Genomic DNA, 72,089 nt, shown 5'->3' on the forward strand with positions numbered 1-72,089 from the left:
TTGACTCTCCTCTTTCACTTTCACCAATGACTCTTCAGTTCTTCTTCCCTTTCTCCCATAAGGGTCCTGTCATCTGTGTATCTGAGGTTATTAATATTTCTCCTGGCAATCTTTATTCCAGTTTGTGCTTCATCCAGCCCAGCATTTGGTATGATATTATCTGCATATAAGTTAAATAAGCAGGGTAACAATATACAGCCTTGACATACTCCTTTTCTGATTTGTAACCAGTCTGTTGTTTCATATGCAGTTCTAACAGTTGCTTCTTGACCTGCATATAGGTTTTTCAGGAGGCAGGTCAGGTGGTCTGGTATTCCCATCTCTTTCAGAATTTTCCACAGTTTGTCGTGATCCACACAAAGGCTTTGGCATAAGTTTATAAAGCAAAAGTAGATGTTTTTCTGGGACTGTCTTACTATTTCTATGATCCAGTGGATGTTGGCAATGTGATCTCTGGTTCTGCTGCCTTTTCTAAATCCAGCTTCAACATTTGGAAGTTCATGTATTGTTGAAGCCTGGCTTGGAGATTTTTGAGCATTACTTTGCCAGTGTGTGAGATGAGTGTCATTGTGTGATAGTTTTAGCATTCTTTGGCATTGCCTTTCTTTAGGATTTGGAGAAAGAAATAGCAACCCACTACAATACTCTTGCCTGGAAAATCCCAGGGACAGAGGATCCCTAGGCTACAGTCCATGGGTTCACAAACAGTGGACATCAAGTGAGTGACTTCACTTTCACTTTTCTTTGGGATAGGAGTGAAAATGGACCTATTACAGTCCTGTGGCCACTGCTGAACTTTTCATATTTGTTGGCATATTGAGTGCTGCACTTTCACAGCATCATCTTTTAGGATTTGCAATAGCTCAACTGGAATTCCATCACCTCCACTAGCTTTATTTACAGAGATGTTTCCTAAGGCACACTTGATTTCATATTCCAGGATTTTTGGCCCTAGGTGAGTGATCACACAATTGTGGTTATCTGGATCATGAAGATCTTTTTGTATAGTTTTTCTCTGTATTCTTGCCAACGCTTCTTAATATCTTTTGTTTCTGTTAGGTCCATACCATTTCTGTCTTTTATTGTGCCAATCTTGGCATGAAATATTCCCTTGGTATCTCTAATATTCTTGAAGAGATTTCTAGTCTTTCTCAGTGTATTGTTTTCCTCTGTTTCTTTGCATTGATCACTGAGGAAGGCTTTCTTATCTCTTCTTAGAACTCTGCATTCAAATGGGTATATCTTTCCTTTTCTCCTTTGCCTTTATCTTCTCTTCTTTTCTCAGATATTTTTAAGATCTCCTCAGACAACAATTTTGCCTTTTTGCCTTTCTTTTTCTTGGGAATGGTCTTGATCACTGCCTCCTGTACAATATCACGAACTTCTGTCCATAGTTCCTCAGGCACTCTGTCTATCAGATCTAATCTCTTGAATTTCTCACTTCCACTGTATAATCATAAGGGATTTGATTTAAGTCATACCTGAATGGTCTAGTGGTCTTCCCTACACTCTTCAATTTAAGTCTGAATTTGGCAATAAGGAGTTCATGATCTGAACCATAGTCAGATCCTGTTCTTGTTTTGCTGACTGTATAGAGTTCCTCAATCTTTGGCTGCAAAGAAAATTATTAATCTGAGTTTGTTGATGTCTATGTGTAGAGTCTTCTCTTGTGTTGTTGGAATAGGGTGTTTTCTATGACCAGTACATTCTCTTGGAAAAACTGTTAGCCTTTTATCTGCTTTGGTTAGCACTCCAAGGCCAAAGTTGCCTGTTACTCCAGGTAGCTCTTGATTTCCTACTTTTGCATTCCAGTCCCCTATAATGAAATGGACATCTTTTGGGGTGTTAGTTCTAGAATTAGCTAACATGTAATTATGGTTACATTTATATGTATTTAAGACTTCAGTTCAGTTCAGTTCAGTTGCTCAGTCGTGTCCGACTCTTTGCGACCCGATGAATCGCAGCACGCCAGGCCTCCCTGTCCATCACCAACTCCTGGAGTTCACTCAGACTCACATCCATCGAGTGAATGATGCTATCCAGCCATCTCATTCTCTGTCATCCCCTTCTCTTCCTGCCCCCAATCCCTCCCAGCATCAGAGTCTTTTCCAATGAGTCAGCTCTTCGCATGAGGTGGCCAAAGTACTGGAGTTTCAGCCTTAGCATCATTCCTTCCAAAGAACACCCAAAGTGATCTCCTTCAGAATGGACTGGTTGGATCTCCTAGCAGTCCAAGGGACTCTGAAGAGTCTTCTCTAGCACCACAGTTCAAACGCATCAATTCTTCAGTGCTCAGCCTTCTTCGCAGTCCAATTCTCACATCCATACATGACTACTGGAAAAACCATAGCCTTGACTAGATGGACCTTAGTCAGCAAAGTAATATCTCTGCTTTTGAATATGCTATCTGGGTTGGTCATAACTTTTCTTCCAAGGAGTAAGCGTCTTTTAATTTCTTGGCTGCAGTCACCATCTGCAGTGATTTTGGAGCCCCCAAAATAAAGTCTGACACTGTTTCCACTGTTTCCCCATCTAGTCCCATGAAGTGAATGGGCCAAGTGCAATGAACTTAGTTTTCTGAATGTTGATCTTTAAGCCAACTTTTCACTCTCCACTTTCACTTTCATCAAGAGGTTTTCAGTTCCTCTTCACTTTCTGCCATAAGGGTGGTGTCATCTGTATATCTGAGGTTATTAATATTTCTCCCGGCAATCTTGATTCCAGCTTGTGTTTCTTCCAGTCCAGCGTTTCTCATGATGTACTCTGCATAGAAGTTAAATAAGCAGGGTGACAATATACAGCCTTGATGTACTCCTTTTCCTATTTGGAACCAGTCTGTTGTTCCATGTCCAGTTCTAACTGTTGCTTCCTGACCTGCATACATGTTTTTCAAGAGGCAGGTCAGATGGTCTGGTATTCCCATCTCTTGAAGAATTTCCCACAGTTGATTGTGATCCACACTGTCAAAGGCTTTGGCATAGTCAATAGAGCAGAAATAGATGGTTTTCTGGAACTCTCTTAATTTTTCCATGTTCCAGTGGATGTTGGCAATTTGATCTCTGGTTCCTCTGCCATTTCTAAAACCAGCTTGAACATCTGGAATTTCAAGGTTCACGTATTGCTGAAGCATGGCTTGGAGAATTTTGAGCATTACTTTACTAGCATGTGAGATCAGTGCAATTGTGTGGTAGTTTGAGCAGTCTTTGGCATTGCCTTTCTTTGGGATTGGATTGAAAACTGACCTTTTCCAGTCCTGTGACCACTGCTGAGTTTTTCAAATTTGCTGGCATATTGAGTGCAACACTTTCACAGTATCATCTTTTAGGATTTGAAATAGCTCAACTGGAATTCCATCACCTCCACTAGCTTTGTTAGCAGTGATGTTTTCTAAGGCTCATTTGACTTCATGATTATCTGGATCTTGAAGATCTTTTCTGTACAGTTCTTCTGTGTATTCTTGCAACCTCTTCTTAATATCTTCTGCTTCTGTTAGGTCCATCCCATTTCTGTCCTTTATCGAGCCCATCTTTGCATGAAATGTTCCCTTGGTATCTCTAATTTTCTTGAAGAGATCTCTAGTCTTTCCCATTCTGTTCTTTTCCTCTATTTCTTTGCACTGATCCCTGAAGAAGGCTTTCTTATCTCTTCTTGCTATTCTTTGGAACTCTGCATTCAGATGTATATATCTTTTCTTTTCTTCTTTGCTTTTTGCTTCTCTTCTTTTCACAGCTATTTGTAAAGCCTCCCCAGACAGCCATTTTGCTTTTTTGCATTTCTTTTCCATGGGGATGGTCTTGATCCCTATCTCCTGTACAATGTCATGAACCTCATTCCATAGTTCATCAGGCACTCTATCTATCAGATCTAGGCCCTTAAATCTATTTCTCACTTCCACTGTATAGGACCAAGGAAATCCTGAAAAGTTAGTGACATTAGAGAATTAAATATAGCCTGTTGAGGACTTTAATAGGTGAAGACAGATGAAGAGAACAGGGATTGGCTGGTAACTGATAGAAAAAATAAGGAACAAGGGAAAAATTACAAGATATGGAAGAAGTAGGTCAATTTTCTGATGAGCAGTCAGACTGATCCAAACTCCAGAATATCTCTTCCAGCAACAATGAAGAGAACGTGTGGCTCCTGTCCAAACCCTGGTTGGCTGCGGGAGACTAGAGGCAGTCAGCTGTCCTAAAACCCATTAGTTAATGTGTTTTTTTATATTACGTATAGTTGCGGCTATATTTGTCTCTCTTGCATACTTTGCTTTACAAAATATTCTTTTATTAGTCATACAGTTTCATTCAGAGGCTCGGTAATTTTATTATCTGAAAGCCATCACTGAAATGTATTTTCTTTACTAACATATATATATATATTTACATTATAAACATAAAGTCTATATTAACCATTTAATACTTTGAGGAATAATTTATTAACTGTGAATTTCTCCATGCTGTCTGGGTTGAAAGTACATGTTAAAGAGGAGACTTATTACATATTTAGATATTTATGTATTTAGACATAGGACGTGTTATCAACCCTTAAAATTGAGACATTGATAGAGGTAAAAGTTTTGGTACATTTTGTCTAACATAGAGGTAAGCAAAGGGAACCATTGCAATAACCTAATATCACTCCTTACATATTTTGTTCCCCCAGAAAACATGTTTGGGATAGTTGCTTTTTCCTGGTTCTGTTTTCCCAAAGATTGATATTTTCTTATCAGAGGAGAGCTTCTTTCCCAATCCTTGCTCTAGTGGCAATTACTTAAGATCTTTCACCACGGACTAAAATATTGAGAAGCATTAGGGAAAACTGAAGAGGATGCATCAGAGATTATTATTAGCAGACACAGGAAGTAAAGCATTAGCCCTGTTAACTCATTTTTATTGTTGCTTGAGATCATGAGTGGTGTGTGTGTGTGTGTGTTTGTGTGTGTGTATGTGTATACAGTAGTGTCTAATATGAGTGAGAACAGAAGAAATATGTTCTTTATAGTCCATCAATAGTTGCGTCAGCTGAGAACCAGAAAGAGCATCTGGCATATAGTAGTGGATTAGAAAAATATGTTACCCCAGAGTCAGACTCATTGTTTGTAAGCATTAAGTTAGACAAAGGCAGAAAGTCTAAATCTGGACAAAGTCAATATTCACAGAACTAAACATTGTGATACTGACCAATGATTTATGCTGGGAATAAACCTGGACTGTTATCAGCTGTGCTGTGTGCTTAGTTGCTCAGTCATGTCTGACTCTTTGTGACCCCATGGACTGTGGCCCGCCAGGCTCCTCTGTCCATGGGATACTCCAGGCAAGAATACTGGAGTAGGTTGCCTTGTCCTCCTCCAAGGGATCTTCCCAACCCAGAGACTGAATCCACATCTCTTCCATCTCCTGCATTGGCAGGTGAGTTCTGGTGCCACCTGGGAAGCCCGGATTACAAAATGGATCTTGCCTAAGTAGATTAACTGGCCCACTTTAACTATTAACTCTATCAATAACCATGTTTTCAGAAGACACACATAGTTTTATCAACTTGAAAAACCAAGGAGCTAACTCATGAACCAGAGAAAGTTTTCAAGCTATGGGGATCATGAAATTGCATAAAGAATGGTTTATATTTGAAACAAGTTGACTTAGTAGTTTTACCTCTGTGTAATTTTCTGATTTTTTTCCTCAAACCCTAGTCCTGCAATTCTAAATTTGCATTTCACCTGGGGGGAGGTTTGCTAAAGCAGCTAACACAACATACACCAATGCCACTCATCACTTTCACCCTACAGTTTAGCTCCTCCCTCTGATTTCTTGCTGATGATTTCCAATATTCATTTTTAGTCGCAGAAGCTCAAGATCTATGAGTGTTCTTTGATTTATCTCTCTCCTTCCTCCCATTACAAATGATTCATCAGGAGCTGTCAATTTCTTCTCCCTACTGCCTCACAGCGCCCTTTCTTCCTGTACATTACCCCAGCCCTAGTTAACAGTCTTATTACTGCTTACCTAAACTACTGCTATAACTCTTCTCCCTGCCTCCAGTCTTGCTTCTAATCTACTCATTCTGCATTTGGCTGCCAAATTAATCTTCCTAAAGTGCAGCTTTGATTATGTCACCCCTGCTCAATAACCTTCAAATCTCTCTTTGCTTACCAAATAAAGTTCAAACTTTTTAGTCTTTGTCATTATGATCTAGGCTTATTTTTGTGGGTTTAGCATTAACATTTTCCTTTAGCCTAAACTCTAACAAAACTGAACAATTCAAATATTTTTCAACCAAGCGTGGATACTTTGTTCTACCAAAGGTTTTAATAATTATGTTTTTCTACCTGGAGTGTTTTTAATTCTGTCTGTTAAAACCCTCTTCAGCTTTTCAGTGGGAGCTTTGGCCTTCACTGAAAGATCTTGAATACACAGACTGGCGTGTTCTCACAAGCACACATGAGGACCTACAGGGAAATGGAGTAAAACCAGAGGTGGGAAAACAAAGAAGGAAGATGGAGCAGTAGTGGGCAAGGAAGTCTGAGAATTACAAACATGAATCCAGTCTTCCAGATCGTTGTGAAATTATGCTCATCAAGGGCTGTGTGTGTGTGCTCAATCATGCCTGACTCTTTGTGACCCCGTGTACTGTAGCCTGTGAGGCTCCTCTGTCCATTGAATGGAATTTTCCAGACAAGAATACTGGAATGGTTTGTCATTTCATACTCAAGGGATCTTCCTGACCCAGGGATTGAAACCACATTTCTTGTGTCTCCTGCATTGGTAGGCGGATTCTTTACCACTAGCATCACCCGGGAAGCTCATCAAGGTAGGATGATGAAATATACTTTATTTAATAGTTTGTTAGTCTAATTTTTAAATTTTCAGACATGTGATATTGAGACCTCTATTAATATATTCTTGCATTAGGCTGGATAAATATTAGAATCAGACCTGCTTTTTTATCCATGAAATCCAAAGGCTCAAACACATTGTCTGTCATCTGATAGATCTTTATTAATATTTGTTGACTGTAAGAAGCAGTCTGCTACTCTTTCCTTGAAATGCCAGGGAATGTTTTGCATTTCTTTGGTATGAATCACAGTCTTTAATTTCTTACATTTTGTGTATGTGTTGGCATCTGCACGTGTAATCTCTGTGAAAGAAGTATGTGGTAAAACTATACATTTTGCATTGCTTGTAGAGAAATGGATGTTAAAATTACTTATTGGATGAAAAATAGAAACCCAGATTTTGCTTTAGAAGAGACATAAGTGTTTTATGGGATTTGAGAACCACAAGATAGTTTAGACATTGGTAAACTGGCTCCAGAAGTGTTAAAAGGCTTATACAGGGCTCATGACTGTTAGTAGACACTGTAGGACTAGAATCCAAGCATTGTGATGCCTTCCTCTCAGTGCCAGCTGTGTTAGCAGAGTGTATTAAACACTAACTGAAAAGTGCCATTAAGAAAGACAGGGCTTGAATATTGTCAGTGTCCAGAGCAGTATCTTTCATGAATGCTACAATCAACTTGTGAAGTAGAATAAACTCAGATAAGATGTTAAGCTTATAAAGACAGAAACTTTCCAGAAGAGCATAGTTTGGTCACATCCATAATTGCCACGCATTGAGAATCTAGCCAAGTGGATGCAGTGTTGACACATAGTTAATTCAACAGACTGCAGCAGTTACAAAGATTTAGTACAAACGTCATTTAGAACACCCAACCTGCATTTGTGTTTGTATAGGGCGTTAGTGTGAGCAAATAGTGTCAGCTTAGGCCTAATTTCTAAAGCAATAACACACTTAAAAAGAAGGTTTACAACCCTAAAATCTGTTTAGGTGAATAAAACACAACAACAGTAAAATGTTTCAGCATATGAAACAAAACTCTTACAGATATGCATATATAATATCCACTAATTGCAATATACCCACCTAATGGGCAAGGTGAAGAAACATAATGTTTGGAATTGTAATGGTTTGTGAGAGTGATGTCAATACTGGTCCTATAGCCCTTGATAAATCACTTATTGAGTAAAATAAAACATACTTGTTTCAAGCTGTTACCAAGAGCAAATAAGATTAGAGTGTTTGGCAATGTATACACATTATTTGTGCTAAGAAAATATTAAGCGAATGAAACTTCATGGTTAGAGAACATGATATGGCAATTATTTCCACGAGGGATATTTCCTTCTAGCAAGTTAATACTGTGATAGCACTTGGCTTAGGTGTTGAAGACACACACTGAATTGCACTGTTTTACTTCTAACACCTTAGTTCAGATATCCTTTCTTCTTGGTAATACTCAATTATTAAAAAAAAAAAAATGGGATGGAGTTAGAAGTGCTTCTGAAACATAAGTGAGACTAGAAAACAGGGTGTCTTGATAACTCACCTGATTGGACACTTTAAAGCCCTTCTTGTTTGAAATGAGATTGTGAAATCTGCTTATCTCATAAAAGAGGATAAACCTTATTTGTCCCTTATAATTTTGATTGGATGATGCCAGTGTGTTAGATAACAATAAAGGAAAAAAAGGTGGATTATGTAAGGGAGTGCTCATATTTGTGATTTCAATCACTGTAACAGAGATTCTGGAATAAAGTGTTCCTAGGTTTGTGTTTCAGTGTGAGGGTTTGGAACTTGCTATGGCTTGAATCAAGGCCACTGAAGTGCCATGCTAGGATGGAAACAACAGCAGAACTGATGCATTTCCAGGGCATGTTTACAGCATGCCTTGCAGAGACCATGGCCAAGGGAAATGGAGCAGCGCCCTTCAGGGAGGTGTGGGAACATTGCCACATCCCTGTCCTCCCTGGGGTAGCAACCTTGTTTCCAGCCAAGAGCTGCTATCCTGAGGTCCCTTGGCGCAGCTTCCTCTCTCAGGGATCAGGATGCACACCTGCTGGGAATAGTTACCTGAGCCTCAGGAGGCTCCTGTGCAAATCTAGGGAAATGCTAATTGTATCTCTTGCCATCTAACTTAGGCACCTGTTTCCTTTTCACTTGGCTGATCTCCACCTATGCCTTTAGACTAATGGCTTTAGTGTGATCTCATCTTTTTCAGTTACCCTCCTGGTATTGCAATTAAGTGATACCCTGGTATGCTATCTGCCACAGAGAGGAGAATTAGACATCATTTTGGACTTCACTGCTCAGCACTTACATGTCTGGGTACCAAAGACTGCTTTGTAAGAGGGGACAAAGAAGTTCAAGTTCAGATGAAATAGCACCACTCATCCTAATGTCTTGAAGTTCTGATTTATTTAATTTCATCAATTTAAAATTAGAGATTGTTATTCAGTAGAGGATAATATATTTCTATGTATAATTATTTTCCAGGAAAAGTGACACAACATAGATGAAATGAAAAAGTGATAAATGCCAACCTGGATACATAATTATAGCTGTGTCAGTGAGCATCGGCTATGGCCCTGGATGATCTGGGTTTGAATATTCTCTCTTGTACTGATTAGCTGTGTGACTTAAGTGAGTTATTTAACATCCTTATGACTTACATCCTCATTTGTAAAATGGCAGTAATAATGGTACTTATCTCATGGGGTTGTTAAAGGGCTTAAATGAGTTAACATATTTAAAATACTTAGAAAGATGACTGGTGCATCAAGAACCATTTTAAAAAATGTTTATCATTTTGTTCTATTTCCTCTAATTACTTTTCCTGTTAATCTTTGCATAAATCACATTTTGGTTATATTTGATTTTAATTATGCAATATTACAAATAATTTCATGTGTAACATGTTTTTCTAAGCATTATTTTAAATAGCTAAATAATTTCCAATTGAACATAGGTGTTAAAACTTAATTTAACCATTTTCTGCTTGCTGGTTTGCTACATTGTTTCATATATTTTGTTGCAACATATAACCAATTGATGTGTTTCTTTGGAGATAAAATTACTTTCATATTTGAATGAATTTGTAGAAATGGAGTTTTTGAATTAAATGCTATGAATATTTTAAAGATTTTTAAGCTGCTTGATTTTCTAAAATGTAGTGGCACTTTAACTTGCCAGTAGCTATAAATAATCATTCAAATTGAAAAGAGACAAATCATGCAGAGGGATATAGTTTAATTGTTTTATTTTATTTTTAAATTGAGAAAGTATATTTGATAAGTATGTGAAACATGCCTATGTTTAATATATTGCATTCCTGGGAAGGAGAAATGAGCAAGATGGCAATAAATGAAACGTCCACCTTGAAACTGAAGTACTTTCTTCACTTCAGATACACTGCCTTTTCTAGGATGAGGCTCAAGCATTTGAAGTTTATTATGACCTAATTCTTCTTAAATCTGATCTTAATTCAATGGTTTTCTGATATTTGTTTAAAAATTGGTGATAGTGCCTTTTGGAATTATTTCATAAAACTCTTTACTTCAAAATCTGTTGAGTTGTTCCTGTTATCACAACAATGTTATTGCAGATTTTACTTCTTTATTCATTCAGAAAATATTTCTGGAACTTCACTGGTTGCTAGGGTCTTAAGACACAGGGATGAATAAAAAAATGGTGCTTCTCCTCAGAGAATTTTCAATCTAGTGAGAGACAGACATGTAAGTGGAAGAGGGAGGTGACCAGTAGAAGGCTATCTACAGTGGATAATCCAGTACCTGAGAGATAAGAGATTATCTCCTTGAAGAGAGTGAGATGGAAGACATTCAAAAAGAGGAGAGAGAACACATGCTCTCCTGTGGAGAGCATGCTATTTCTATTTTCTTCTAAGATATTCTCTTCAAAACTAAAAACTGTTTCATAACCCTGCTGAAACTATGTTAACACACATTACTGGTTATACTTTGAGACTTATGGGGTTTGGGTGATAACAGATACTTTAATTCTTAAACCCATTGACAAGATTGATTTTTCTAAAGCAAAATCGGAGTGAGTAGGGGATTGTTAATATCATTTTTACTATTGAGATTTCATCTGGATTTTAATCTCCCAAGCCTCCTCAAGACTGCTGTAAATCACTCCTCCCCTGACCACCTCAACAGACTCTGTGGGCATTTAAAAGGTGTACATTCCTAAGTGCAAGTACACAGTCTCTAACCAAAGCTTGGAAATTGGTTGGTTATAGGTCTCTATACCATTTCCTATCCTCCCATTATAATATCCCATGAGTAACATATCACTCTTGTCCTTTGGTTCAATCTAAAGTTGACAGTATTAGAAAATAAAAAACATAGGAAAAATACAGAAAAAAAAAAAAAACCCACCTGAATTTCAGATTAAAAAGTATACGATCTTTAAGTATTAAGTATGTACTTTACAATATTTGGAACATACTTATAATTAAATAGTGTTTATAGTTTACTTGAAATTCAAATCTAACTAGACATCCTGTGTTTGGCATCCTGAATCTGGCAATTCTAACGCAATGCTTAAAGCAAAACTGAAACGGCCCATATCATGGCTCTTTGCTCTTGATTCTACCTTCAATAGAGGAGGGCTCCTGCAAAATGGACATCTGCACTGGATTTATCTAAAGTAACATAGAGAGAAGAGGGACTGGTGAGAATATGCAGAAGAAAGTATTGTTTCAGAAAGAAAGAGCTTCCCCACTTCATTTCTCCCACAGAAGCTCCCCTTTCTACAAATTGTATTTTGAACAATATGAGAAGTGCTTTATTTAGAGACTAGTTGTATTATCAAAGATACATTTTCTAAGGTGCTTTCTCTTGTTCTAACTGCAAAGCAAGCAAAACAGACCTAGAGGTGAAATGAAAGAAAGATACCTCCTCCCTAGTTTGCCTCGTTGCTAAGAAAGTGAAAACTAACAGCCGTGAATATTCCCCAAGAAGTGCAGCTTTGAGAAAGTGTAACAACTGGGACACACATGGCTGAAGATGTAGGCAGGCAGCCTGTGTAAGTCCTTTGGAATATTCATTTTGACCTCTTGCAGGGTGTAATTGTTGAGAGAAGTGGGAATCACAGTTATAAAGAGTCTCTGCCAGTGACAAGTTCCTGGGTGGCCCAAATCACAGAGGCAGAACCGTATACCAAAGCAAAGGGAACAAAGTCAGACAGAAATCAAAGTATGGCATTATGTACCTGGGCGGTGGGTGGGGCTACATGGCAGGAGAGTCTTTACTTGTATGTGACCTAACTTAGGGTACAAAAAATGACCTTTATGTTTCTGAAGATGTTTAAGTACAAAAAGAAGAAAGTCTGTATTCACCTATCACCCTGAGCAAAGATTTAGCAGGTGAAACCACAGGTGTTTGACTCAAAAGAACATAAGGGGAAGACTGGAATCAGTTAAATGTTTCATTTGTTCCTCATAAAAAATCTCCAGTCAAGGGCATTCCTAGACTTTTATAGATTTTATACAGCATTTAGTCTGAGAATTTTGTTCCAGGGCTTTTGTCTATTATTAGATATTTATGCTGAGCTCAATTAAGTCTAATAATTTAAAATGCACTATATACTGTACAATTCTGAATGCAGATTGGCCAGTACTTGACCATTTTTATCAATGTTTGTTGCTAGAATCTTTTACTTATTGTAAGTAAATCACTCTACTCATTTCTGTGCAAAGAAAATTCTCAATTATGCAAAGACTCCGAAAATTAAAACAATAACTTCCAGATTTTAAGAGAAGAAATGAAAGTAAGCTCTTAAAGAAGAGAAACATAAAAAGTCTTGCAATATATATTACTTGTGATTAAACATTTTCTCCAGTATAAATAATTGGTATAAATATGATAGCTTTATGTAAATATCTTTAAAATAATATCATGTGACTAACAGCAATGGTAGCTAGGAAGTGAGGAAAGGGAAGAAATCCAAGGGGATGGACCAAAAGGGGCATCTTGATTTTAGTATTGACAATCAAAGATATGTAAATGAAAGTGTACTTTCTAAAATTTTTGAATTGTTTAGCTCTACAGTAAAATGCCTACCTATGAACAAGTTTCATTTGGAGCTCATTCAACAAATTAGTCTAGGTGCACTGCTAGCACTGAGAAGGCAATGGCAGCCCACCCCAGTATTCCTGCCTGGAGAATCCCGTGGACAGAGGAATCTGGGGGCTGCAATCCACGGGGTGCTAAAGATCTGGACATGACTGAGCAACAAAGCACTACTAGCACAATTGCCTATATAGTGCTGTACTGTAATAGGTTTGTAAGACTTTTTACAGAAATGATACATTAAAAAAAGGCACAAAAATTAAAAAAAATAATCTTACAGTATAATACCTTGACAAGCACAGTGATATAGTACAAAAAGTGGCATACAAAGATTGGATCAAGTGAACAGGCAAAGAAAGCTACTGACTGAAGAGGTAGAGAGGGTGGGAGATGGAAGAGCTGAAGGATGCTCAGCCATGGGAGACGCAGGGCGAGCTGCAGTATCACTCCCGCCTGATGTTGATGATAGAGCTGGTGGAGATGGGAGAGCTGAAGGATGCTCAGCCGTGGGAGACTGGGTCCAGCCTCAGTGTCACTCCAGCCTGATGCTAATGGCACAGATTCTGCTTCCTTCCTGAACTCAATTCTATCTACTTTCTTAAAACACCTAGCTAGTGATGTCTGGGTAGTAGCTTTTTTTTTTTTTTTTTTAAATCTTTATAGATGACAAGGCAGCGCTAGACTGCATTCTGAATGGCTGCTGCAACCTTCATGTGCAGACCTCTACTTTATGCTTGCTTCTAGACACCCTGGGCTTGAAATAAAGATACTGTAGCACAGTACTGTACATAATCCTCTATAGTAAAGTACACAAAAGCACAACCACTTGTACAGAATGAACGAACGTGACAATGTATGACAGACATGTGAACCAATTTAGGGGTTGGACATGTGAATGCACTTTCGCATTTTGAAAGTTCAAATTTTGAAGACTTGTATGCAACATACGGAGAAGACAGTGGCACCCCACTCCAGTGCTCTTGCCTGGAAAATCCCATGGATGGAGGAGCCTGGAAGGCTGCAGTCCATGGGGTCACTGAGGGTCGGACACGACTGAGCGACTTCACTTTCACTTTTCACTTTCATGCATTGGAGAAGGAAATGGCAACCCACTCCAGTGTTCTTGCCTAGAGAATCCCAGGGTCGAGGGAGCCTGGTGGGCTGCCGTCTATGGGGTCGCACAGAGGCGGACACGACTGAAGTGACTTACCAGCAGCAGCAGTATGTAACGTAAGGGGAGTTACTGTATAGCCCTGAAACTTTAAAGTGATAAAGAAATATACCATGCTGCAAAAGACAGAATAGAGGGAATAAAAAAAATAGATGTTTAAAGCCTCAGGGTCATATATACAAAATTTATTTTTATGATGGCTCAAAAATAATCTCTGTACTCTTCTCAATGAGGAGAGTCTGTGTTCTCTAAAATTTGAGGAGTCTATGTTCTAAAATTTGAAGAGTCTATATTCTCTAAGACTCAAAAGTAATGCTAAAACTTTAAATAAACTATTCACATATTAAAAATACCTTGAAATACCTAGTTGGTATAAATGGAGATCTAAACTAGTATTAATGAGCTTTGACAGACCTTTTGTGAACCAGTTAAGAGACTGTCAAGATTATATGGAATTAGTTATGAGCACATGTAAGATAAATATGCAAACATCAACTGCTATCAACCAGAGGCAACCATTAGAAGATAAACAGGAAGCACTGTTTATGCCCAACAACAAAAACTTATATATTATTTAAAAATAATCCTAGCAAGAAAATGGGTAAGACTGATAGGAAGAAATTTATAAAACTTTACTGAGTTAGATAAAATATTTAGCTAAACAAAGAGCTATATCATGTTTCTGAATGCAAAACCTGAATAATGTAGAGATATTTTCTTTCCAAATTAATATGTGGGCTTGCGATGGGACAAAAAGCTCTTAGAAAACACTCCATCTCTATATTTTTCTTCCTGCTTATGTTATGTTGATTCTACTAATGGTCCCATTAGCAAATGGAATTATTAAAGATCTTCAATATGTGATAATATCTTGAGCAATATTACTCAATCATTAAGTAACAATTGTTCAATTAAGCCTTGGAATGTCATGTACCTGTTTAAAATGTGTGAGTTTGGAGCAGAATGGGGATCAAAACTCATCAGGTTCTCTATCGCATAGAAATGAAGGAAAATACAGGATTTCTATTATGGGATTGTTTGCCCAGACAATAATTCCTTTTATTGCCTGTCCATATTGATTAAATTTTGTCCCAGATTTAGCACTTCAGATTTTTTTTTGTCTTTTTTTTTTTTTTTTATTTTTATTGGAGGATAATTGCTTTACACCAGTGTGTTGGTTTCTGCCATACATCAACATGAATCAGCCACAGGTAAAAGTAAGTCCCTCCCTCCCTCTTGAACCTGCCTCTCACCTCTCACACTATCCCGCCCCTCTACATTATCCCACAGCACCTGATTTGAGCTGCCCACATCATAACAGTAAATTTCCACTGATGATCTAATTTTACATATGGTAATGTATATGTTTCAATGCTACTCTCTGAAGGGTGGGACAAATTGAGAAGAACTTCAGATTACAAGCAACCTACTAAACAAAGCCTGACATTCCTTCTCCAGGGCAAATGAGTGAAATAATTGGGATGGATGGGTATATTCTTATTTGGAAACACTGATTGTGACCTCTTTCTTTGCTGCTAGGTCTTCTCTGGAGTGGACAGCAGTGCAGCCCAAGCTGAGGTCAAGCACATCAGGAGTGATCTGAAGAGCTTATCTCAGCTCAAATTGCCTTAGTAGGTCTTGGCATGTGAGAAAACCCTGTCTCTAAATCAGAACTGGCAATAAGAACAGTCATCAGTTCAGTTCAGTCATTCATGTCTGACTCTTTGTGACCCCATGGACCAAAGCACACCAGGCCTCGCTGTCCATCACCAAGTCCCGGAGCTTACACAAATTCATGTCCTTCGAGTCAGTGATGTTATCCAAACATCTCATCTGTCGTCCCCTTCTCCTCCTGCTTTCAATCTTCCCCAGCATCAGGGTCTTTTCAAGTGAGTCAGCTCTTTGCATCAGGTGGCCAAAATGCTGGAGGTTCAGCTTCAACATCAGTCCTTCCATGAACACCCAGGGCTGATCTCCTTTAGGATGGACTGGTTGGATCTCCTTGCAGTCCGAGGGACTCTCAAGAGTCTTCTCCAACACCACAGTTCAAGAGCATCAATTCTTCAGTGCTTAGTTTTCTTTACAGTTCAACTCTCACATCCATACATGACTACTAGAGGCACCATAACCTTGACTAGATGGACATTTGTTGGCAAAGTTATATCTCTGCTTTTTAATATGCTGTCTAGGTTGGCCATAGCTTTCCTTCTAAAGAGTAAGTGTCTTTTAATTTCATGGCTACAGTCACCATCTGCAGTGATTTTTGAGCCCAAGAAAATAAAGTCTGCCATTGTTTCCACTGTTTCCCCTTCTATTTGCCATGAAGTGATGGGACTGGATGCCATGATCTTAGTTTGCTGAATGTTGAGTTTTAAGCCAACTTTTTCTCTCTCCTCTTTCACTTTCATCAAAAGGCTCTTTAGTTCTTCACTTTCTGCCATAAGGGTGGTGGTATCTGCATATCTGAGGTTATTGATATTTCTCCTCGCAATCTTGATTCCAGCTTGTGCTTCTTCTAGCCCAGGATTTCTCATGATGTACTCTGCATATAAGTTAAATAAGCAGGGTGACAATATACAGCCTTGATGTACTCCTTTTCCTATTTGGAACAAGTTTGTTGTTCCATGTCCAGTTCCAACTGTTGCTTCCTGACCTGCATATAGGTTTCTGAAGAGGCAGATCAAGTGGTGTGGTATTCCCATCTCTTTCAGAATTTTCCACAGTTTATTGTGATCTACACAGTCAAAGGCTTTGGCATAGTCAACAAAGCAAAAATAGATGCTTTGCTGGAATTCTCTTGCTTTTTTGACGATCCAGCCGATGTTGGCACTTTGATCTCTGGTTCCTCTGCCTTTTCTCAAACCAGCTTAAATATCTGGTAGTTCATGGTCAAGTATTGTTGAGGCCTGGCTTGGAGAATTTTGAGCATCACTTTACTAGCATGTGAGATGAGAGCAATTGTGCGGTAGTTTGAGCATTATTTGTGATTGCCTTTCTTTGGGACTGGAATGAAAACTGACCTTTCCCAGTTTTCTGGCCCCTGCTGAGTTTTCCAAATTTGCTGGCATATTGAGTGCAGCACTTTCACAGCATCATCTTTTAGAATTTGAAATAGCTCAACTGGAATTCCATAACCTCCACTAGCTTTGTTTGTAGTGATGCTTCCTAATGCCCACTTGACTTCATATTCCAGGATGTCTGGCTCTAGGTGAGTGATCACACCATCGTGATTATCTGGATCATTAAGATCTTTTTAGTATAATTCTTCTGTGCATTCTTGCCACTTCTTAATATCCTGTGTTCTGTTAGGTCCATACCATTTCTGTATTTTATTGAGCCCATTTTTGCATGAAATGTTCCCTTGGTATCTCTAGTTTTCCTGAAGAGATCTCTAGTCTTTCCCATTCTATTTTTTCCCTCTATTTCTTTGCATTGATTGCTGAAGAAGGCTTTCTTATCTCTTCTTGCTATTGTTTGGAACTCTGCATTCAGATGCTTATATCTTTCCTTTTCTCCTTTGCTTTTCACTTCTCTTCTTTTCACAGCTATTTGTAAGGCCTCCTCAGACAACCATTTTGCTTTTTTGCATTTCTTTTCTTGGGGATAGTCTTGATCCCTGTCTCTTGTACAATGTCACAAACCTCCATCCAAAGTTCTTCAGGCACTCTGTTTATCAGATCCAGTCCCTTAAATCTACACTTCCACGGTATAGTCATAAGGAATCTGATTTAGGTCATACCTGAATGGTCTACTTGTTTTCCCTAATTTCTTCAATTTAAGTCTGAATTTTACAATAAGGAGTTCATGATCTGAGCCACAGTCAGCCTCTGGTCTTGTTTTTGCTGACTGTATAGAGCTTCTCCATCTTTGGCTGCAAATAATATAATCAGTCTGATTTTGGTGTTGTCCACAGTCATATAATCTCAGTTTTCTGTACGTGACTACTGGGTCCATAATAGCCTTATGTTTTAAAAGAATACATGCCCATCCTTTGGTAATGGCCTCTGTCCAGTAAATTTCATTTTAGCTCCCTGAACATCTGGACTGAAATGTCTTTGGGGTGGCATCCAAACAAATACAACCTAAGCCTCTTTCCTTGGGCTGCACTAATGATATCAGACTCACCTTATTCTCTGACACAGTATCTTTTTAGTTTAGTTCATCTCTTATCATCGTGCAAGTAGTTAATAATTATTCTAATTTTTTGTATGCTTATTTTTGTCTATTTTCCCCCAATAAATTCTCACCTTTTTGAGGCAGGAACCATATCTTGTTTCTTGCTATATTCTCAGCTTCTGGCAAGGTTGCTGAACCAGAGTAGGAAACTTGAGAGTATTCATTAAATAAACAAATGAATGAATAAATGAATATTAAAGAGATGGTCTATTTCATAGATGATATGGGGAAATTTGGCTTTAGAAGTAAAAGGAAAAGTAATTTTAGTCACATAATCTGTATAAACAATAGAAATTTGTAGTCTGGATACTTGCTACAAAGATACACAAAAGAAATGGATAGACTGCCACCAGAATTTGAAAGTATATTTGGTGTGGTCTGAAGTACATTCTACATGGACCTGACGTGGGGAGCCCTGAAGGCACTGTGAAGCCTGCATCCCTCAGGGTCCGTGAAGCTGAGGAGGACTGAGAATGCCACTTAGTTGTCTGTCCAAAAGGACAAGCCACACCTACTAGAAGACCCTAAAGAAGGCCATGTGGATATAACTGATGACATCACTGTGGGAGCGTTGACCCTGAAACCGTACAGAAGACCCAACGACCTAGGGTTATTCACCATCTCCTCTCTCTCCCTCTCCCTCATGTCTCTCCCCTCTCTCTTCATTCCCCAACTCCTCTCCCCACACGTCCACAAAGTGACCATTTATGTACATGTTTATTTTCTGTTTCTTTAGTTACAAGCTCACTTATCAACAGTGTCAAAGCATTTCGTTTCTTGGCTTCTTCCTGAAGGAAATGTTTATTATGAATTTTTAAAATCCACAACCAAAATAGGATTTCATAAAAGAAGTGCTGACAGAAACTTATTTATTCTCTTGAGAATGCAACACTGTGCATAATAAACATTTAGTAAATTGTTAAACAGGGTATGATGAAATGTTAACATAAATAAAAGAGAGTACTTAAATGAGTTTCATTCCTTTTGTTTCCCCTTGCTGCTCTACAGAGCCATTTCAATAAATAAAAGGAAAATAGTAGGAGAAGTGAGAGCAAAATTCACACAAAAAGCCTAAGTCCATCCCCCACTAAAGTCCGTCTCTTTCTTCATGTCTTTTTGTTGGTAAGAACTTGTTTTTCTCAGTGAACAACGATTACAACCACCACTATAACAACAAAATCCACAATAGCAACAACAAAAGGTAGTTTTCAAAGACTAAAGCAGTTTTAATAGGCACTTAGTGCAAATGTGGACAGTTTAATTACCTCAGGAATCTCTTCATTCAGGGTAATAGTACTCTATCAGACATGAAGGAGCCTTTTTTAAGAGCAGAGTCATTAAACATACTCCTGTGAAGATTCGCTAGAAACAGAAACCAACGGGCACCACTTGGCATACTGACACAGTCATTGTAAATTATAATGTAAATATTATCTTTAAAAACACATAGGTAGCCTGTACAATGAATTAAGTGCTCAAAATATTTCAAAACTCTCCTTTAGAATTATATTTAAAAAGTACAACTGGTAAAATTCTGCTAAGATTTCAATGTTCACAGAGGTGCATTTACTGAATTTTCAGAATAAGCAGCAACTGTCTTGGCAAAATTATCTGATTTATACATCTACTATTATTGCTATTTGGGAGCCAGCTGCTAACTTTGTCTCATTTGCCTTCCTTACTTGATTTAAGAATTCAGTTGTGAAGGGTCTTGGAGCTCATTTTCTGAAAACACTGGGACAACATTCCTACTTGAAGATCATCAACTCAGGACTTAAGGAAATGTGTTTCCTTCACTTGTTGCTGGTGAGGATTTCACATCTATTTCATTCTGAGTTTTAGCACTTTTTTTTTTTTTTTTTCTGAGTAAAAGCTATACTTTCTGAAGTGGTTTCGACTAGCTAATGTTTAAGTCAATTGCAGAAATATTATCAATTCTAAGGTATATATGTCATTAAAGAGACAATGTTTCATGTCTTATGGAAAACTTCCAAATATGGAAAGTGGCTTTTCTTAACATAGTGTTGGTAAGTTGCTGCCCATCTGCCTCACCAATCCATTGGCTGAATGAGCACCTTTGTCTCTGCACTTCAGGACTTTTGCAGCCTGAGACCAACACCACTTTCTTTAAAGGGAAATAAGGCATTTTCACTCCCAAGGTGGCGGTAGTGGTAAAGGACCACCTGCCAATGCAGGAGACCTACCTACGAGATCAGGGTTCAACCCCTGCACTGGGAAGATTCCACGGAGGAGGGCATCACAACCCACTCCTATATTCTTGTCTGAAGAATACCATGGACAGAGGAACTTGGTAGGCTATAGCCGGTAGAGTCACAAAGCGTCAGACACAACAGAAATGACTTAGCATGCATGCATGACATTTTCTTCCTCTCACAGGTCATATGAAGGATTTTTTTCTCTCTCAAAGTTTATGTGCAGAATTTGACTATGTGCATCTTTCCTTTTCACTGCTCTAAGCTGGTGTGGATTGCATCACACAGACAAGATATACTTTGTCTTACAGGGGGTGGTAGCCTGAGGCAACGGGGTAGTCTTCAGTCTTTACCATGTGCTAGCTATAAGACTTAAAGAGATACATTTCCCATTTGGATTTTCATTTCTTAATATGTAAACATCATCTTGCCTGGAGAATCCCAGGGACGGCAGAGCCTGGTGGGGTCTGGCAGAGCCGTCTATGGGGTCGCACAGAGTCGGACACGACTGAAGCGACTTAGCAGCAGCAGCAGCAAACATCATATAGTATATATAGAATAAATACATATTGAGGAATAAAATAAATACTCTGTAAAATGAGTGGCATATATAATAAGTGTTCTTGCATATTACCACTCTATCTCCCTTTCTTTTTCTTTTCCCCTACAGAATAATAAAATTATCTTCACTATATATACTAAAAAAACAGGTTTTAGGGTGAAATCACTTTTTTCATGCATAAGTTCTTCAAATTTCTTCAGATAATATATATGTGTTTATATGTTACCTTCAAAGAGTAAAATAATCTTTATTCCTTTTTAAGCCTATGTTTCCTATCTCAGTTTTCCATTGACATCTAGTAACTACCTAGTAAGCCATGGAAGTTACCACTAAGAACTTCGGGGAGGCTTCCTGGTGACACATGTAACTCAGTGTCTCTAGACTATTAATGTTACATCATAATCTATGAAGTGTCCTTTGACAGAAACATGGAATTCCTTACTTGCTCTCCCAGTCTCACATGAATGAAACAAATAATAGCAGAAAATATGGGGAAAAATTATAATTTTCCAAAAAGGTCCAGGGGGAAGAGACATGCTTCATCACTAGGGAAGAAAGGCTAGAAGAGAGTCTTTGAATGAGAGATTCGTTGCTTCAGAGTAATTCATAAGCAGCCATTCCACAGTGGAAGCTGTCAGAGAGCAGAAGATGGATAAGGTATGGTAAGTGGGAACAAGACTGCTGCTTCATCACTTACAATTTACTAGGCTAATAACATTCTTATATTCTTCTTTGAAATATTAAAAATATGTATAAAATGGATCTGAGTGTCATTCCACTATAATGTAGTTCTGTGAATTCAGGCTGATATGTATCTGGGGATTTTATTTGCTGATGTTTTGACATATGAGATTTTGGTTGTTGCTGAATGATAACATAAACATATTATTCTGCAGTTCAAACAGATTGGGCATGGCTTCCTTTTATGCTGATGGTGATTGTTTCATAAACATTTATGGTTTGATTTTTTACATATTCTTATTTTGCTCAGGTACTTCAAAGTGAAGTCTGAGGTTAGCTTTTCTACCCAAGAGGGACTATTAAGAAATCTTGGTTACAGCGAGCAGAAAATTTTGTGCACAGATTATAGTGACTAAATGCCTAATTAGGAAGAGTCTGTAGAAAATGAAAAAATTGTTTTGGGTGCAGGAATATGCTGACTAGAGTAGAAATAAGCTCCACAATTTAGGGATCTTTTCTGTTTTGGGTCCCCTGAAATGAGAACATTCCTAGGCACATGATGATGATCAAAGAACATTTGTTAAATAACCATAATATTCATGCTTGATGAAATCTTCTATATAATATAAAAGATATATTTAATTGAATATAATTGGAAAGTATAATCATATAATATTATATACTATTAATTATATATTAATATGGTTATAATCACATAATATTATTTCATTTTTTAAAATGAGCACAGAAATTTAAGGTGATTTTCTCAAGGTCTTGCAGTAATGCTTAACCACCTAGTACCCCAAAGTAACTGAGACTGATGGATTTTTTTTTTTTTTCCAAGAGGTACTGAATAGTCTCTTTGGGAAGAATGCATCTAAGGAACAGAGTTCCAGGCAGGATTAATCTACCCTCAGAAATTTCTGAAACTGGAGGATTTCACTATTCTGAGTCCAGCTTGATGGCTCTGATTTGAAACTGTCCCTATTCCAGCCTCATAGATTCCTGGAGAAAGATCAAGAAGAACAAACCAAATATAGCTGTTTCACAAAGTGTTACTTAGTTACTCAGTCATGTCTGACTCTTTCCGACCCCACAGGCTGTAGTCCACCAGTCTCCTCTGTCTATGGGATTCTCCAAGCAAGAATTCTGGAGTGGGTAGCCATTCTCTTCTCCAGGGGATCTCCACAACCCAGGGATAGAACCCGGGTTTCTTGCATTACAGACAAATTCCTTATTGGCTGAGCCACCAGGGAAGCCCCCTGTTTCACAAAAGGTCTATATAAATTTGGGGGCATAGTGGAATGACTTTGAATTATAGTTAACAGTACAGAGTATAACACAGTATTACACAGAATTATTTTGTTAAGATTATTTCTATTATAGCTGTGGGGAAATTGAATTACTTAAGTTGCTAAATATTACAGAATATAATGTATAAAACAGCCAATATGATTCATGATTCATTTTCAACAGTTAAGAAAATATGTAGATTAAGTGTCTGATAAATAAAACATATAGTCAACTATATTTAGTGACTTATTGATATGAAAGGCACAGTATTCCTGCAGAAAATTTATTTTATTTATTCATTATTTTATAGAAAGATGGATTAGATATAGAGTGTTACAGAGGAAAATTATATAGTAAATATATTAAAAACATATACATACTCACAGATACATGTTGAATCTCAACAAATAGACTTAATTTATACTTGTTTGGATCATTTCTTCATTTTTTTGGAATGCCATCAATTTTATTTCAATACAATTAATTTAACTTGACTAAAGTGTAGGATTCTTAATTATCCTTTAATAAGAATAAAATTCAGGAGTCAAATTTGCATAACAATAATTTGCTGATATTGACTGCTCAACAAGGATTGAATAAAAACTGCTTTTTGTAACTTTTTTAAGTCTATAGATTTACAAAATAATAATAAAACAAGTAAAATTTTGGTATTGGAAAACAAGTTTAGAAGATGTCAAATTAAAATAGGACCCCAAACCCTATATAATACAAAATAAAGTTTATCTGTTGTTGCCTCTAAATTATCACTGTTGAAATGCTACCATTGGTTCATTCTCATGGTATAGAAAAACATTTGTCTCAAATTGTATGGATATGGAGACTTAATAATGTGCATAATGGGAAAAAGGATTCGTTATAGACAGTGTTGAACACTGTTCCCCTCAGGGGTTAAGGGCAGCAAGTGGGAAGGGAGAAGAAAAAGTGCAATGAAATGCTCATGGGCCCTGCCAACACACACAATTGTTACAGCTGGGGAGATGTACACTTGTTACAGCTGGGGAGATGTACACTGGTGCCGCCTCTTGGGGGCTCTCCGGAGCGGAACTTCTGTCTTGATTAGGGCACTACCAGGTCTGCATTAATGAATCCTCGCTACATACATACGGCAAAATGCGGCTTTAATATGGGACATATTCACTAATTAAAAAAAAAAAATCTCTTTTCTGTGAGAAATCTTGGCCCTCATGCTGTTGTGGAGTAACTGATATTGCTGTAAAGGAAACAGTGGGTCTCAGACGCTCTTCCTTTTCTCTCATTTCTAAAGCGAGCACAGCTGCATTATCAGTGAGGACAAACTTTGCAGGAATTCCCAGTGGCTGAGCGGCCAAGAATCCACCTGTGGTGCAGAAGTTGTAGGAGACGTGGGTTTGATCCCTGGGTGGGAAAGATCCCCTGGAGGAGGGCATGGCAGTCCACCCCAGTATTTCTGGCTGAAGAATTTCGTGGACAGAGGAGTTTGCTGGGCAACAATCCATAGGGTCACAAAGAGTCACACACAACTCAAGCAATTTAGCATGCACTCGTGCATGAGTTTTATGGCCAAGGATGGCAGGACCTTATGATGATGAAGTCTCACTGCTGATCTCTAACATGACCACTGCTGCGGTAACTTGAATTACTAGATCCTCCCTATCTAAATTCAAGTCATCCTTTTATCTTTATTAATCTTCTTCTTAAACTTGGATCCTCATCACTAACACATCTTATTTTAAATGCCAAAATATGTTCAGCATTACATAAGAAGCATGCATATATGCTTCTAGTTAAGCATATGCTAAAATGTTGAAATATTAGAATTCAACCATTATGAAGTCGCTAATCAAATTCCTTGATGTTTGTACATGGATCTGGCATCATATCAATGAATCACTTCATCTATTGTCAATCAACAGTCTGCCCCTAGATGGATTTGACGAAAGGTGCACCTAAAGGAAGATCCTTGACTGGCAGCAGAGAAAAATTGCCAGAACCACTATAGAAACCCCACTGTTATTTGCAATTTAACTGCCAGAAACTGATTAGGTTGTCACTGATATTTCCCCTCAGGGGCAGAGCTTCATAACTAAATTTATATTTTAAAGAGCCAATATTAGAAAGCCAAGGAAACGCTGAATTCAGTATCTTAATTATGTCTTAATGCTAGTAAAGCCATGCTATGCTCTGGGGGGTGGCAATATCAATTTCGATATAGAGAAAAAGGTAAAATGGGAGCTGGCAAAAGCAGTTGAAGTACAAATATAAAAATAGGGGAGCTATTTTTAAATGTACAAATGACAGCAAATATTAAATTAAAGGGGCATTTTACACAGCAAAATATATCATTTACTGAAATTCTTAGAGCTCAGTGGAAAATCACAAACCTGTGAGGTAAAATGAAAAGAACTATACCATTAAATAAACTTTCTAGAATGCTGCTAAGCAAATTGTCAGCAAACAGCATGTTAAGGCATTGCCAAGATGGTGGGTAGACACATTTTAAGTGGGAAATGTTGAGTGAGTTTGCATAGATTCAAAGGAATTATTAGAGGGGATTCCTTTCAGCTGCCTTGACTTACATCTTTCTAAGTATACTAATTTCTCATCATTTCCTTGCCTCAGTTCAGTCTCATGCAGGGGTCTGTATTTAAGGCAGGCGGTAGAAAGAGTCACAGTAGGTTGGAAAAACTCACGATCCATTTCCACAGCTTAGCCTGGGGTAAAGCATAGCTATCCTGTGAAATATCACAGAGGAACTTCAGAAACAGAACAATTTTCTTTAGGAAGGAGAAAATCACAGGATGTGCCTCACACTGTTTTTAGGCCATTCATTGAGGATATGTTTATAAAATAGTATGAGGAACATGCATGAACAATTTGGGAAATAGAGAAAGATTTTGGAACAATTGACTAGGTTATTTTCATACTGCTAGGGTACCAAATATAAACACTGAGGGTAAAGGTTATGGATTGAATTTAAATCAATAGCCAATTTTTATCTCAGCTACTTAGATGACTGTTGTGCTATGCTCAGTTATGTTCAATTCTTCGTGACCCTATGGATTGTAACCTACCAGGCTCCTCTGTCCATGGGATTGTCCAGACAAGGATATTGGAGTGAACTGCCATTTCATACTCCAGGGAATCTTCCAGACCCAGGGATCGAACCTGTATCTTTAGCATCTCCTGCATGGTTTGCTTTCTCCCCACTACATTACTATTTTGTCTTCTTGTTCTCAGTTCTTCGGTTTCATTTTATTAATTTATTTTTGCTTCTTATTTTAAAACTTTTGCATTAAAAAATTAAAGATATAAAATGTCATGAAAGAGAACGTGTTAGTCGCTCAGTTGTGTCTAACTCTTTGTGACCTCTAAGACTGTAATCTGGCAGGCTCCTCTGTCCATGGAATTCTCCAGGCAAGAATACTGGAGTGGGTTGCCATTTCTTTCTCCAGAGGATCTTTCCAACCCAGGGATTGAACCCAGGTCTCCTACATTGCAGGCAGATTCTTTACTGTCTGAATCACCAGGGAAGCCACTTTTAAAGTGTCATAAAGATCATTAATTGGATGTCAATATGACACTAAACAGCACAATATATTTTCAAGATGAACATTTAATCTGGTGACCAAAAGGTCTATATGTTTAGCATTTTCACAGAAGAGAAAAATGCAGGCAGTTTTCCACTTTATTACTATCATATTCAGAGAAATAAAAATTACTTTGAATTCTTTTCATTTTCCACAGTGGAAATAGAGCTTCTGGAATAGAAAGAATTCCACCTCTCAAACGTCCTGCATTGGAAGAAAAAAAGCATGAGTCTGAGAAAAATGAGCAAAATCCAATGTTCTGGGTTGTAGAGAATTTAAGTCACCTTGTGTTAGAATGTCATCCTCCATGAACCCTGAGCATGTCATCCCATTCTTGCTGACCTCTTCAGATTACAAGGTTTATGACTGTCACATAGGCCACTGAATTTGGGTCAAAGTGATGGAAATGTACCTATCAGGTCATGCTCAATCCCAGGCAAGAAAGACAGGTCAGCTGCTTGGCCATACTATGTTGGGTCCTTGGCCTTGACTTTCTCTCTTTAAAAACAACTCACTGTATATGTAAATGTCATCTGCTCTTTTTTTTTTTTTTTTTTTTTTTAATCTTTCTTCAGGAGCTGAGCCCAGAGAAACTGGCCCAAACTTGTTGGCCCTTTAACTACTACTTCTGTTACAATAAAATCTTCAATGTCTGATCCAGGAGTCCTGTATCTTATCTCAGTATCCATAAAGCCGCAGCCAACCAAGTTGTTAGCTTGCAAAGGAAATGAAATCTGTACCTTTCGCGGCTCTTGAAATGTTAGAGAGTCAAAGATGAAAACAGAAAATGTGTGAAGAGAAAGATCTCATCAATCTCAATATAAGATTGGAATCACATGTACATAGGTGGAAATTGAAGTTGTGGGCATAAGGACAGAATGCTGTCACAAGAGGAAGGTGCTGGTGTTTGGGGATTGAATAATGCCAACAGGCACTAGTAGAGCATGGGCTCAGCCAAAGACTGGAGAAGAAGGGGTTTACACAAGAGAATGCTGTGTCATATAAGTCAAGAGGAGGACATTTTTCAAAACAGGTAAACATTCAACACTACTGAGGGATGAGTGACATGAGAGTAAGCACCCACTGGATTCAGTGAGCTGAGGAAGAGAGATACAGGGAGTTACTAGAAAGGAAGAGCTAAATTAATACTGGGGAAGGATCTTTGGACAAGTCGTGGTTAAAACACCAAAGGAACAGATAATCTATTCCCTGCCAGCCAGGATAGGATGTCATGGGATGAGGGAGTGTAAATTTGATGAGATTGCATGGATACATTGAAAGAAGAGGTTAAAGAGGAGCCACTTGTTCATTACTTACTACAGGATGGGTGTGACATTATAGAATTTAACATTTGTTAGCTGGAAGATTAAGTCTTAATGGATTCATTTTATCTAGAAATAAAGAACTAAAACAGGACATGTACTGGGTGTTATGTGAAGTTTTGTAAACAAGTTTTGGTAGAATCAAGTGGAGTTTTAACTACAAGTTTTGATAGAGTCAAGTGGAGTTTTAAAAACAAGCTTTGGTAGAATATGAATCAGAGAGTTAGAGGAGCATGCTTTGGCAGTGTTGGAAGCCCTTTCAAGCTCATGACTTTGTAAGACAATTTCATGGGTAATGTTGTTTGCAGTACTTAGCTTTGAAGGTAGAGGAACAATGGCAGCCCACTCCAGTACTCTTGCCTAGAAAATCCCATGGACAGAGGAGCCCGGTAGGCTGCAGTCCATGGGGTCGCTAAGAGTCAGAGATGACTGAGCGACTTCACTTTCACCTTTCACTTTCATGCATTGGAGAAGGAAATGGCCACCCACTCCAGTGTTCTTGACTGGAGAATCCCAGGGATGGGGCGAGCATGGTGGGCTGCCGTCTACGGAGTTGCACAGAGTTGGACATGACTGAAGTGACTTAGTAGCAGCAGGTTTAGCAAAGACAGTGATTTTCAACCATGGGTTTGTACATTAACATCATCCTAGTAATTTTTGAAAATGCTAATGCCCAGGCCACATCTCAGACCAACTAAATGAGAATATTCACAGATGAGATAGACATATCTTTATAACTTTCAGATGATTTCAGTGGGAAAAAGTTGAGAATCACTAATGAACAGAAAAAGGCAAAGTTTAAAGGTAAGAAGCATAAGCTTCTTTGCATGTTAACAGGTAAGTCATATTTGAATCTCTAGTTTTTCTTTTGTTGGAAGTCCTAAGTGAATCCTCAAAGTGTCTTCTGCATACTGGAAGGCATCAACCAGTGATCTTGCTTGGAAGCCAGGCTAATAAAATCAAACAACGAGTACCACTAAATATTTTGTCAGAGACAGACTAAGACCCTTCAAAATTAATCTTTAATATGCTCCCCAAATTATAGTTTTAACCTATGAATTATTCTCTTGCCATAGTCACCACCAGGGGCAAGGTGGTGGGAGGATGGGGAGATACTGGTCAAAAGATACAAAGTTTAAATTATGTAAGATGAATACGTTCTAGAGACCTAATTACCAGCATGGTATCTATAGTTAATACTGTATTGTACACTGAAAATCTGTTAAGAGAGTAGATCTCATGTCTTCTCACCACAAATCAAAACAAAAGAATATATTAGGAAATGATTGACCTTAAATATACACAATTTGTATTTTAAAAATAAGTGCAAAAATAAATCCTGTATAATATTGAATTTAAAATGGATAGAATGAGTCCTTTTTCAAATATCATACAATACTATGAATAATCATTTCATATTCAGTCCCATACATCACTTGAAAATATTGTATTCTGACAAATTTCCATCTGACAACAACAAAGCAGAATACATTTCATCTCATATGTCTTGCTTTGAGTCCACTGGAGTCATCAGATTCTCTAACTCAGGGTCAGATATTTCTCTTACAGCACAAATACTGCTGGTATGAATATTATTCTGTCAGTCTAAATTTGCTTAAATCTTATTTGAATAATTTCATCATTAAATAAATTTTTCAATGAACCACAATTTTAAAGAAAAAATCCCATTAAACTTTGATTATATTTTTGATTGGGTTAATTTTAATTACTTTTTGGTTTCAACCATACTGCTGCAAATTTTTTTTTAAGTTGCTCTAATTTTCTGCTTGACTAAGTATACAGTGGTAAACAAATAGTCCAGTATCTTGCTGACAATCTCCTGCTCCTAGACTGACTGCAGATTATAATTCTATCAGTTTTAATTGTACAATATTACAAAACTAGAACACCAGAGGGCATTGTATTAGCCACAACCTGCATTGAAAGCTTCTTTTTGATTTGTATTTTGTTTTTAGTTAAAATATGCCATGATATTTGTTTATTATCTTATTACTCAAGAGGAGACAAGACAATTCAACTCCTAGGTTGTATACAGTTAAGTTCAGTTGCTCAGTCGTGTCTGACTCTTTGCGACCCCATGAATCGCAGCATGTCAGGCCTCCCTGTCCATCACCAACTCCTGGAGTTCACTCAGACTCAGGTCCATCGAGTCCGTGATGCTATCCAGCCATCTCATCCTCGGTCGTCTCCTTCTCCTCCTGCCCCCAATCCCTCCCAGCATCAGAGTCTTTTCCAATGAGTCAACTCTTCGCATGAGGTGGCCAAAGTTCTGAAGTTTCAGCTTTAGCATCATTCCTTCCAAAGAAATCCCAGGGCTGATCTCCTTCAGAATGGACTGGTTGGATCTCCTTGCAGTCCAAGGGACTCTCAAGAGTCTTTTCCAACACCACAGTTCAAAAGCATCAATTCTTTGGCGCTCAGCCTTCTTCACAGTCCAACTCTCTCATCCATACATGACCACTGGAAAAACCATAGCCTTGACTAGACGGACCTTTGTTGGCAAAGTAATGTCTCTGCTTTTGAATATGCTATCTAGGTTGGTCATAACTTTCCTTCCAAGGAGTAAGCGTCTTTTAATTTCATGGCTGCAGTCACCATCTGCAGTGATTTTGGAGCCCAAAAAGATAAAGTCTGACACTGTTTCCACTGTTTCCACTATTTCCCATGAAGTGATGGGACCAGATGCCATGATCTTAGTTTTCTGAATGTTGAGCTTTAAAAAGCCAACTTTTTCACTCTCCTCTTTCACTTTCATCTAGAGGCTTTTTAGTTCCTCTTCACTTTCTGCCATAAGGGTGGTGTCATCTGCATATGTATACAAGAGGAATGAAAATATATCCACATTAAAACTTGTACACATATGTTTATAACAAAATCTTAATAGTCAAAAGTGGCAACAACTCAAATGCTCACCAGCTGATCAATGGATAATCAATTTGTGGTGACCATACAATGGAATATTATTTGGCAGTTAAATAAAGAATGAAGTATTGATATATACTACATGGGGCTTCTCTTGTGGCTCAGCTGGTAAAGAATCCATCTGTAATGTGGGAGACGTGGGTTATATCCTTGGGTTGGGGAGATCCCCTGGAGAAGGGAAAGGCTACCTACATCCAGTGTCATGCATGAAACTTAAAAACATGATAAATGGAAAAAAAATTAAAAAAACAGTTATTAAAGACCATGCATTGCATAATTCTATTTATATGAATTGTTTAAAATATTGAACTCCATAGAGGTTGCAAGTAGATTAAGGGTTGCCTAGGGAATTGGGGAATTGGGAGAAAATGGAGAGTGACTGTTAACAGGTATGGGATTCTTTTGGAGATGATGAAAATGTTCTAAGATTAGATAGCGATTATTGCATGACTGAATACACAAAAAGTACTGACTTGTACAATTCAGGAGAGTGACTTAAACCCTCAATAAAGCTGTAAAGAAGAAGCAGGTTGTTTTAAAAATTATTGAGGATTTTTGTTAATTCAAGTTTCATTCTAAATAGACTTATTTTCTTTTTTCTTTTTTGCTTATTATAACTAGAGTAAATTATAATTCTCCCCAGATGATGAATTTTTAAAACATTCTTTGATGTACTACTCCTAAATTTGCTTCTGACTCATGTGTTACTTGGTACTTCAGCTTTTCTCTGTCAATAACTGCAGTCTTGTGAATCACTTTTCTAAAATTTGTTTCTGCCTTTCTTTTAAAAATAGTCTTCTGGAGCTGTTGCACATGCTTTAGTGATAAAATTTTGGAAATTTTTATTATATAACTATGGATTTGCTACTGTAAGTACTATATTTCCCAGGTTTCTCTATAAATAACTATTTCTCTCATCTTTTATTTTTGAAATATATTTTGAGAAAGTGTGTTTACTAAAGAATAAGTATAAAGTCCAGAGAGAACTAATTCTAATAGAAATAACCAAGTTAAAATGTTGCATTCCAAATTTATGATTAAATGCAAATGCTTCATCAAAAAGCAAATCCTTCATTTAAAGTTGTTCACTGGAATGGGACTCAAATATTCAATCTGGTTAAATTTGATATGCTGAAAAATCATATTCAAAATATTTAATGGGCTTAGGACCTGTTAGATCATCTGCTTCTACCTCTAAATTTCCACTAAACTGGTGACTCTCTTTACACAAGACCTTCTCATCAGCTGAAAGTCCTTGCTTATTTTCATCTATTTACATCATTCTCTGGAATAATATCATTCAAATTTTATTTCATCTGGGATACCATTACCGATAAACCTGTTTTCATGATGTCCCGATATTATACAATTTAAATACTGAAGCATACCATTTGTGTGTTATACATTTCAATCTCATAATATTTTCCTTCTGATAGTTCTCAAGTATTTCACATTATATACTTTTACTATAGTTATTTTTTTAAGTATTTCAATGGCATATCTATGTGTCTTATTTGTTATACATTTCAAAGAGTGTATAGATATAAAGTGGCAGTTAGATACATACTGGATTATTTGCAAGGCAGATGTATAAATAAATTATATTAAAATAACACATCATAAGTATTTTGTCTCCTACCTCCCTTGTCACTTTCTCAGTATTTCTTTTGTAAGTATTGCCTTTCTAATAACAGTAACAAAGGAAACACTAAGGAAGTACATATGGAGATAGGACAAAATAGTATGTGCCTGCAGAAAAGAGGTTTTCTGTGTCATAGTAAAACTTTCGTCAAAAACTGAGGGAAAGTCAGAAAGAAGAAACACTAAATAATGAATGTTAGCTTCCATGATATCAAAGTTTTCATTAGTAAGTCAGTGTTGCTATTGTGGAAATGACAGGCCCATGGTAGAATTGCTCAGGGAAGAGCAACCCTTAGGAAATTTGTAGCGCTGAGCTTCAGAGACAAATGCTGAGGGGGGAAAATGTGCTGTTTGTATAGCATTCCAAACTTCCATATTATTTTATTCTCTTGAAAATAGGAGCGAACTCCATGGAGGGAACGGGAAGGCTGAGGAGCGCATTGGATGGGTTCTGCCGCCTCCCACCCACCATTGCCCCACGCCTTTCCAGGTGCCAGGGCTGCTACAGGATATGCCTCCCTTTGTGACTCTGCAGCTTTTGATGGAATGGATCAGTTTTAGTTCTTGAAAGTGAAGTAGCTGTGAGGGAGCTGTCCATTGGGAAACAAGCAGGTTCTTCAGGAGAAAGTAACTAAGATTTAGTGAAAGGGAGTATATATTTTTGCAACAGGAAGATGTACAGCTGGATAGGATCCTGTGATGAAGGCTCTATCTGGCTTACTTTTCCAGGAAGTTTTTGTGTATAATCCTCATCACTTTTCATTGTCAGTATCTTTAAATCTTTGCGCTTTTTATTTAAAGGGCTCTTTCATCCAACAGAGCTATTTATCCTAAAATCACACTGTGCCTTGTGTTAACACATCCTTCTCCACATGGATTTTGTTCACTTCATTTCAGCACAATGACCCCTTTATGTCCTGCCCACTATGCCACCTTCTATCCTGGGGCAAGCCTGGATTTGAAATGTCTTCCTAAAGCAGACTATTGAGAATATGTCACCCTACCCTTTTTTTTTTTTTGCAATTTAATGTTTTGTAATTTAAAAATTCAGAAAAGTAAAGGGCTTCCCTGGTGGCTCAGATGGTAAAGAAACTGCCTCCAATCTGAGAGACATGGGTTTGATCCCTGGGTCAGGAAGATCCCTTGGGGACGGAAATGGCAACCCACTGCAGTATTCTTGCCTGGGGAGTTCCATGGACAGAGGAGCCTGGTGGGCTACAGTCCATGGAGTCGCAAAGAGTCAGACACAACTGAGCCACTAACACACACACTTTTAAAACAAAAGTCACGTCCTTAACAGGATATGTCTTCTGCACCCTGACGGAAACTGAGATTTGCCATGTGCTCATCTGCGTCAAACTCACCGTGTGTTTACTTTGCCTGGCTGACCGCTTCCTGCGTTTCCTTCACTCCACCTGGATGTTTACAATTGCTCCTTCCCCACTAAACTACTCCAGTGAAATCTTTCCAAAGTCCCCTTTCCTGCTGTCTTTTCCTTTTGTTATATTCACCTACTTAAACAGGGGAGCTGCGGTTACAAATGAGCGACTGCAGATGGATTTATTTCCGTTAACAAAACCCTCCAGTTAAAGAACATTCACTGGTAAACAAGGGATTCTTTCCATAATGTATCTTTTAAAGGACATGGGCCCAATATTTCTTGGTGTGCTGAAGGTTTTTTCTCCCTATATTTAATTTAGTTTCCCATGTGATGATTTGTTACCCTTTATTTTTTTAGAAGTGCCACAATCTAAATTAAAAAGAGATTCTAATTACCTCTATTACAGGGAAAAAAAAGAATCATCCAGTAATTTAAAAATATTTGAGCTATATTTTGATGTGTGAAGCAAATAGATCTATATATCATGTTAATGAAACATAGCAGGATGCTTTAAAACACATTTTCCTTAAGAGAGTCCTAAGCACAGCTCCAGACGGATATGTTTCTACTTTAGCTTTAAAGGCAGGAATGACAGTGCTCTATGAATAAAAATCAAAAGTAAATTTCCGAGTCAGGGGGCCTACTTGCTGCAAACTCTTGTTCCATGGGACTTGAGATTATACATCGGACAAACGAATAACCTGCTGATTTCAACCTCAGTGAGTGACAGGAGACCCGTGGTGACAAAAGACCTGGAAATATATCAGGCTTTGGCCATTAAAAGCCTTATCAGCAAGGAACGAAAATCAACAGAGCTTTAGGATTGCCAATGCAGGGATTTAAAAAGGCTCCTAGCAAGGGAATATTACTAACCATCCTGATAATCTGTTGACATACAACGCAGGCCGCCTCTGTCACCACTTTCTGGCTGAGAGCTTTAGGTGATGAAAGGCAAAATGGTTGGGGGTGGGGCATCAGCCTTAATACCGACAGTCAGCAGCCCCGCTGAGGCTGCGGGGAGGGACACGGGCTCTAAAACTGTGGCACAGTATAGCCATTGCTCTGAAGGCAGCAGGTGTTTAGATCTGCATTCTTCTGAAAGAGGGCTTGCATCTATTTTCATATTCTCTATATCAACGTGATGGCTAATCAGTAATTTTAATACTGTAAGTACTATTTAGAGCCAAAGCTTTTTCCATTAGTACAGTAAGCAATGTGTTCTTTTTCTTGTCCCCCAAATGCCTTTTGGCACAAAAATCTGTAAGGAAACAGAAGTGCATTAAAATATTAAGTCACTATTTGTGAATTCTAACTGCTCCCCCTGAAGGGATATAAAAGCAGTGTGCCAAGGATATACTCGTGTAGAACCAATAATTGTACAGTGTTTCCTGTTTGCATTTCTAGGTCTGTCTCCTGATAGATTCTTTAGTGACACATCAGAGATCTGTTAATGGGTTGATAAATGACCAAGTTTGGAAATCGTCATCTAGTGCAGTCTGTCCAGGCAGACTAGGGCAGGGAAGAATCAGAGATGGTTTTCTATTCATTCTGTCAAGGCAGGCACATTTATAATGTCTTTCTAGGTACAGAATGGAGATGAGAATCAACCTATTGCTAAAGAAATAGAAAAAAAGAATTGGCCATTTGATGCCTAGAATAAGATACTTAGCTGGAAGCCTGAAAGGAAGATAGAGAACTAGGGACAGATGAGAAGAGAGCAAAGTAGAGCTGATGAGACTGGGAATATGAAACAGAAGCCAAGATAAACAATTAAACTTGCACTGATGTCGCTACCTCCAGATTCAAGGAGTCACTGTGTATCGTCAACAGCAGAGAATTAGTGGGGTAGACAGTTAAGGGAAGCTTTTAAGACATACCTATTGGCAAGTCAGTTGGCAAAATTTTCTAAAGATAAACTGATGAATAGCAATAAGGAAATATTTGCCACACAAGTAATCATGCTTTTTCTTTTTCATTTAAGGTATTTACAAGGGCTCCTCTAGTAATTTCTGTTAAGAACTGGTCAGGAGTCATCAATCTGATGTATAGTAATGATGAGTGGGGAAAAATCAATAGAATCAAATTAAGAAGTAAAACACAAAGAACCAAACAAAAAATTCCACAAAGAATGGATAAAATACAGCTGAGGATGACCTGAGGACTCTAAGTGGATTGGTGCCAGAAATAATATGGTATTCTCTCTCCATCATCACACTGATGTCTCTCTCTTCACTTCCCCTACCCCATTCTTCACTCATTTCTCCCCACCCCCAAAATGGAAAGATCAAAGGCAGTTTTAAGGTGGCAGGGGAGAATTTGCACAAGGGCAGGCTTCAGCCTGAACAGGGTGCCCAGGGTGAGCTGAGGGGCAGAGACACCCCACCATGTCTGTCACGATGATGACAGAGAGATGGAAGAGCTTTAAGTCTTCAGGGGTGGAGGCCCATGGATTTGCCCTCCCTCAGTAGCATTCTTCATCTTTCCTTATCTGCCTCAAAGTTGGAAATTTACAAATCCCAACTCATTTGTGTCAACATATCTAAAAATAGTTCTCACTTAGATTTTGATCAGAGGTTGAATGGGTTATTTGATATTCACTGCTTCAAAGACTCAACAGAAAAAATCCTTTAACAAATATTCTCTTGGCTTTTACCCCTTCTTTAACATATGTCTTGCCATGCTGCCATTGACCTGTCTCATTTTGTGTTCTATTGAAAATCAGAAAAATAATGATTTGTAACAATTTGTTTGCAAGATATAAAAAAGAAAGGAGCCTTTAGGACAGGAAAGATGCAGTGTAAAACTGGTGAACATGTCAAAAATTTAATTTCTTTTGATAACATTTGTCTGATTGCTCCCCATATAGCCCAGTTACTAGTAGAGTGTAGAGAAAAATTGTTTTCATGGACAGAGGCTATCCTAAGCTGCGTCACAAGATGTTGTTGGTGTGACAAACCTTCAGGATGCTTTCTGGCGCTCAGACCTTGGATTCTACAGCTACACATGAAAAATATGTGCACACTGTTCAAAGGAAAAACAGGGAGAGGGAAAGTGTGTCTGGAAAATAACTTTATTTCAGTGGGTGTATGTTATCACCTTTGAAAAAAACCCTTTTCTACTGGTATCAAAATCAAGGATGAGTACAGTCTTCAGAATGGTTTTGCTTTATGCTAACAATGTAACATAACCAAATTCTTTAGAAGAAAGCTATTTTTGTGAGATAAGAAAAAGAAATAAATAGATTAGAAAAACAAACCTCAGCATTTACTATACCTGGAAAATAACATATTACAGTCCATTCAACTCTGTTAAGTGTCTGTTAATGCAAAAATAACTTTTCCTCAGAGTGTTGGATGAATGTGATAAAAAGAAGGAACAATCCAAAAATTAAACAACAACAACAAAACCACCAAAAAGCTTCAGTTTGACTTTAAATTGTAAATGTATACAACAATCTTTAAAGATTTTGTGTTCGTCAAATATCATTCTGAGCACAGACATGAAATATTCCTATAATCTTTCAGTGGTGGCATAGGAGTTTTGTGGATCACTTTCTCAAGTTGCAGCAGACCACCAAGGTCAATGATTCAATAGAAAACATTCCTAAGTAGTCAATTATAGAGTGTTGATTCTAAGCTGTGTCTACCAAAAAAAAAAAAAAAAAGTATTTGGAAAGTAATAAACCAATGTATTCCAGAACAAGCATTAGATTCTTAATGAGAGCTTCATATCAGTTCAGAAAATTTTCCATCTACCATTATTTTACAAATCTCTCTATTTTAGCCTCTTTCAATGAATAAATTAACTCACATTAGTATTTAAAACCTAATAATTCTGCTTCTCTCTGTGTGAGAATTCCAAAGGATAGTGACAAGTGAATAACCTTATAGAATGAGACAAAAGGCCTCTTTTTGCTTTTAATCTTTCCCAGCATCAGGGTCTTTTCCAATGATCTGGCTCTTCCCATCAGGTGGCCAAACTATTGGAGCTTCAGCTTCAGCATCAGTCCTTCCAATGAATATTCAGTGTTGATTTCCTTTAAGATTGACTGAATTGATCTCCTTGCAGTCCAAGGAACTTTCAAGAGTCTTCTCCATAACCACAATTTGAAAGCATCAAGGTGCTCAACCTTCTTCATTATCTAACTCTCACATCTGTACATGGCTACTGGAAAAAATATAGCTTCGACTATATGACCCTTCATCAACAAAGGGATGTCTCTGCTTTTTCTTATGCCATCTAGTCTTGTCATAGCTGCCTTTCCAAGGAGCAAGCATCCTTCATTTTCACGGCATCCTTTATTTTCATCCTCAGTGATTTTGGAGCTCCAAAAGAGAAACTCTGCCACTGTCTCCACTTTCTTTGCTTCTGTTTATCATGAAGTGATGGGTCCAGATGCCATGATCTTAGTTTATCAAATGTTGAGTTTGAAGTCAGCTTTTTCACTCTCTTATTTCACCCTCATCTTTAGTTCCTCTTCACTTTCTGCCACTAGGGTGGTATCATCTGCATATCTAAGGTTGTTGATTTTCCCAGCAATCTTGATTCTAGTTTGTGATTCATCCAGGCTAGAGTTTCAGTGATGTACTCTACATAAAAGTTAAATAAGTAGGGTGTTAATACACAGCTTTGATACTCTTACCCCAATTTGGAACCAGTCATTTGTTCCATGTCCAGTTCTAACTGTTGCTTCTTGACCTGCACACAGGTTTTTCAAGAGACACTTTAGGAGGTCTGATACTCCCATCTCTTAAGAATTTTCTACACTTTGATGTGATCCATACAGTCAAAGTAAAACCTTTGACTTTATTCTAGTCTATGAAGCTGAAGAAGTAGATTTTTTTTTTTTTTTAAATTTCCTTGCTTTGTCCATGATACAGGGAATGTCAGCAATTCAATCTCTGGTTCCTCCGCCTCTTCAAAACTCAGCTTGTACATCTAGAAGTTCTCAGTTCATGCACTGCTGAAGCTTAGATTGAAGGATTTTGTGTGTAAGCTTGCTAGCATGTGAAATAAATTATACAGAAATCTGTACATTTTTTGGCATTGCCCTTTGGGATTAAAATGAAAACTGACTTTTTCCCATCCTGTGGCACCTGATGAGTTTTTAAATTTGCTGACAAATTGAGTGCAGCACTTTAACAGCATTATCATTTAGGAGTTTAAATAGCTTGGATTGAATTCCATCACTTTTGCTAGCTTTGATCCTAGCAATGCTTCCTAATATTCACTTAACTTCACACTCCAAGATGTCTTGGAAACATTAAAAAGCAGAGAAATTACTCTGCCGACAAAAGTCTGTCTAGTCAAAGCTAGTAGATTTTTCCAGGAGTCATGTCTGGATAGTTGTATATTTGGACTTTAAAGAAAGATGAGCACTGAAGAATTGATGTTTTTGAACTGTGGTATTGGAGAAGACTCTTGAGAGTCCTTTGAACTGCTAGGAAATCAAACCAGTCAATCCTAAAGGAAATCAGTCCTGAATATTCATTGGAAGGACTGATGCTATAGTTGAAACTCCAATACTTTGGCCACCTGATGCAAAGAACTGACTCATTGGAAAAGACCCTGATGCTGGGAAAGATTGAAGGCAGGAGGAGTAGGGGATGACAGAGGATGAGATGGTTGAATGGCATCATTGACCCCATGGACATGAGTTTGAGTAAACTCCAGGAGTTGGTGATGGATAGGGAAGCCTGGCATTCTACAATCCATAGGGTCATGAAGCATTGTACATGACTAAGTGACTGAGCTGAACTGAACTGACCTGAGTGACCACACCATCATGGTTATCCAGGTCATTACAAGCTTCTTTGTATAGGTTTTCTGTGTTTTCTTGCCACTTCTTCTTAATATCTTCTGCTCCTTTTAGGTCTTTACTGGTTCTGTCCCTTATTGTGCCCATTCTTGGCATGGAATATATCCTTGAAGAGATCTCTTGTATTTCCCATTCCATTATTTTCCTCTATTTCTTTGCATTGTTCATTTAATAAGGCCTTCTTATCTCTCTTTTCTATTTTCTGGAACTCTGCATTCAGTTGGGTGTATCTTTCCCTTTCTCCCATGCCTTTTGTAGCTCTTCTTTTCTCAGCTATTTATAAAGCCTCCTCAGACAACTACTTGGCCATCTTGCATTACTTTTTCAGTGGGATGGTTTTGGTCACTGCCTCCTATGCATTGTTAGAAACTTCCATCCATGGTTCTCCAGGCACTCTATCTAAAACACCTAGTCCCCTGTATTTGTTCATCACCTCCACTGTATAATCATAAGGGATTTGATTTAGATCATACCTGAATGATTTAATGGCTTTCCCTACTTTCTTCAATTTAAGCCTGAATTTTGCAGTAGGAACTCATGATCTAAACCACAGTGAGCTCCAAGTCTTATTTTTATTGACTACGTGGAGCTTCTCCATCTTTGCCTGCAAAGAATATAATAAATCTGATTTCTATATTGATCATGTAATGATATCCATATGTAGAGTTGTCTCTTGGGTTGTTGGAACATGGTGTTTTCTATGGCCAGCGTATTCTCTTGACAAAACTCTGTTAGCCTTCGCCCTGCTTCATTTTGTACTCCAAAGCCAAGCTTGCCTGTTATTCTGAGTATCTCTTGATTTCCTACTTTTGCATTCCAATTCCCTATGATGTCAAGGGCATCATTTTTTGGTGTTAGTTCTAGAAGCTGTTGTAAGTCTTCATAGAACCGGTAAACTTCATCTGTTTTGGCATAAGTATTTGGACCATAGATTTGGATTACTGTCATATTGAGTGGTTTGTCTTGGAAATGAACAGAGATCATTCAGTTGTTTTTGACATTGCACGCAAGTACTGCATTTTGGACTCTTTGGTTGACTATGAGGGCTACTCCATCCTCTAAGGGACTCTTGAAAACAGTAGTAGATATAATCGTCATTTGAATTAAATTCAACCATTCCTCTCCATTTTAGTTCACTGATTCCTAAGATGTCCATGTTCACTGTTGCCATCCCCTGCTTGACCACATACCTTGATTCATGGACCTAACATTCCAGGTTTCTATGCAATATTGTTTTTATGGAGTATTGCATCAGATTTTACTTACAACTAAGCACTATTTCTGCTTTGGCCCAGCCACTTCATACTTTTTGGAGCTGTTAGTTATTGCCCTCTGCCTTTCCCCAGTAGCATATTGGATACCTTCTGACCTGAGCATTCATCTTCCAGTGCCATAACTTTTTGCCTTTTCATACTGTCCATGGGGTTCTGCAGTCAAGAATAGTGGAGAGCTGCCATTTCCTCCTCGAGTGGGCCGTGTTTCATTAGTACTCTTCATTATGACCTGTCAGTTTTGCATGGCATGGCTGCACGGCATGGCTCATAGCTTCACTGAGTTACGCAGGCCCCTTAACCATGACAAGGCTGTGATCCAAGAAAGGGATATCCACAGATACAGGAAGAAATCAGATTTTTTACATAAAAAGTTCTTAAGTGTACCCAATTGGCTTGGTTCTTCTTTTATGAATTGTTTTCCTAACTGCTATTGTTGCTTGAACCACTAAAAGTTAATTTTGTGGATAAATCTTTATTTTCCTTGGTATTGTGTACAAAATATCAAGTAATCATTAAAATAAAATGGATATAAATTTAGAATTTTTGACCATCTATTAGCTATTATTTGTGATGTGTGTGTTAGTCACTTAGTCATACCCAACTCTTTGTGATCTTATGGACTATAGCTCTCCAGGCTCCTCTGTCCATGTAATTCTCCAAGAATATTGGAGTGGGTTGCCTTTCCCTTCTCCAGGGTATGTCCCCCATCCAGGAATTGAACCCCAGTCTTCTGCCTTGTAAGCAGATTCTTTATTATCTGAACCATCAAGGGCATGCATATCAGGTTCTAAAAAAGACAAAAAATAAAAAATAAGAAGCTGGCCTGGCAGTTGATGGGTGTGGTAAGACAGGCAACTCAGAGGAGGAGCTGTACAATGTTAAATCTTTTAAATCAGTTTCAAGTACAGATACACTCCATGGAAACCTGCAACAACATCACATAGACTGAAGCTGTCTCTGAGGAAATGGGGGGAGGATTGTACCTAGCACAAGATTTATATCAGCCACTCCAGTGTTCTTGCCTGGAGAATCCCAGGGATGGGGGAACCTGGTGGGCTGCCGTCTATGGGGTTGCACAGAGTCAGAGATGACTGAAGAGACTTAGCTGATTAGCTGATTAGTTAAATCAGCAAGGTGACAATATACAGCCTTGACGTACTCCTTTCCCTAATTGGAACCAGTCTGTTTTTCCATGTCCAGTACTAACTGTTGCTTCCTGACCTGCATACAGATTTCTCAAGAGGCAAGTGAGGTGGTCTGATATTCCCATCTCTTTCAGAATTTTCCACAGTTTATTGTGATCCACACAGTCAAAGGCTTTGGCATAGTCAATAAAGCATAAGTAGATGTTTTTCTGGAACTCTCTTGCTTTTTCCACAATCCAGCGGATGTTGGCAATTTGATCTCTGGTTCCTCTGCCTTTTCTAAAACCAGCTTGAACATCAGGGAGTTCATGGTTCATGTATTGCTGACGTCTGTCTTGGAGAATTTTGAGCATTACTTTAGTAGCATGTGAGATGAGTGCAATTGTGCAGTAGTTTGAATATTCTTTGGCATTGCCTTTCTTTGGAATTGGAATGAAAACTGATCTTTTCCAGTCCTGTGGCCACTGCTGAGTTTTCCAAATTTGCTGGTATATTGAGTGCAGCACTTTCACAGCATCATCTTTCAGGATTTAAAATAGCTCAACTGGAATTCCATCACCTCTACTAGCTTTGTTCGTAGTGATGCTTTCTAAGGCCCACTTGACTTCACATTCCAGGGTGTCTGGCTCTAGATTAGTGATCACATCATCATGATTATCTGGGTCGTGAAGATCTTTTTTGTACAGTTCTTCTGTGTATTCTTGCCACCTCTTCTTAATATCTTCTACTTCTGTTAGGTCCAGACGATTTCTGTCCTTTATCGAGCCCATCTTTGCATGAAATGTTCCCTTGGTATCTCTGATTTTCTTGAAGAGATCTCTAGTCTTTCCCCTTCTGTTGTTTTCCTCTATTTCCTTGCATTGATCGCTGAAGAAGGCTTTCTTATCTCTTCTTGCTCTTCTTTGGAACTCTGCATTCAGATGCTTATATCTTTCCTTTTCTCCTTTGCCTTTCACCTCTCTTCTTTTCATAGCTATTTGTAAGGCCTCAGAATGAAGCAGGGAAAAGACTAATAGAGTTTTGCCAGGAAAATGCACTGGTCATAGCAAACACCCTCTTCCCACAACACAAGAGAAGACTCTACACATGGACATCACCAGATGGTCAACACCGATTTCAGATTGATTATATTCTATGCAGCCAAAGATAGAGAAGCTCTATACAGTCAACAAAAACAAGACCAGGAGCTGACTGTGGCTCAGATCATGAACTCCTTATTACCAAATTCAGACTGAAATTGAAGAAAGTAGGGAAAACCGCTAGACCATTCAAGTATGACCTAAATCAAATCCCTTATGATTATGCAGTGGAAGTGAGAAATAGATTTAAGGGCCTAGATCTGATAGATAGAGTGCCTGATGAACTATGGAATGAGGTTCATGACATTGTACAGGAGACAGGGATCAAGACCATCCCCATGGAAAAGCAGCAGGCTGAGAGATGGGAATTTCCTTCTTCTGAGGTGGTAACATGACCTGGTCTTCCCCTGTGAGTCAGTGAACTCCTGCTAGGAGACCACTGACCATTGAACCAATATCCCTAATATCTTACATTCCAAACTGAGACTTCAGAATATATTTTCTTATGGCAACAAAATTCTGACTACATATCTGTGCATTCATCATCTTTCTAGTCAGCTATCTTTCCTTATTTTGTTGAAAAATGATATGGAATTATTTTTGAAGCTAAATACTTGCTCTAAAGCTACATATATGTGTGAGTGTGTATAACTTAGATTCTTGTATTAACTTTGAAAGGTGTTTGATGTAATGCAGTAATATTTTTAGCAAGATATAATGACCACCATCATTATGGGGCACTGAAATACAATAAAATGACAGTTTAGGGTAATGAAAGCCCAGGGAATTTTTGATGATTGCCTTAGCTTTGGGGAGATCATTTTCACTCTTTCTGTGCTGAATCATTTTCTTTAAGCTCTTTTTCCACCAACTCAAATATGTGCTTAAACTTCAGTGTAAACAGTTTATGTTGTGTATGAAGAAGAATCTGTTAGAATTCTCAACATTATATCTATAGCAATAACAACAAATGCTTAGATAGCAGTATATGCCAAAGACAAATTTCTTTACCTAAATTAACCCTTTCAATTCTGACAACTCTATGAGGTAAATAGTACTGTCATCCTCATTTTGCTGGAGAGGAAACTGATGTACAGAAAGGTGAAATCACTAGCCCATGTCTCTACAGCTTGTAAGCATAAAGCCTGGATAAGAATTGAGGCAAATCAATTCAGAGTCTGCTCTTAACCAATTTGTTAATGGCTAATAAAGTGCTTTGCTTTTGATTCCTGAAGCAATTTTCTTTGGCAAGTACATGTATCTTATTTCCTCAATATGTAGATAAGGATACTGGGGCTCGGGGACATTTAACAATGTGCTCATCATCACTCTCCCAGTCAAAGGAAGAACTGAGACCCAGGTACGCATTGCCAACAGCAGAGAGTCATTTAGCTTTGATGTAACATAAAAACACATTTACAAAAGATGGTTGAATTAATCCACTCAGCTCCCAGAGTCAGAATAAATAATATACTCCTTTTTTTCATATGCTTTGTAGAGTTTGAAAAATTCATTTTTAGAAATAACAGATTCCTTTCTGTGAATCTAGTAACAAGGTTAAGGTTGGGAGATAAGTGGTGGTATGGATGAGTATTAAGTATACATACAACCCTGGGATTATTGCTTCCAATTAGCACATTCCCACTTTCCCTTATTTTGCTGCAATATGAATAAGTGAATGACCTTCTATTTCTTGCATTATTTCCGTTTATTTATATATTTCAGGGTCAAATTTGAATGTTAACCTCATTGCTACACTACTAACTGGTATGCTCGATTGTATTATTTTGCCTTAATTGTACTTGACTAGTTCTTGACAACATGTAGTTACAGGATGTGGACATAGGACCTCACACTGGCATTGACTGCATTCATTCTGTGGATCTGTCTTCATTTCTAAGCTTACACCTGCTTTTTAAAATTCTGATGGATAAATTTCCTTAAGAATAGCTTGAGGTTAAAAACATACACACCAATCATGATAAGTAAAGCATTTACTTTCAACATAAAAAATCATTATTGCCCCTCACAATATAAATTTGCCACGAGCTCCATGCTTTGTTACCTGTGAAGACAACCAAGAAAGCTTAGCATGCAGTTCCTTCTGGACTAAAATGAGTAGACGTATCAGTGAATGTTTCCACATTAACCCTTTTTTTTTCATAGACTAATATTCTTCACCAGATGATGCAATGCAATTTATTGTATCCTTAAAAATGTAGAAAGGAAAAAGGTAATAATTGATAAAATGATTTTTTGTTGTCCCATCTTTCATTATTAGCTATCCTGTACTGAGTACATGCTTATGCAGTAGAAAGCATATCAGAAGGTCTCATTTGCAAAAACATGGAGAAGTCTTGAGGGTATCATGGTAAGCAAAATAAGTCAGAGAGAGATAAATACCATATGATCTCACTTATATGTAGAAACTCAAAAGCAAAAAGATTGGTAGCTCCCAGAGGCTGGTGAGTGAGGGCTTGTAAAATTGGGGAAGGTGGTTAGAAGGTAAAAGCTTCCAGTTATAAGACAAATAAGTCCTGGTGATGTAACATACAGCATGGTTATTATTGTTAAATATATTTGACAGTACTTTACTGTGTATTTGAAAGTTTCTAAGAGAAAGGATCTTAAAAGTTTTCATCACAAAAAAAAATATTGTAACTATGTGAGGTAATGCTAACTAAATTTATGATAATCATTTCACTATATACTTATCAAATCATTATGTTTTATATGGGCTTCCCTAAACTAATAGAATGTTATATGTCAATTATATCTCAATAAAGCAATAGAAAATAAAACAGTCAAATGTATAAAAGCAGAGACTACAATGGTGGTTGCCAGGGAGCAGAGGGAGGTGCGATGGGGAGGTGTTGGTTAAAGGGTGCAAAGCTTCATTTAGGCAAGATGAACACTTTCTGGATCTAAAGTACAGCATGGTCATGAGAATTAACAGTTCTGCACTGTATACTTGAACTTTGTTAAGAAGATGGATCCTGTATTAATGAAGTGAATTCTAATCTTTTATTCTCCCTCCCTCACTTATTACTAGGCAAAATGGTGACAAAATCACATTTTAACTACCTTACAGGTAGTGTAGTTTTTGCAAGTGTGATGTTTCCAATGTAGATGTTTCCAACATAGATAAGCCAGAGTAGCTCTCTAAAGAGTCTAAAAATCATCTTAGAAGAACCCATTATGATGCTTACGTTTACTAACCAGCTATCAAAAATGCTAATGTGCAGAAAGACCAGGGTAGGGCAACTTTAATTCATAAAATTTGATGCATTTAAAGGAAATTACGCCATTTTGATGAATTTTTAAAATATAGCGCACATTCAGCAGTTTTTATTATTCAAGAGTAAGTTTGCTTTCTCTTAAAACTGACACTTCTACTGAGACTTTTCAGGTTCTTTCTGAGAGAGAAAGACTAAACAAGTTAATAGATATTAAAATGAAAAGTGGATTTTGCTAGTCTATCACTGCCAAAAAGCTTCCACACAAGGAAATGCTCTACATGCATTATAAATTCATACAGATAGGCTATATAATCATGGAAGAGTGAGAAAAGAACAGAACTCAGAAACGGGGGAATGAAATTAATGTTTTTAAACTGGGAAATTAGTGTGATCCTTTGTGGGTCTGCACTAAACAATTAAAAAAAAATGCATTAACATAGCAGCCAACTGAATAACTGCCTGCAAATAAACCAATATTGCTGGATTGACCAGGTTACCAATATCATCATTCTGTGCATAGTATTTCAGACTTAGTTTTCCCGAGAGGGAAACCATAAAAACACAACAGTAATGCAAATCAAGATGGGGGATCCATTTTCACTTCACTTGTAATAAGATTTATATTAATTCAGGCTCTTTATTCACCTTATCATACTAGTCTTAAAAAGGATCACTTACAGGTGTTTGAGTGTAAACCCACACTCCACATACTGAGGCTTGCAGTAACAAACCCGACATATGGTCTTATCACTGGGTAAAGTAAATATGAGAGCTTTAGCTTTTAAAATGAAATGCTGTGGCTTGTTCTGAATTCATATATTGCCCACAGGTCATCACAGCTTCATTTATGCCCCGTGGCAGTGACAGAGTGGCAGCTTTCTAGGGAAAGGGACACTTGGCTTAATGCTTTCTCTCTGGCCTTCCTGGGCTCTGGAATGCTTTAATATTATTCAAAAATTGTCAAAGCTGCCTGCTAATGGGCAAGATATATACTTAGGACTTAAACTGACAAACTTCAGTTGTGGTCACAAGGAGTGGTTGCAGTGAGGAATGGTGAAAGAGTGTATACTTGAACTTTGTTAAGAAGATGGATCTTGTATTAATGAAGTTAGTTGTCCCTAACTCTGTTGCTATGGACTGCAGACAGTTTGAAAAGCAAACCAAAACAAAACAAGTTTTGTTTCACACACCATAGAGTAACATCCTCTGGATGCCAGACAGTACATGCTGCAGGAGTTAGATGCAGGGAAAAGTCCTACAAACACTTAACATTTCAACCTAAAGCATAAAGACTGGGCAGGATACTGAGATACTTTTACACTCATTTTTTTTTTCTCTCTCTCTTTTCCTTCTTACAATCCTCTTCCCCTTCTTTTGTTCATTTTTCATTCTCTTTCCTGATAAGCAAAGTCACAGTTCAGATGCAGCAGAGTCTAAATCATCTAAAGCAAATCAGACCAGAAATGGGCTGAAAATGAGGGGAAAAAAAGTGTGCTTGCTTCTTACAGGTGAATCATCAGTGCAACAATGGAGTCTAAAGATTCTATTAGCATTACAGAAGCTGTCAGGAAGCAATTTACATTTTCTTTCAAAGATTTTTACTCTAGTAATATAGAACCTTGATTATTAATTGAGATTGGTGTAGCTGAAGCTCAGCATGATGATTTCCCCCTTCGTTTTTGTTTTTTAGTCTGTTTTCTCCAAAGAACTTTTGCATTAGATACTGTATGTACAATTTCTGTTTCTAGATCTTATATAACGGAATTCTCTTTCATTTGATCATTCAACAAATATTTATGCAGAACCTACTATGTCAGACACTAAACTGCTTTCTGGGAACAGATTTGATTCTATTTGATTCTAATTGCCTTCACAGAGCATGCATTCATTTTCTATATTTACTCTAAATATGCTATGTACAACTATTCAAAAACACATTTCCATTGAGTGTCCAGGGTGGCTTCTAACTTATTAGTATGTCATGTAAAAAGTGCTCAACTTTTTCTTTCTTATAAAGTACTGTTTAAAAGTAATTTGCTTGAGATTTTGATATTTAATAAATTAAATGATTTTATAAATTTTGTAGAGTATTTAGATACTTAGTATGTATTTGGCATTTAATTTAACTGACATATCGCATGTTTGTATTAAAATGAAGTAAAAATCAATACTATTCTCCCAGTTCTATTTTTGCAGAGCGGAAAAATGAGTTTTAGTTCTCTGAAGCTATATAGAAAATCAGTTTCACAATCCCTCTGACTCTCAGCAGTTTGCAGAAGGACAAGGAGCAAGGCTGCCACTCTGAGCGCCATCCACATTGAATTGCGCATGATTGATAACTGTCTTTTTGTTAATTTAATGGAGGCAGACAACAGGAAACGAGGGAGGGAGTGTAAAAATGAGTGTATTGACAGTGAAGGAAAGAAGGCAACAGGAAAATGGTTTTAAATTTCATATTGTCTTGATCATTATGTGGTCCCTGACCGTTCTGGACACATTTTGATGAGCTGTCATTTGTACATTTCCTATGATGTGTCAACATTTAGGGAATGAATTCAGAGCAAGTTTTTCTGATGCTAAATTGGACACAGCATTATTTGCTTCAAATGAAAGTGACAGGGGATGACAGGACTCAAGTTACCCAGAGATATCTCAGATGCCTTCTTAAGAGCTAATACAATTATTAGGAGCAAGGACCCAGTGAGAGTCTTCTCCAGCTTTTTAAATCCAGTGAGTGAAAAGGAGGAATCTCTCAAATGAAAAAAACTAGGATGGAGTAGCCTGCTGTAGACTCTTCTCACTGTGAATGTGGACACACAGCTGGATGCACACAAACTCAACACACAGGCACACCTTTATTCCTTCCAAGCTATTTATTTTTGTGGTGAGGCTCTGTGGTGAATAGCTGTTGACTCTGCCATGCCAGGTTCCATTTTTCTTTCTTAAGTCAAAACCTGACTTCTGGTTGGAGATTTCCTCCCATTTCAGTGGTGCTGTATCTTCTCCCAAGCCAGCATCCTTTGTGGGCAAACAACTCAGGCTGAGCCAATCTGCACACTCTATCCACACTGGAGATAATGGTTCTGGGATAAACACATGCCTCAAGTCCGGCCAATAAGACTTAATTCTGGGATTTTCTTTTGCGCTCAAAATAAATAAACTTTTTTTCCTAATAAAATTCTTAGGATGATGTAAGCAAAGAGCTACTAGGAATCCCAACCATAGACAGAGTAACAAGAGAGCAAGACCCTTCAGAGAAAAGGAGAGCAAGGAAAGAGAGTAGTATTTAAGCTTTGATGACACTGTTGGAGACCCTGAAACAGTGATGCCTGAAGCCAGATACCACTGAACATTTTGTCATGTGAGCCAAATAATTCTTATTTTTCTTAAATTGAGTTGAATTCTACTTTCTTGTAATAGAAATATTCTTATTCATACCATATTATCTTATTATCTTCTTTTTAGATCACTTTCCTTCTTTGTCTCTCAGTTGCTTTTGGGATATCAGTATGGAATTCTTTTAGTTTCTTACTTACATTCAATAAACGTGTCTCCAAAATGGCCTTCATCCCTCAAGAAAATAAAGTATTGCCAAAGGAAATTAAACTTCACAAGAGGAGGAAGCTGAGTATGCAAAATATCTGACATTTTTCAATTAACTTAAAGCAATATTACCTTTTATCTTACCTTATGTGATATATAGAGAGGGAAAAGCTCTTTGGAGGTATCTGAGGAACATCTATGCATATTTATATCTTCCAGTAGGTTTTGCCTCTTTCCCTCCTTTTGGTCATGCTTTCATCACCTCTTGAGTGAGTGAGTGAAAGTCACTCAGTCATGTCCATCTCTTTGTGACCCCATGGACTATACAGTCCATGGAGATCTCCAGGCCAGAATATTGGAATGGGTAGCCTTTCCTTTCTCCAGGGGATCTTCCCAACTCAGGGACTGAACCCAGGTCTTATGCATTGCAGGAAGATTCTCTACCAGCTGAGCCACAAGGGAAGCCCAAGAGTACTGGGGTGGGTAGCCTATTGCTTCTCCAGTGGATCTTCCTTACCCAGGAATCAAACTGGGGTCTCCTCACTGCAGGCAGATTCTTTACCAGTTGAGCTATCAGGGAAGCTCCTCGTCACCTCTTATATATACAAAATTTCTTATTAGACATCCTTGCCTCAATTTCAGTATGCACACATCAAAACCAATTGTCCTTCCTTCAAACATAATACTCCTCTTTTCTCAATTTTAGTTTGTGCCTCCATTATTCAGCCTTACACACAGTGTAGATGTGGGGGAGTTGAGTTTAACAACTTCTAGTCCCATTCTCTGTCTTAATCAGGACACAGTGAGAATGGTCATCTGCAAGCCTGGAAAAGAGAGAGCTCTATGAAAAACAAATGTCTGTTGCCTAAGCTAGCTAGCTAGCCTTTTTTTTTTTTTTTTTTTTAATAGCAGCCTGAGTTAATCAACTGAGTTAATCAGGCTGCTATAAAACAACACACACAAAAAAAATACCAAAGCCTAGCTAGCTTAGGCAACAGACATTTGTTTTTCATAGAGCTCTCTCTTTTCCAGGCTTGCAGATGACCACTTTCACTGTGTCCTCATGTGATGGAGACAGAGAGGGAGAGAGGGAGAGACAGAGAACGCTCCGCTTATAATGGCACTGGCCCCAACATGGGGTGCCGCCTTCTTGACCTCTTCTGAACGTAATTGCCTCCCAATAGCTCTGTCTCCAAATACCAACACACTGGGGTTAGGATATAAAATTTTGGGAGAAAAACTTTCAAGTGATGGCACCCTTCCCACACATATCAAATGTAATCCATCTACTATCTTATGCTTGCATGAATTGATCTGTTCCGCTCCATCTTTATTACCACTGCTTTTACTCAAGTTCTCATCATCTCTTACCTCAATAATCATGATAAAGTCCAATTTGTCTCATCATTGGTTCATGAAAATTAGTTCCCCAGATTAAAGCCATTGTAATCTATCAAGAACGCAAATCTAACCTTGTCAGTTCTCCGCATAAAATTTTCATTGTATTTCATATATTTATTTATATAGCAGACCTACAAGCTGGATCTGCATCTGCCTGTGCAATTTCTTGTGGTGCCATTTCATCATTTATATGTCATGCCCTGACAGTCATGAGGAACTTATTCAAACTTAGACACACACACACACACACACACACACACACACACACTTCTGTTTTTCATATCAGTGATTACAGAATGTAGTTCTGTTGGAACCCCTTTCTTCCTCACATTCATTTTGCTAATCCATTGACCTTCCAAAAATTGGAGAGAGATACTTTCTGGGTTTCCATAATTCTCCATGCTCACTGCATTCACTCTACTTCTCACTCTCGGTATTAGAATAATAGAATTTTATTTGCTATGTAACTATTTTCACCATTAGATTCTTTGCTCCTTGAAGACAGAATTCACATCTCACTTTAGTTTTTATCGTATGCCTGGTATATTATCCAACACTGAGTAAGAGCCTGCTGAAGGTACCCTAATTTTTAAGTGTTTTTAAAACGCAGTAATTTATTATGTAAATTAATTGCATATGTAATTACTCATTTGATGTGTTTGAACTGGGGTGTTGGAGAAGATTCCTGAGAGTCCCTCAGACTGCAAGGAGATCCAATCAGTCCACCCTAAAGGAAATCAGTCCTGAATATGCATTGGAAGGACTGATGCTGAAGCTGAAACTCCAATACTTTGGCCACCTGATGCAAAGAACTGACTCATTTGAAAAGAGCCTGATGCTGGGAAAGATTGAGGGCAGGAAGAGAACGGGACAACAGAGGATGAGATGGTTTACTCCTGGAGTAAACTCCGGGAGTTGTTGAAGGACAGGGTTGACTGGCATGCTGCAGTCCATGGGCTCACAGAGTCGGACACGACTGAGTGACTGAACTGAATTGAACTGAATCACTCATTTAGTTTTTCTTTTTAATTGTTGAGCTTATTTGACTTTAAATTAATCTTAAGAAAACAAATATTAAGACTGTTTAAACTGAAACATTACTTCAACACTTTGTAAATATGAACTGTAAACAAAATATCAAAACTGTAAGGTACAAATGAATAAAAGAAAAGAAAGAATGGAACAGATATTAAGCATCTAAGAAAAAATGTGATGGTAAAAATCTTATTAAAGATTGTTGATATAGCCCAGAGAACTGTGCATCTAGGATAGAAAAGAACTTTTGAGTTCTATGAGATTTCTGTTTACAATAACACAACTTTGTTAACTGCTACCAGGCTTTACCTTCAAATAGCATTTTTTCACAGCAAAAGCATATTTTGAACAGGAACTTCTCTATTATCTTCATTATATTCCCCATCAAATCTAAAACAGTTTTATAAAGTCATGCAATTATATTAGGATGGAAGAGAAAGGTGGGTACAAGCATGGATTCTTGAGTCAGATCAGTCCTGAGTCTAGCACTTTTATTAATCTCAGACGATTCTCTAATTTAGCAAAACAATATTTTCTCATCTACAAGCCTGTGTAATAATAACACATATTTCTTAGAGTGGTGATGAAATTAATGATACATTGAAGGTAATGTGCTTAATGTGAACCATGGTGCATTCAGTTCAGTTCAGGTCAGTTCAGTTGCTCAGTCGTGTCCGACTCTTTGCGACCCCAAGGACTGCAGTATGCCAGAATTTCCTGTCCATCACCAACTCACAGAGATTACTCAAGCTCATGTCCATCAAGTTGGTGATGCCATCCAAGTATCTCATCCTCTGTTATCCCCTTCTCCGGCTTCAATCTTCCCAGCATCAGGATCTTTTCCAATGAGTCAGTTCTTTGCATCAGGTGGCCAAGTATTGGAGTTTCAGCTTCAGCATCAATCCTTCCAATGAATATTCAGGACTGATTTCCTTTAGGGTGGACTGATTGGATCTCCTTGCAGTCTGAGGGACTCTCAAGAGTCTTCTCCAACACCACAGTTCAAAAGCATCATTTTTTGGCCTTCAGCTTTCTTTATAGTCCAATTCTCACATCCATAGATGACTACTGGAAAAACCATAGATTTGACTAGACAGATTTTGTTGGCAAAGTAATGTCTTTACTTTACATTATTCTGTCTAGGTTGGTCATAGTTTTTCTACCAAGGAGCAAGCATCTTTTATTTTCATGGTTGCAGTCACCATCTGCAGTGATTTTGGAGCCCAAGAAAATAAAGTCAGTCATTGTTTCCCCATCTATTTGCCATGAAGTGAGGGACCAGATGCCATGATCTTAGTTTTCTGAATGTTGAGCTTTAAGCCAACTTTTTAATTCTCCTCTTTCACTTTCATCAAGAGGCTCTTTAGTTCTTCTTTGCTTTCTGCCATAAGGGTGATGTCATCTGAGGTTATGGCATATCTGAGGTTACTGATATGTCTCCCAACAAACTTGATTCCAGCTTATGCTTCCTCCAGCCCAGCATTTCTCATGATGTACTCTGCATATAAGTTAAATAAGCAGGGTGACAATATACAGCCATGACGTACTCGTTTCCCCATTTGGAACCAGTCTGTAGTTCCATGTCCAGTTCTAACTGTTGCTTCTTGACCTGTATACAGATTTCTCAGCAGGCAGATCAGGTGGTCTGGCATTCCCATCTCTTTAGGAATTTTCCACAGTTTGTTGTAATCCACACAGTCAAAGGCTTTGGCATAGACAGTAAAACAGAAGTAGATGTTTTTCTGGGACTCTCTTGCCTTTTTGATGATCCATTGGATGTTGACAATTTGATCTCTGATTTCTCTGCCTTTTCTAAATCTAATTTGAACATCGGCAGTTCACAGTTCATGTACTGTTAAAGCCTGGCTTAGAGAATTTTGAGCATTACTTTGCTGGAGTGTGAGATGAGTGTAGTTGTGCAGTAGTTTGAGCATCTTCGGCATTGCCCTTCTATGGGATTGGAATGAAAACTGACCTTTTCCAGTCCTCTGGCCCCTGCTGAGCTTTCCAAATTTGCTGGCATATTGAGTGCAGCACTTTCACAACATCATCTTTTAAGATTTGAAATGGCTCAACTGGAATCCATCACCTGCACTAGCTTTGTTCATAGTGATGCTTCCTAAGGCCCACTTGACTTTGCATTCCAGGATATCTGGCTATAGGTGAATGATCACACCATCGCAATTATCTGGGTCATGAAGATCTCTTTTCATATAATTCTTCTGTGTATTCTTGCCACCTCTTCTTAATGTCTTCTGTTTCTGTTAGTTCCATAACATTTCTGTCTTTTACTGTGCCCATTTTTACATGAAATGTTCCCTTGGGATCTCTAATTTTCTTGAAGAGATCTCTAGTCTTTCCCATTCTGTTGTTTTCCTCTGTTTCTTTGCACTGATCACCAAGGAAGGCTTTCTTATCTCTCCTTGCTATTCTTTGGAACTCTGCATTCAGATGGGTATATCTTTCCTTTTCTCATTTGTCTTTAGCTTCTCTTTTCACAACTATTTGTAAGGGCTCCTCAGACAACCATTTTGCTTTTTTGTATTTCTTTTTCTTGGGGATGGTCTTGCTCCCTGTCTCCTGTACAATGTCATGAACCTCCGTCCATAGTTCTTCAGGCACTCTGCTATCAGATCTAATCTCTTGAATCTATTTGTCACTTCCATTGTATAGTCATAAGGGATCTGATTTAGGTCATATCTGAATGGTCTACTGGTTTTCCCTACTTTTTAAATTTAAGTCTGAATTTGGCAATATGGAGTTCATGATCTGAGCCACAGTCAGGTCTTGGTCTTGTTTTTGCTGACTATATAGAGCTTCTCCATCTTTGCCTGCAAAGAATTTATCATTGGTGAATTATCAACACAGAGGTGCTTTATCAATTCTTTATTATTTCTAATGAGTCACCTGGTAAATATATATAAAAAAAATGTTGGCTAACCAAGTTAAAGAGATATTTTTACTGTATGATTTATTGGGACTTAATATATCAATGTGCATATTGCATTGCTAAATGGTAATGGGTTTTGGCCTGGAGAACGAAATGGCAACCCTGGTGGGCTGCAGTCCATGGGGTCGCAAAGAGTCGGGCACGACTGAGCAACTAACACTAACACTAATGGGTTTTAGCAACCCACTCCAGTACTCTTGCCTGGAAAATCCCATGGATGGAGGAACCTGGGTGTCTGCAGTCCATGGGGTCGCACAGAGTCGGACACAACTGAAGTGACTTAGCAGCAATGGGTTTTGTAGTATTTTCCAGGTTATATTATGATGGTTCCATTTTATTATAGAATATATCATGGCACTATTCTTTCATGCTGCTTACTTAGGTAGGTGTTGCTTTAGGTGAACATTATTAAACTAAAATAGAATAAAAATTTGAGAAAGCCTAAAAGAGCATCAGTCCATCCTAAAGAAGATCAGTCCTAGGTGTTAATTGGAAGGACTGATGCTAAAGCTGAAACTCCAGTACTTTGGCCACCTCATGCGAAGAGTTGACTCATTGGAAAAGACTCTGATGCTGGGAGGGATTGGGTGCAGGAGGAGAAGGGGACGACAGAGGATGAGATGGCTGGATGGCATCACTGACTCGATGGACGTGAGTTTGGGTGAACTCAAGAGTTGGTGATGGATAGGGAGGCCTGGCGTGCTGCAATTCATAGGGTCGCAAAGAGTCAGACACGACTGAGTGACTGAACTGAACTCAACTGAAAAGAGTATAGGCAAGGAAGGCGAAAGTAAGAAACAATGGTATAGTTACTAGCTTAGAGAAAATAGATTTATTAGATATAACAATTATAAATGTATATGCACCCAATATAGGAGCACCACAATATGTAAGACAGATGCTAACAAGTATGAAAGGGGAAATCAACAATAACACAATAATAGTGGGAGACTTTAATACCCCACTCACACCTATGGACAGATCAACTAAACAGAAAATCAACAAAGAAACACAAACTTTAAATGATACATTAGACCAGTTAGACCTAATTGATATCTATAGGACATTTCACCCCAAAACAATGAATTTCACCTTTTTCTCAAATGCTCATGGAACATTCTCCAGGATAGATCACATCCTGGGCCATAAATCTAAACTTGATAAATTCAAGAAAATAGATTTGTTAATGAACTTCTGTACTATTCTAACACACTGGCTGTCTTTACCCTAAAGCCAACTAAAGTATTGAAGTTCTAAGGCTCATCACAAAATTCCCATCACAGTTATAGTCATTCTCTGCAGGAATTACAGATAGACATTAAATCATGCAAATATCAAAATTGGAAAATTTCTTTGAGGGAAATACTTTTTTAAACAGTTTTTTGCAATGCAATTTTTAAGAAATACTTGTTTCACTCATCCCTTTCTATTAGCTTTTCACTTTAAAATTTGTATGTACCCTTTTTCTTAGGACCTATTGATGCTGTAAGAAAAGGATCAATTGTCTCTAAAGTGTATTAGAATAACCTGAGAGACATAATGAAATGTTGGCACAAAATCATATACCAATGGATTGCTTTTATTTACTAGCTCTATGATTTAGATAATGCTCAACTTGCCCTTTTGTTTTCTATGATTCACATAATTTATAAAGCTTTATCAAAGGACAAGACTGAAGCAGAGGATATTGGCTACTGAGTTGCAATTTAGCAATCATATAATGAAACAGTTTGATAGGAATATATGACTAGTTATTTTGCTGAACCACATTATTTGAGAGCAAATTATATTGTGAGAGTTCTTAAAACTAGAATTATGTAAAATTATTAATATTTGCTACAACTACTTCTTTACTCCTTTTAGGATTAAACAGGTAAGGGCTGTTTAACGGGTTGCTCAATTTCACTATTTAACAAACGTTTATGGAGCACAGTAGAGTTTTACGGGTTGTGAGTGATGATTCATCAATCAGTAAGACTTATAAAAACAAGAAAACAGCAAAAATCTATGTTAACACAAATTATGGTAGAATATAAAAATGATATTCGTATGATATTACATAAAAGAAAATGCCCATTTATTAAGAAGAATCATTGGGTAAGAAGAATAATGTAGAATTCAATGGATATTTGAAGAATGGAAAAGACCCTGAAACATGGAGCCAGTGGAGAAGCTTCTCCAAGCAGAAAGAGTCTGGCTATGTTAAATTGTGTACTCTAGCGAGAGAAAGGTAGTTTTGTCAAATTTACAGTTTTTTGAATTTGGGTTTTAATAAAAAGATATTTTAAGAAATACCAACAATGATAAGGGTGTGTTTCATAGTGTAAATCCAGAGGTAGTAGTACCAAAGAGTGGCTTGTGAGGTTTATGATCTTCTTGGTTTCCATCACTTCTCTCGAATTAATGTGCAGCTATAGCTTTCAGATAAAAGCTGTAGTCCTGCTTTCAATTCATTTCCAGCCCTTTGTATACATACATTTTGAAGTAAATAGTGAATACCAGTCTACTTCCTAACAGTAACATATGAAGTTTCAAGCAATGATGAGAATAGCTACTTGTAGAAATTATGTAAGTATTTCAGAAATACCCAGAATAGAAAGGCACTCTAAGCTGTAAATCCTTCTATGGCTTCCTGTCCGCTGCTTAGAAATTCAGGTGAACCCAGTGCCTGCCTCCTCTGTGCTCCCACACTTTCTGGTTAGTACCTGTCAGGCCATTTTGAGATGATTTGCCATTTCATTTAATTTGAGAACAATGAGCTCCTCAAAATTAGGAGTCTGCCTTATTTTTCCTTACACTTTAGGTGGCACTTTATGTTTAAGAGTTGATCTGTAAATGCCTTATAAACAGAAGCGAATTGATGCGTGTGTGGAATAATACTATGTAAAATAGAAGGATGTCTTCATATGCTATATTTGGAAACCTACCACATTCAGGGATTTTCATCTCTTACTTCATTTAATCCTCAACAACTTTATGATGTAACTGCTTTCATTATTCACAATGCTCAAGTTCACTGTCCAGTGATAGAACAAGAATCCAAGCTCAAGACTCGGACTCTAGAACTCCAGTTTAGAAATCTTTTCTCTGTGCTCTTCCCAGACACTTAAACTTTGAATGCTTCCAGAGATGGCGAGCTCACCCCACTATGGAACACTGTTAGATATTATTATTTGTGCACACATAGGCTTCCGTGTCACTGGCTCTTCATGACCACCATTCATCCCTATGTACAAACAAGAGAGAAAAAAAGAAAAAGAAGTGACTCTATACTACAAAACAGCCATTTTAAATCTATCTTCTGCAAGTTTTCTTTTCTTGAGAATAAGTATTTCTGGTTTCATTAATGTCATTTTATGTATCATAGTCTTTAAAGGCACAGTGTTGGTATTTTTTTTATGCTGTTGTACACTTGTGCAGGAAGACATCGCTGGTTTCACACTTTTTATCAAATGCAAAGCTATCAGTCTAGAATCTTATTCCACTGCCCCCCACTGATGTCTAAGCTTATAACAGTTTACAAAGTTAATTTATTTAAAAAGGACATAATAAAATTTGAGCTTAAAGAGTTGTTAAAAACAAATGACTTCACAGGTGGCTCAGTGGTAAAGTATCCACCTGCCAGTGCAGGAGAGATGAATTCCGTCCCTCGGTTGGGAAAATCCCCTGTGGAAGGAAATGGCTACCCACTCCAGTATTCTTGCCTAAGAAATCCTATGGACTGAGGAGCCTGGCAGGCTACAGTTCATAGGGTTGCAGAAAAGTCGGACACGACTTAGTGACTAACTAACAACAGAAACAAATGACACAATTTATTTGAATAAATTTTGAAAAGAAAATGCATATATTTGCTGAATTATTAAAATTTCCTAAAATCATTTATGACAATTTCATAAATTTATTTATGAAAGCTTCTTTGATTTATTTTTCATAGCTGTTTGATTTTTGAGTTTGTTTACTTTAAGCTTGAATTTTTTGGTAGAGTATTTTTTTTCTAAGATTATTTCTGTTTCTTTCAAAGAATGGATTAAGCTATTGAGGGCAGGACAGATCCAATAATTTGTGTTATACATTTGAATGACTTAATTATAAAAAAATAAAACTTGGAGGATAACCAAGATTTGAAATATAGTTGCCAAGTATGACAAAACACACAAACAAAGACACTTTTCCCACCACAACAGAGTTTTCACCTGATAGTTGAATGCATTTATTTGTTACTACTGTAGTAATAACTCAGGTATTTCTTGATCTAATGCCTAGTTAAGCCCTTGCAGACAAGATCTAATTTTTTAAAAGTGTCTTTATTATTATTATGTGCATTAGACCTCTCTCTCTCTTTTTTAAAACCATCAAGAGTTTAGTTAAGATGCATGTGGTACTTTGTGACAATTGAAATGAATAGAAAACTTATGAGTGCATACTTTATGACAAATATATAACTAGATTTGTCTTCCATAACCAAGTCTATTGTATTCTCTAGTAATATAATATTGCTTTCAACAGAAGTATGCATCATGGTATAAATCTAATATGGTCCATTGGTTTAGCAGCATTTGACAATCCTTGATATTTCTCTGAAAGATTCTCCATGACACTGAATTAAGACAAATGGTTTTTCTCAGATATAGCAAACTTTACCATTTTATGCTTTATTTCTGATGGAATTAAAGATAACTCAAATAATGTGAAGCTCAAAAAGCATGCTCAGCTCTGAAGGAAGTCTTTGTGTTAAGTACTATCTTAAAATCTCTATCAACATTAGTGAGAAGTCTTTCTCAAATTACTTTCTGCTCATTTAAGTATAGGAAAAAAATAATATTTTAATTAAAGGCAGGTTTAATTCCTCTTACATGTTATTCATTCCTAGAGTGACTTTTCTTATGGATCACTGGAAATAGGTTGCTGAAAAGAAACTTGTGATCAGTGATGATCTAACATAATTTTGCAGGTGATTCTAAAGCAGTTTTTTTTTTTTTTTTAACATACTAATTCCAGTAGGACATTTTTTCATCAGAAGAAACATTTCATTTTTATGTTATTTTTGAATCTGCTTTTTAAAAAAGCAATTCTTTAAAGAAAATGTCCTCTAAAGTGTCATAATCATGTTTTGGAGTTCATCACATTTGATGGGCAATGATATAAACCATGCCTCAAAGATATTCTGCCATTAAAGTGATTTTTCTTAAACCCTATCAAAGAGGAGACACAGCAGCCCACCTTCCAGCTTGCACTGAAATAGCAAATGCTGACAAGCTAGTTAATAATTCAAAAGTCTTTTTGGTGGATTGTGTCTATCCCTAAGTTTCAGTTTTATAGAAATGTTCAAATATATTACTTGCAGTTCTTTGCAATTTTATTTTATTTTTTTTAGAATTTTGTATTCCCTCTTATCATAAAACAGACTGCCTTTGAAACTCATAGCAAACACTTCTGCTAAAGCACCTCTGTTATTTTTACTTCCCTCTGCATAAGTATTTTCTCATAGCATCCAAAAAATAGACATCTTAGCTAGAATGAGATAAAGCCTATTGCCCCAAAGAAAGATATATCTTTAATATTTTTCCTTTGAGGTAAAGAACCAATGTGATTTATTTCATAACTGGAACCATAATTTCTGTCTGTGATTTTGATCAAACTATTTAGCCTCTTTATCTCAATAATCTTCAGTTTTAGTTGAAAGTGAAGTTTAGATGGAAAAAAATAAAGGCATGAAAATGAGAAAAATTGTTTATTAATACAAACATAGAGTTAATTTTTGAAGAGTGTTTAACAGTCCAGCTTGGGGCTTATTCATGGAAATTATCAAAATAGTAATTTTTTCAGCTACAAAATGGAAGTTTGTAACATAATCAGAGGGTTATGCAAGTATTAATTGAGACATGAGTAGTTAAGCAGGTCACATTAAGTGGGTCTTCAATTTCTCTTCATTTTTTAATTTAGTGTTTTTTTTTTTTTTTTAAGTTATCACTTTGTTATTTGCAAGTGTCGTTTTTTTAACTCAAAGATGCTAATAAATTGAAGGCTAACATTTTTCTTCTCATTTCTTATTCCCACCCAATATATTCTAAATTTCAGAAAATCAGATTTTTGTGTTTTCAAGGCAAAAATATTAATTAAAAAGACAGTGTTTTCTTTTTACCCCACATTGAGTAGGGCTGAAAAAAAGTAGTCTAAAGAACACAGTAAATATTGTATTTCAGAAACCAAAAGTAATATCTCTAGAAATGCGAGCCAGAAGCAAAAGAAGAATATGCACAATGAGAAACACAAAGGTTTTAAATCAACTATTAGAAGGAATTCTGGGAATTCAATTGGATAATTTTAAACTTTGAGTATTTCAGAGAATCTGATAAGCTTATTCTAATTACATATTACTTATCTTTGATTTCTTGAATCTTTAAATTTTGTGATTTGGTTCTTTTCAGTTTCATGCTAAAACAATTTAAGAAACTGGTCAGTTAAGAGATAAAGGAGTTATATATTGACATCAACCAGCCACAAGAGGGAAGTCTTGGCTATATTAGAAGTAGTGCACATATAGGGAGGGGTCCAGTTTTGCAGAAAAACAGGAATAAAAACAAACAAAAGAAGAGGAAAAACATTTTATCTTCCACTTTTTATTTACTTATTTTTGGTATATCTAGATGCTGTATCAACAAGAGAAAAATTATTTGTATGTTTGGTACATTATTAGACTTTACAAGTACTTTTGTCATACAATGTGTTTTCCTTAAAACTTAAATCACATGTTCTGTGTGAAAGTCACTATAAATCTACTAAAAAATATATATATGTATATAGATACATGTATATATGATTACTCATACATCTATATTTTATTCATACACTATAATTCATAAGAGTAATTATTGCTTAGTGTTCTGAGCTGTACATATTAGTTTTCTCTGTTATGCATTAGTGGCATCCTTGGAATGAATTCTGACTGTATTTTATCCTTCTTGAGAATCCTATGTGTATGATCCTGGAATTTAGAATCTCATACATATGTTGGCCAAGAAATAAATGAAAAGGATAACACATTTCTTAATAAGATCAGCTATTAAATGATTTGGAAATTGACAGTGAAGAAAGTTTTGAAATAGATACTGGACTCTGGAATGGTATGTTTTAACAGAAGGGTGTTTGGTTGGAAATTTTTGTTTGGATTCACTGTTGGAGTGTTTCTGTTTGAATTCATGACCACTCACCAAATAGTCAGTCTAATTACACATGGTGTAATTAGACAATACAATCATCATGTTATCTATAGAACAGAATGTTCTAGTGATTTGTGGCAGGGCATGGAAACAGAATTCTTAAATCCCAACTTCGGCTTTTAAGAATTTTAACTAATGACATACACAATAAGTAAAAAATATTGTGAATGCTTCTGCTCTATTATCCTAAAAAGTATGTGATTTTGCTCTTTAGCTTTTCACTGAAAAAAAAAATAGTGAAGTTCTGTGAAAACTTGAAATACTTCCACTCATATAGGAAAAAAAACCAATACTAACAAGACTTTTAAAACACATAGAATACATGCAAATTATTCTGTTTCTCTTTCTGTCTGTTATCATCACTACACCCATTTCAGTTTGTGTGCTTTGACATTGCAGCTATATATAAAAAAATTATAAGTTATTTCTCCAGTTATTTAAGAATAATTCATTTTAGTCTAACGCTAGCAACTAGTTCAAGTTGGTTAGTGACCTGGTGGTAATGCAAATTAGTAAATGCTATGTCATTGCTTAGGCTTAACTTCATATTTAAGTGCATCTCTATACTCTTAACTGAAAATTGTAAGATTATATCATTTAATGTTGAGTAAACTCGTTATATCATTTGAAATAGAAACAAAAATATACAACATATTGGATGGAATATATAATAATCACAAATGCTGAAGTCCTGTTTTGGCTAATATGTCAATATTGACATTTTATCAGGTGAACAGTTTAATAAACTGTGAAGTGTGTACATTTTACTGGCATTGAGCTCATCAATTCCCACTTTGAATGGAGTCAATTCTACTCTCATTTTTTTTTTTTTTTGGCATACAATTAGCAATCATTCATGTTCTGAAGAACTTTTAGTGGCAGGATAGATAGACTGTTTTCCTTCTATTAGGATGGATTACTTACAAATAATCCTACTGTGATTAGGCATTTATTTTACAGTGCAAAATCTATATGGGGATCATTCTCGACATGTCTCTGGAGTTCATTTTCATCATCAATCAAGAAATACAGAGGTGAAGAAGAACATCTAGAGAGGACAAGAGATGTCTAAGCATAGTCAAACAGGCCTCCCAGAGAAAAATGCTCTTATGAAAGATATGTTGTTTCTTAAACTGTATATTGAATATTAAGTCCACGAATGGCATTTTTCTTTTTGTTTCAGCCCTATTAAAGTTAAGCCATATTTAATGGTGGAACAAGATTCAGCATTAATAAAAGACATATTACAGTCACATTACTAATTTAGAATTTAAGGTAAGCAGCATTTCAGCTGCCTGCACATGGTTGCATAAAGAATTAGTAAGCAGAATGAAGGCTGTTCAATTCCCAAATCACTATTCCAATTACTGGGGATTAATACTGTCTTATTTTCACCTTGTTTTCTGAGTGCATTGCATAAATGTGCATTTGTTGAAACTTCAATAAATTATTATTGTGAGAGAGATGTATGTTTCCTTATCAAACAGAATTCAAGCCCTCTTTCTTGGAGTGTTGTATAATATGTATTTTAATATTGTACACAAGTATTTTAATAATTTTATTATAAAGCAAACAATTATTAAGAGTTTAAATAGCATGAGGTTAATGATTATTTTTCCATCAACACATTTGCTATAGAACAGAACAAGTTTTTTGTTGCTATCTATCAACTGAGCTTGTTTTCCTTCCAAAGTATCATCAGTGGTTTCTGATCCCTTTTACAAACTTCTATAGGAAATTAAATATTTCCATCATCTTCAATAAAGTGGTCATTAATTTATGAAAATAACATTCTTCATTTAAAAATCAAGCTGCAGCTTCACTTTTTAGCTAAGGATTACAAAAAATTTCAAACCATAACATTCTTCACATTTTACAAGGTTACCACATATGCCTAATAAATGAGTGTACTAACAACGGCATTAGGGTAATCCTCATATATTAGGGAAAGGAATGTTTAATGGATAAATTAACATAAAATTTCCAGAAATATTTACTATTACATTATTCTAGTGCTTTATAGATCTGAATGATCTATCAACAAATTTAGGGTGTCTAAACTTTGTGTCTTGATTAGACTTGTAAAGTAGTTTCTAGGCAACATGAGGAAGGAGAAATTTATCGGTCTGGAGTTGTTTCTCCCACTTAACTGATGTCTGTTTATGTCCTTCTGAGACACATGTTGTCACATCATAATAAATTCAACGCATCAGAGATAGGTCAGAAGGAAGAGAAGTTTTGCTTAATTTTTTTTAACCTATTATCCTCCGAACCCGTTTCCTGATTTGGTTAGTCTACCCACAAACTCAGGTTTGCATAAAAAGACTAAAAGAGTTGTGAGAATTGGATCATAAAGAAGGTTGAGTGTCAAAGAATTGATACTTTTGAATTGTGGTGCTGGAGAGGACTTTTGAGAGTTCCTTGGACACCAAAAAGTTTAAACCAGTTAATCCTAAAGGAAATCAACTCTGAATATTCATTGGAAGGACTGATGCTGAAGCTGAAACTCCAATACTTTGACAACCTGATGCAAAGAGCTGACTCATTGGAAGAGACTCTGATGCTGGGAAAGATTGAAGGGGGGAGGAGAAGGGGATGACAGAGAATGAGATAGTTGGAAGGCATCACTGACTCAATGGACTTGAGTTTGAGGAAACTCTAAGAGACAGAGAAGGACAGGGAAGCCCAGCATGCTGCAGCCCGTGTGTTCACAAATAGCTGGACAACATGGTGACTGAACATCAATAGCTGACTACAAGCTCTCCCTGATTTCTGGTAGATATAGTTGAATATTTGGTCTTTATTCAACCAATGATATGTTCTTGTGTTAAATTCAAATTAGCCAGTGTTGTTTCTATTATTAATATTTGAAACCACGAAACCGGGCCTATATCAATTTATTTAGATTATATCATTGTCATCCTCTAACCCAGAATGAGAGTAAATGGGGCACCATTAAATGCTATGCCTTGAAAACGGTGCAAACCAGCACTGTCATGGGCAAACTGCAATACATGTTCACTCTTCTTAAAGTTAGATACTTTAACTATAAGCTACATCAATTTGAAATACTGCCTTCCTGGAAGAATTTGGGTTTTACCTAGTGTCTTTAATTTGAAAGGCATCTGATACTTGAGGAAATTAATCTATAATGGTGCAATTACCAGGGTTGATATTTTAGAGCAGATCTCTTATAAACTCCCTCAAAACACATGCAGAACAAGTCTTACTCAAATGATGCATCCCTTTCGCTCTGGAGGAAGGGAAATTTCAAAGAGAACCCTTCTTCTCTTCAGAGATAAAGAAGGTGTACTCTTGCTGTTAGTCACCACATTTCCAGGGTGACAGAACAGTGTTTCCTGAGGGTTTCTGCATCACCTGGCTGCAAAAGTGATCATCTGGTGAATAGGTAATTATGGATTGAACTAGGAATCATGCCGGGATGTAAATGTCTAGTAACCACAGAGTGTTTGCATTGTAACTAATGAATAGTCCCTTGCCTAATATAACCCAACCTAATTACCCATAAAGCTTTGGGTAATTTTCACTTGACCCTAAACTTTGTACATTTAGCCACTTCTCTACCCAGTACTGAATGATAACGCAACAAGAGAGTAGTGAGCGTGAAAAGATTGTTCTCTCTGCAATATGTTATTACGGTACATAGTATTTTAATCAGAGGAAATCAGTGGTTTTAGTAAGGTCTCATTTATTACCTAATCATCAGTTGTCATTTGGAGAAGAGCCAGCCCAAGAAAGAAGACTTCAAATAGTTTTGCCATTTGTCTCTTTTGCTAATGTTCATCAATTCTTTTGTGTTAGCATCCACTGTAGAGAAAAAGGGTATCGGGGCCACTCTAATGCATGAAGGAAGCTAAGAACTGAGTCTCACTGGGGTGAAACGCCTTACTCACCTTGGCATCTCCAGTGCCTGGTACCTCACCTGAAGCATAGGATATGTCTCAATCAAAATTTGTAACTTATTTACTTTTACTCAATATTTACTTATTCACAAGATTTGAGATTGTTCCAGATCAATACCGGGGGTGATGTCTAAGCATTGATATATGCTGTGGAGGTTGTTTTTAAATGTTTAATTTTCTGATAGAAATGTACACATTATAGAGAAGCTGATTCTGAGAGTAACTTTAATAAGCAATAATAGAAATTTTTCAACAGAACAGCTGCTTTATAGCTGTGTTATCTAACATGCAGTATAAATGAAACTTTCACAAAATGCCCTCACCTGCAATTCAGATACCATGTTAAACCCAAACCAAGATGAGAAAGGAAAAGATGTACATTAAACTGTGATCATTAGGAATATGTCAAACATGTATGAAACTAGTGATCATTGATCTACAAAAGTGATGAAGTTAATAAGAGGGCAAGTGAGGAGTTTGAGAGGGAGGCCTCTGAGATGAGAAAGAAATCCTTTATATATACTTAGGTTTTGTGAAGAAGTAAACATATGCTTGATACACTTCTGGGGAAATTTGATATCAGCACCTCCGATGTGGCTAGCACTGAGGTCCTAGTACTTAATGTCTTTGTTAAAAACCTGCTTAAAGCACAGTTCAGAGATCTATATTGATTATGCTGAGGATGATGGTGTATGTGAAATTTATACCTAAAAGTGTGGTCAGATCTGTGCCTGTGAAAATATTCTTCCTTTCACACACAGTGTTAGTGTTTCCTTTCTTTAATATATTGTACTGACTCCCTCCATATGCCCAGAGAAGATACAAGGAAATGAATAAAGATGTCAGTAACTACATTGAGGAAATGGTCTACAATGGGAAGTCAGATGCATTTTGTGCCAGTTTTTGGTTGGAATGGAGACAAGTTGCTGGGATCCAAGCTTTAAAATGCTTGGAACAGGAATACAAAATCATCCGCACTGTTTCTGGAGCTATATTGCTTTAAAAATTAGATTCTATCCTGCCACAAGCTCATGCAATTTAAGAACTCCTAATCTCCCCTTCCAGGATGACTGAGACTGGTGCTTTTGGTGCTGTAATGGGAGTCAGATTAGAATCTTCTAAGACTAGGGAGGGTAGAGCATCTTTGTTCCATTCAATGTTAGAACTGAAGAAAAGTCTATCAATGTGAATTTAGATTCTAAATGAAGCTCTGCATGGTAATGAGGTGGATGTCCAAGTGATTAATTTCATTCACAGTCGTCTACTGCAGTACGTGGCTGGTGGAGGGAATAACTCCCATTGTGGGGGGGAGTGGGGGGAATGCTGGCTTTAGCAGTCCTCATCCTGAACCATCCAGGCCTGACTCTTGCTGACCATGCACCAATGCTGAATTGTCACATCTCTCATAATGCTGGAAACTTTTCTGGGATTTAAGTGGAAGACTGATCTCCATGTTGATAAAAAGATAGCATCTTTAAATCTGATGATATTGTCCTCATCATCGTGTGTCAAGCAAACTCCTGTATGTAGAGATAATCTCCAGCTAGTCTCCCTAGGATGTTTGCTAAGCTTGAGACTAACTTTAGGTTTAAGGTTTTTTTTTTTTTTTCCCTTGAAATTTATGAAAAGGCTATTGAACTTCCTCAGAATATTCTGAAGAATGACTGCTAATTCCAAAACATGGGAAACATTTTGAGAGGAAAGAAGTACTTTGGAGATCACTCTATTTTATGTTTATGGCAGCACACAGAAGAACTTTACAAAAAAGATCTTCATGACCCATATAATCACGATGGTGTGATCACTCATCTAGAGCCAGACATCTTGGAATGTGAAGTCAAGTGGGCTTTAGGAAGTATCACTATGAACAAAGCTAAAGGAGGTGACGGAATTCCAGTTGAGCTAGTTCAAATTCTAAAAGATGATGCTGTGAAAGTGCTGTGTTCAATATGCCAGCAAATTTGGGAAACTCAGCAGGGGCCAGAGAACTGGAAAAGGTCAGTTTTCATTCCAATCCCAAAGAAAGGCAATCACAAATAATGCTCAAACTACTGCACAATTGCACTCATCTCATAATTTAGTAAAGTAATGCTCAAAATTCTCCAAGTCAGGCTTCAGCGATATGTGAACCGTGAACTTCCAGATGTTCAAGCTGGTTTTAGAAAAGGCAGAGGAACCAGAGATCAAATTGTCAACATCCGCTGGATCATGGAAAAGGCAAGAGAGTTCCAGAAAAACATCTATTTCTGCTTTATGGACCATGCCAAAGCCTTTGACTGTGTGGATCACAATAAACTGTGGAAAATTCTGAAAGAGATGGTAATACCAGACTATCTGACCTGCCTCTTGAGAAACCTATATGCAGGTCAGGAAGCAACAGTTAGAACAGGACATGGAACAACAGACTGGTTCCAAATAGGAAAAGGAGTACATCAAGACTGTATATTGTCACCCTGCTTATTTAACTTATATGCAGAGTACATCATGAGAAATGCTGGGCTGGAAGACGCACGAGCTGGAATCAAGATTGCCTGGAGAAATATCAATAACAATAACACCTCAGGTACGTAGATAACACCACCCTTATGGCAGAAAGTGAAGACGAACTAAAGAGCCTCCTGACGAAAGTAAAAAAGGAAATAGAAAAAGTTGGTTTAAAGCTCAACATTCAGAAAACTAAGATCATGGCATCTGGTCCCATCACTTCATGGAAATAGATGGGGAAACAGTGTCAGACTTTATTTTTGGGGGCTCCAAAAAGATGGTGATTGCAGCCATGAAATTAAAGATGCATACTCCTTGGAAGGAAAGTTATGACCAACAAAGACAGCATATTAAAAAGCAGAGACATTACTTTGTCAACAAAAGTCCATCTAGTCAAGGCTATGGTTTTTCCAGTAGTCATGTCTGAATGTGAGAGTTGCACTATAAAGAAAGCTGAGTGCAGAAGAACTGATGCCTTTGAACTGTGGTGTTTGAGAAGACTCTTGAGAGTCCCTTGGACTGCAAGGAGATCCAACCAGTCCATCCTAAAGGAGATCAATCCTGAATGTTCATTGGTAGAATTGATGTTGGAGCTAAAACTCCAATATTTTGGCCACCTGATGCAAAGAGCTGACTCATTTGAAAAGACCCTGATGTTGGGAAAGATTGAAGGCAGGAGGAGAAGGGGACAATAGAGTATGAGATGGCTGGATGGCATCACCAACTCAATGGACAAGAGTTTGAGCAGGCTCCAGGAGTCAGTGATGGACAGGGAGGCTAGAAGTGCTGCAGTCCATGGGGTCATAAAGAGTCATACATGACTGAGAGACGAACTGAACTGATGATGTGAATGACAAAACAAAAAAAGGTTGAAGGTGTTATGATTGTATGCTTGCTTAGTAATTTTTGTATAAAGTGTTTAATATTTTCATCTACATTATAGGGAATGAAGTATAACACCACACAAGAAATATCACAAGCTGTGTTTGCTGCCACTTTTGTAGAGAAAGTGTGCTAAAGAGACAGTGATTTAATAGCCAGGAGACTGAATTACTCTCCTACATCTAGAGTTGCTCTCTGAGGGTCAGGGTTGTGGTCTGTGGATACGGTAAGGAACAGGGGAAGAGAAAGAAAAACCACGTACAACTGTCTGTGTTATAAATGCTCTGATGGCAAATAGGAAACATTTGTCCCTAAGGACTTGCAATCTGACACCTGTCAAGAACACTAAAGTCTTTTTTAAGAATAAAATGGGGCTAAATTGACTGCTGGTCTTGAAGATTTCTGAAGGGAAGAAGAGAATAAAAATATGGCTTAAGTCACTTTGGTATAACTTGCTGGGTGTGGAGCCCTAGAGGCTGTTGTACCACCTTTTTAAATGAAATTAAATGATCCTTTGAGTTTAATAAGAGTTTAAAAAATGACAATAATGTGGGGATTTTTTGGATAGAATTCCTATGGATTATTTAAATAGTACTTAAACTGAACACTTTCTTCTAGTAAAAACAGCTGAAAGCAGAAAAGCAAAAAAAAAAAAATTATATATATATATATATATATATATATATCAATGAAAATTCAAAGAGGAAACAGGGGAAACAGGATAAGCTTGAGATAATACAGTATGATGACTTAGGAAACACAGAGGAAAATGTTTTATTTATTCATATAACACATTTTAAATGAATTCCTTCAAGTGCTGACAATGTCGATAAATACGGAGAGATAGTTGTGTGAGAAAAAATAAAGGCACGTATAATCAGGCAGTGGAAACAAATAGTAATCAAAGAATCATAAAAAATGGAAAAGTCCATCTCTAACAATGGCTCCAAAAGGATCCTAGCTATCACATAAAAGGGGGGTGTTGTTCTGATCTGGAAGGTCAAGGGAGACATCCTTGAGGAATGATGGTGAAGAATGGGTCTAATTTCAAAGTTATGCTGAACTGGGTGAAGAACTAGAGGAAGGTGACTGAAGCTTAAACTATGAGATGTAGTAAACTCTACACACAAAATTTTTGAACCTAAGATTATGTCAACCAAGAATAGCTGATTGAAAGGTGACATTTTTGTTCATAGAACAGTTTTATTGTTTTACACATTTTTGCTAATGCTGGAGCTGACTGAATTCATGTGAAAAGTGAAGGTAATGTTTAGTAAAAGCTCAAATGCATGAGACCTTGATCTTGGTTTTGCATTGACCTTATGGATGTGGCTGGGCAAAATGATGGAAAGCAAACAGACGAATATAATTATTGATCTCTCAAATTTTAAAATACAAACCATTAAATGCCATTTACATAAGAAAATATGTGTCATATTTTCACCAAATAAAATGTAGAGTTACTTTTTTAAATATATTTATTTATTTTAATTGGAGGTTAATTACTTTACAATATTGTATTGTTTTTGCCATACATCAACATGAATCCGCCACAGGTATACACGTGTTCCCCATCCTGAACCCCCCTCACTCCTCCCTCCCCATACCATCCCTCTGGGTCATCTCAGTGCACCAGCCCCAAGCATCCAGTATCATGCATTGACCCTGGACTAGCGATTCATTTCATATATGATAGTATACATGTTTCAGTGCCATTCTCCCAAATCATCCCACCCTCACCCTCTCCCACAGAGTCCAAAAGACTGTTCTGTACATGTGTCTCTTTTGCTGTCTTGCATACAGGGTTATCGTTACTATCTTTCTTTCTTTTTTTTTTTTTTTTAAGATGAAGTCACTTAGTCATGTCTGACTTTTTTGCGACCCCATGGACTGTAGCCCACCAGGCTCCCCCATCCATGGAATTTTCCAGGTGATAGTACTGAAGTGGGTTACCATTTCCTTTTCTAGAGGATCTTCCTGACCCAAGAATTGAACCTAGGTCTCCCGCATTGCAGACAGACACTAAGTTTGGAATAAACAAAATGGTTCAATTACTACCTTTGACACTGTCTTTGAAAATAACTTGAAAATTCTGATTGACTAGACTGAAACAAGGATACAATTGAAAACAAAAACTGATAGCTCTGAACAAAATTGAGACAGGACCGCTAATTCCTTCTGTGTTGCATTTTACATAATAGTGC

The sequence above is a fragment of the Capricornis sumatraensis genome, chromosome 12 (assembly GCF_032405125.1).
Source record: "Capricornis sumatraensis isolate serow.1 chromosome 12, serow.2, whole genome shotgun sequence".
NCBI classification, from domain to species: Eukaryota; Metazoa; Chordata; class Mammalia; order Artiodactyla; family Bovidae; genus Capricornis; species Capricornis sumatraensis.